This window comes from Prorops nasuta, unplaced genomic scaffold (genome assembly GCF_024137725.1).
Source record: "Prorops nasuta isolate Cenicafe-Biocafe unplaced genomic scaffold, Cenicafe_Pnas_1.2 PNAS00020, whole genome shotgun sequence".
NCBI classification, from domain to species: domain Eukaryota; kingdom Metazoa; phylum Arthropoda; class Insecta; order Hymenoptera; family Bethylidae; genus Prorops; species Prorops nasuta.
Window position 1 is genome coordinate 3421970 of NW_027116817.1, and position 72089 is coordinate 3494058.

At 46.3% G+C, this 72089-nt stretch overlaps 1 protein-coding gene across 1 annotated transcript; it reads left to right on the plus strand.

The window, feature by feature from the left end:
- Positions 1-36708: 36708 nt before the first annotated feature.
- On the plus strand, positions 36709-37473 carry LOC136780835 (uncharacterized). The gene has a single exon (XM_066739379.1). The coding sequence runs from the start codon at positions 36709-36711 to the stop codon at positions 37471-37473; it is 765 nt and encodes a 254-aa protein (XP_066595476.1).
- The last annotated feature ends 34616 nt before the right edge of the window (positions 37474-72089 follow it).

Consider the following 72089-nt stretch of genomic DNA (forward strand, 5'->3'; position numbering starts at 1 on the left):
TAGTCCCATATAAGTACTCCCTGACCCCAAGTGAGTTACCCTAGTCCCATATAAATACACCCTGGCCCCAAGTGAGTTACCCTAGCTCCTTTATATGTACTCCCTGACCCCAAGTCAGTTACCCTAGTCCCATATAAATACTCCCTGACCACAAGTGAGTTACAATAGCCCCTTTATAAGTACTCATTGACCCCAAATGTGTTACCCTAGTTCCATATAAGTACTCCCTGACCCCAAGTGAGATAACCTAGTCCCATATAAGTACTCCCTGACCCCAAATGAGTTACCCTAGCCCCTTTATAAGTACTTCCTGACCCCAAGTGAGTTACCCTAGGCCCATATAAGTTCTCCATAACCCCAAGTGAGTTACCCTAGTCCCATATATGTACTGCCTGACCCCAAATGAGTTACCCTAGTCCCATATAAGTACTCCCTGACCCCAAGTGAGTTACCCTAGTACCATATAAGTACTCCCTGATCCCAAGTGAGTTACACTAGCCCCTTTATAAGTACTCATTGACCCGGAATGTGTTACCATAGTCCCATATAAGAACTCACTGATCCCAAGTGAGTTACCCGAGTCCCTTTATATGTACTGCCTGACCCCAAGGGAGGTACCCTAGTCCCATATAAGTACTCCCTGAACCCAAGTGAGTTACCCTAGTCCCATATAAGTACTCCCTGATCCCAAGTGAGTTACACTAGCCCCTTTATAAGTACTCATTGACCCCGAATGTGTTACCCTAGTCCCATATAAGAACTCCCTGACACCAAGTGAGTAACCCTAGTTCCATATAAGTACTCCCTGACCCCAAGTGAGTTACACTAGACCCATATAAGTACTCCCTGATCCCAAGTGAGTTAACCTAGCCCCATTATAAGTACTCTCTGACACCAAGCGAGTTACCCTAGTCCCATATAAGTACTCCCTGACCCCAAGTGAGTTACCCTAGTCCCATATAAATACTCCCTGACCCCAAGTGAGTTAACCTAGTCCCATATAAGTACTCCGTAGCCCAGAGAGAGTAAACCTAGTACCATATAAGTACTCTCTGACACCAAGTCAGTTACCCTAGTCGAATATAAGTACTCCCTGACCCCAAGTGAAATATCCTAGTCCCTTTATTAGTACTCCCTGTCCCCAAGTGAGTTACCCTAGTCCCACATAAGTACTCCCTGACCCCCAAGTCAGTTACCCTGATTCCATATAAGTACTCCCTGACAAAAAGCGAGTTACCCTAGTCCCATATAAGTACTCCCTGAATCCAAGTGAGTTACCCTAGTCCCATATAAGTACTCCCTGACACCAGTTAAGTTACCCTAGTCCCATATAAGTACTCCATGATCCCAAGTGAGTTACCTTGCCCCTTGATATGTACTCACCGACCCCAAGTAAGTTACCCTAGTCCCATATAAGTATTCCCTGACACCAAATGAGTTACCCTAGTCCAATATATGTACTCCCTGACCCCCAAGTAAATTACCCTAATCTCATATAATTACTCCATGACCCCAAGTGAGTTACTCTAGTCCCATATAAGTACTCCGTAACCCAGAGTGAGTTACCCTAGTACCATATAAGTACTCAATGACCCCAAGTGAGATACCCTAGTCCCATATAAGTACTCCCTGATCCCAAGTGAGTTACAATAGCCCCTTTATAAGTACTCATTGACCCCAAATGTGTTACCCTAGTGCCATATAAGTACTCCCTGACCCCAAGTGAGATAACCTAGTCCCATATAAGTACTCCCTGACCCCAAATGAGTTACCCTAGCCCCTTTATAAGTACTTCCTGACCCCAAGTAAGTTACCCTAGGCCCATATAAGTTCTCCATAACCCCAAGTGAGTTACCCTAGTCCCATATAAGTACTCCCTGACCCCAAGTGAGTTACCCTAGTCCCATATAAGTACTCCCTGATCCCAAGTGAGTTACAATAGCCCCTTTATAAGTACTCATTGACCCCAAATGTGTTACCCTAGTGCCATATAAGTACTCCCTGACCCCAAGTGAGATAACCTAGTTACATATAAGTACTCCCTGACCCCAAGTGAGTTACTTTAGCTACTATATAAGTATTCCCTGACACCATGTGATGTACCCTAGTCCCATATAAGTACTCCCTATCCCCTAATGAGTTAACCTAGTCCCATATAAGTACTCCCTGTCCCCTAATGAGTTAACCTAGTCCCATATAAGTACTCCCTGACCCCAAGTGAGTTACCCTAGTCCCATATAAGTACTCCCTGACCCCAGGTGATGTACCCTAGTCCAATATAAGTACTCCCTGACCCCAAGTGAGTTACCCTAGTTACATATAAGTACTCCCTGACCCCAAGTGAGTTACTTTAGCTACTATATAAGTATTCCCTGACACCATGTGATGTACCCTAGTCCCATATAAGTACTCCCTATCCCCTAATGAGTTAACCTAGTCCCAAATAAGTACTCCCTGACCCCAAGTGAGTTACCCTAGTCCCATATAAATACACCCTGACCCCAAGTGAGTTACCCTAGTCCCATATAAATACACCCTGGCCCCAAGTGAGTTACCCTAGCTCCTTTATATGTACTCCCTGACCCCAAGTCAGTTACCCTAGTCCCATATAAATACTCCCTGACCACAAGTGAGTTACAATAGCCCCTTTATAAGTACTCATTGACCCCAAATGTGTTACCCTAGTTCCATATAAGTACTCCCTGACTCCAAGTGAGATAACCTAGTCCCATATAAGTACTCCCTGACCCCAAATGAGTTACCCTAGCCCCTTTATAAGTACTTCCTGACCCCAAGTGAGATACCCTAGGCCCATATAAGTTCTCCATAACCCCAAGTGAGTTACCCTAGTCCCATATATGTACTGCCTGACCCCAAATGAGTTACCCTATTCCCATATAAGTACTCCCTGACCACAAGTGAGTTACCCTAGTACCATATAAGTACTCCCTGATCCCAAGTGAGTTACACTAGCCCCTTTATAAGTACTCATTGACCCCGAATGTGTTACCCTAGTCCCATATAAGAACTCACTGATCCCAAGTGAGTTACCCGAGCCCCTTTATATGTACTCCCTGACCCCAAGGGAGGTACCCTAGTCCCATATAAGTACTCCCTGAACCCAAGTGAGTTACCCTAGTCCCATATAAGTACTCCCTGACCCAAAGTGTGTTACCCTAGTCCCAGAAAAGTACTCCCTGACCCCAAGTGAGTTACCCTAGTCCAATATAAGTATTCCCTGACCCCAAGTAAGTTACCCTAGTCCGATATAAGTACGCCATGATCCCAAGTGAGTTACCTTGCCCCTTGATAAGTACTCACCGACCCCAAGTGAGTTACCCTAGTCCCATATAAGTACTACCTGATCATAAGTGAGTTACCCTAGTCCCATATAAGTACTCCCTGAACCCAAGTGAGTTACCCTAGTCCCATATAAGTACTCCCTGACCCCAAGTGATGTACCCTAGTCCAATATAAGTACTCCCTGTCCCCAAATGATTTACCCTAGTTTCATATAAGTACTCCCTGACCCCAAGTGAGTTACTTTAGCTAGTATATAAGTATTCCCTGACACCATGTGATGTACCCGAGTCCCATATAAGTACTCCCTGTCCCCTAATGAGTTAACCTAGTCCCATATAAGTACTCCCTGACCCCAAGTGAGTTACCCTAGTCCCATATAAATACACCCTGTCCCCAAGTGAGTTACCCTAGCTCCTTTATATGTACTCCCTGACCTTAAGTCAGTTACCCTAGTCCCATATAAATACTCCCTGTCCACAAGTGAGTTACCCTATTCCCATATAAGTACTCCCTGTCCCCAAATGAGTTAACCTAGTCCCATATAAGTACTCCCTGACCCCAAGTCAGTTACTTTAGCCCCTATATAATTACTCCCTGACCCCAAGTGAGTTACCCTAGTCCCATATAAGTACTCCTTGACCCCAAGTGAGGTACCCTAGTCCAATATAAGTACTACCTGACCCCAAATGAGTTACCCTAGCCCCTTAATAAGTACTCCCTGAACCCAAGTGAGTTTGTGGTATTACTTTTGGTTCAGTCTTTTGGATCGAATGTCTTACACCCTTTTATGCTTACGTTTTAGGTAGAAAAAATCTTGACCTAGTCTGCTGAATAGACTTTATTGATAACACGTCCGTTCTGCTCGAACTCTGGTACAAGAAGAAGGAAGGAAGGAATTATAGTCAACTACCCCTCGCTTCCGTTACGTAATCATAATTATGTAATATAGATAATAAAATTAATATAAAATAGGAGTATTTACATTGTCCTTATATTCCACAGGTGTCGCGGTAAAAAAAATATATAGTTTATGCTCGCTATAGTTTTCATTTTGTCCAATTGTGGTTCAGACTATAGCATGCTGTAGCACATCTTGTAGCATTGGGAATATACCACGCTACAGTACTCCCCCCTGAGTAGACCTGTCAATTTATGATTGAAAGGTTGCTTTTCCTCGTGGTCTTCGTGGTGCATAAGTTTTGGCTGGCTTGTCTAGGTTCGCTGTCCAGTGATGCGCCGGCATAGGTTGTTCGCTCGTAGTGGTTCCTTGTGAAGTACCTGGAGTGACTGGCTGCTGCCCAACTTGCCCAGATGATGAGTTGTCGTCCGGGATGTCCAAAGGTTTGTTAATGTAGGCAGGCTTCAGCCGCTCAACTGACAGTTTTTGTAGGATGCCCTCAACCTCTATTTCGTATACTCTGTCGCTGATCCTTTTTACAACCTTGTATGGTCCCATGTACGGAGCTTCAAGTGGAGCCTTGGTATGATCACATCGGATGAACACATGTGTGCAGGTATGTAAGTCTTTGAAAATAAAACATTTAGCTTTGTTGTGATGTGCTGTCGACGTTGGTCTTAATGCTCTCATGTACTCTCTGTGTTTTTCTATGAAGTTTTGAGGTTCCGGAGGCATCTTAGCTGTGACAAAGAATTCGCCAGGGATGCGCAGGTTGGTTCCATACGCCATCTCAGCTGGCGTGGCCTGGATGTCTTCCTTTAGAGTGGTGCGTAGCCCAAGAAGTACTGTTGGAAGTATGCTGATCCATGGACGGGGCGAACACATAAGGGCTGCCTTCAAGGTCCTGTGAAATCTCTCCAATATGCCGTTTGACTGAGGGTGATAAGTGGTTGTTCTGTTTCTTTTAGCTCCTATGAAGTTTAACATTGCTGTGAACAACACTGACTCGAACTGACTTCCCTGGTCCGTTGTGATGGTTATGGATGGTTATGGGAGTTCCGAAGTTTGAGACCCAATGGTCAAAAAAGGCTGTGGTGATGGTATCGGCTGTGATATCTTTTAGCGGTACAACTACTGGCCATCTCGTGAAGCGATCTATCATAGTGAGACAGTACTTGTAGCCATTAATTTCCCGCATGTGTATTATATCAAGGTGAATGTGATTAAACCTTGATTCTGGCACATTAATGTGATTTGGTTTCAGCCTATTGTGACGTTGTACTTTGGACCTTTGGCACTGTATACATTCTCTGGCCCAACGCAATGCATCTTTTTTGATTCCTGGCCAGATGAATTTTTCTCTCAACTGTTGTGAGGTTAGTCTGCGACTTGGATGTGACAGATTGTGGACTATGTTGAATGCCTCTTTTCTCAGGGATGCAGGCAGGTAAGGTCTGACTATTCCATGAGTAATATCACAATATATTTTGATATTAGGCTTGACACAAATTTCTTGCAGGTTAATGGATGTCGGCTTTTGAACCAGGTTGTGAAGCTCTGAATCCAGTTGCTGTTCCTGCTGAATTGTACTCGCATCAAGTATTGTCGGCATCTCAATAGTGCTTATCCTGGACAATGCATCTGCTGCTGTGTTTTCATCGCCTCTCAGGTATACAATTTCAGTGGAGAATTGTGAGATGAAGTCCAGTTGCCGGAGCTGTCTTTCTGATGCTTTGCCTAACTTCTGTTTAAAGGCATATACTAACGGTTTGTGGTCTGTTTTGATAGTGACGTTTCTGCATTGCAAATAGTGTTCAAATTGCTTGACTGCAGCGAATATTGCTAACAGTTCTCTGTCGTAGGTACTGTATTTCTTTTCAGTTTCGCTTAGTTTGCGAGAGAAGAAGGCTACTGACTGTATTTCATTCCCAACCAACTGCTCCAAAGCAGCACCAATGGCGGTGGTAGAGGCATCGGCTACAATTGTGAGCTGGGCATCGTTAGACAAGAAAGTGTTTCTTGTAGCTTCTGAGAGTGTCTTTTTGGTGTGTTCAAAAGCATCTTCAGCTGCAGGAGTCCAGGCAATTGGAGATTTATCATTTTTCTTGGATCCTTTGAGGTATTCGTTGAGTATTGACTGGTGTGACGCGGCATGAGGCATACATAACCTATAATAATTTATCATGCCCAAGTATCTCCTTAATTCTTGGACTGTGGACGGCTTTGGAAAATTGAGAATCTTTTCTGTTCTTTCAGAAGTAGGTGAGTACCCTTTTTCATTTACTTTATAGCCTAAAAATTCCACTGCAGGCTGACAGATTACACATTTGTTCGTCTTGATTTGTAACCTTGCTTCCTCAAGTTTCTTGAAGAGTTGCTCCAAATGTTTAATGTGCTCTTCTTGCGACTTGCTGAATACAAGTATATCATCCACGTAGACAAATATAAAATCCAGTCCTCTTAGCACAGAGTCAATGTATCTCTGGAAAGTCTGGGTAGCATTGCGTAGACCAAATGGCATGGTAATGTATTCAAATAACCCCCATGGAGTGGTTATCGCCGTCTTCTGTATATCTTCAGTGCGCATGGGTATTTGATGGTATGCTTTTTCCAGGTCTATCGTTGAGAACACCTTGCTGCCATGCAGTCTAGTAAATAGATCCTGGATCAGTGGTGGTGCATACTTGTCAGGTATTGTGGCATCATTCAGCTTTCGATAGTCACCACATAGTCTCCATGAGCCATCCTTTTTCTTTACAAGATGTATTGGGCTCGACCAAGGGCTACGTGAAGGTCGTATGATCCCCAAGTCAAGGAGACGCTGGATTTCAAGTTTTGCTGCATCAGCTTTCTCTCCTGCTAGTTTTCTGAACCTTTCTGTCACAGGTGGTCCTTGCGTAGTGATGTGGTGTGCATAGTCTGCAGCTTTCACATTCGGAACTGGTTGAGGCCTGGTAATGCTGATGAATTATTGGAAGAGGCTTGCACTGGGATTTTGGCTATCAATGGTAGTCACACTATAACACTGCACTTTCTGGAGATTCCCCCTAGAAGTTATACCTGTCACTGAGTCTATCAACTGTCTATTTTTAAGTCAACGAGCAAGCCGAAGCGTTTCAAAAAGTCTGCGCCAATAATGGCTTCTGAAACATCTGCCACTATAAACGACCACGTGAGTTTTCTACGTAGGTTTAAATCCACATCTATAATTCGATTACCATACGTAGAGATTGGCGTCTTGTTTGCCGCATATAACGTTAAATTATCTTTTTTAGGTTTATTCACTCCACTTGGAAACGGGATTATGGATACCACGGATCCGGAGTCTATTAAATATCTTTGGTGAGTCCTCGATCATGGAGGTGTAGGCGGAATTCGGAGGTCACTGAGGCTATATTTGAACGATTCCTCTGGCCTGATGTTTTACTGTCATGTACCGCCTGAATTGATGACAGCTTTTCTAGTTTCCCTGATTGCCCTGCGAGAAGGAGCAGGGAGGCACACACTTTTTCGCCGAATGACCAAATTTGTTATGGAAGTAACACTGATTATTGTTCGTCTGCCTTGACCTTGACCTGGACCGACTTCTATGTTGATTTGAATTTGAATGAGTGTTGAGGGCCAGCTGGGTGATAAGTCCCGTGAGCTGAGTAAGGCAATGTGTTAGCACTTTTTCAAAGTCCTCCATCCTTTTTTCCAGCCTTGTAGCCGTTTGGGAGGCTGAGTCCACTCTATTCACCACAGGATTTGAGGCCATCACACTAGGAGAATTTCCTGTAATCTCCATCATGCGATCCGCCATTTCAGCCAAGGCGTTTAAACTCAAGGACTCTGAGGCAATTAGCAGCGGTCTGAGTTGAGACGGAACCCTATTTACCCATAACGTGTGAAGCATGTCTTCTTTAATTCCACCAGCTGCAAGATCTCTCATTTCTCATAGCAATTGTGAGGGCTTCTTATCTTCCAGGACGAGCTCATTTAGAAGCTTCTGAATCTGTTTTTGCCGAGAGTCAGAGAGCCGTTGGATAACGGTCTTTTTCAAATGCTCATATTTGTCTTTGCTTGGAGGTAGATAGATTATATCTGTGATTTGTTGCAGCGTTTCAGGATCCGGTGCTCTCAAGGCTGTGCTAAATTTCGTGTCATCACTTTTGATCCTGCTGGCGCTGAATTCTGTTTCAATAAGGATGAACCAAATGTCCGGCCGGTTTTTCATAAAAGGCGGCAGTTGAGGTCTCCGTACGACGGCTATGATGTCTTCACTGAGATTTATTGTTGCTTCTTTTTCTGACTCTTGACGAGTGATATTCTCTAGAGGATTGCTTTCTTCAATGCTGCAGCGCGTAACATCCTCCTGTTCCATGATTCTCCGTGGAGCCAAGGTTTGAGGCACAACCGGTTTTCGCGGAATTGAGCCGGTCCCAACCATGTGGACGAAAAATGAAGAGCAAAAACTGCGGATTACTTGATTAATATTGTAATCCGCTCCGATCACGTCGGGGTCACCAATTTGTGGTTCAGACTATAGCATGCTGTAGCACATCTTGTAGCATTGGGAATATACCACGCTACAAGTTACCCTAGCCCCTGTATAAGTACTCCATGTCCCCAAGTGATGTACCCTAGTCCAATATAAGTCATCCCTGTCCCCAAATGATTTACCCTAGCCCCTTTATAAGTACTCCCTGACCCCAAGTGAGTTACCCTAGTCCCATATAAGTACTCCCTGACCCCAAGTGAGTTACTTTAGCTACTATATAAGTATTCCCTGACCCCAAGTGATGTACCCTAGTCCCATATAAGTACTCCCTGTCCCCAAATGAGTTAACCTAGTCCCATATAAGTACTCCTTGACCCCAAGTGAGTTACTTTAGCCCCTATATAAGTACTCCCTGACCCCAAGTGAATTACCCTAGTCCCATATAAGTACTCCCTGATCCCAAGTGAGTTACCCTAGCCCCTTTATAAGTACACTCTGACCCCAAGTATGATACCCTAGTCCCACATAAGTACTCCGTGACCCAAAGTGTGTTACCCTTTTTTTTTTTTTTTTTTTTTTTTCCGACGCTTTGCGAGGTAGGGGGAAACTTCTTAAAGCCTTACGGCTTGTTAAGTACCTCTGGCGGCCGATGTTTTGGCCAGAGGTTATGTGGGATTCTAACCCACCAAAACCCCCTACCTGCCCCCCTACCCGGTACCAAGCATAGCTTATAACATCAGGTAGGAGGGTATACGCTCTACTCTACGACCGTATGCGGTCATCCCAAGACAAACAAAAACCCCAGACTCTACCCCACCCCAGAGGAGAGAGCAGCAGACTCCTCAGCTCGGACTCTACTGTCCTTGGAGGTGAGGACCCTAACCGAGAAGCTGGAAAATGCATTCCAAGCTCTCGGCGTACTCGTAACATGGGACACAAGGCTCTCCACCTCCAACGAGGGCACACCTAAAGCATCACAGAGTTCTGCTCTTTCGCATTCCCACAGGGGACACCACAACAGCGTGTGCTCCGCCGTATCCGCGACCGGATTCGGGGAGCACCAGCAGTCGGGAGTCGCCCTGCGGCCCACCCTCGCGCGATGACTCATGAAACTACCATGCCCCAGGAGCATCTGGGAAACATGGTAGTTCAAGCTTCTAAAATTAGCAGCCAGCCAGGACCGGATGTCCGGGATGAGGCGGTGGGTCCACCTACCCCGACCATCCGAGTCCCATGCTGCCTGCCATCTCTCTACTAAATTAGCCCTCGCCAATCTCCGCGCTTCGGCTACGCCAGCCGAGGAGCCACCCGCACGCGACGCATCGTACACCTCCCTGCGCTCCAAAGCTAAAAGATGGGCCGGTGGTATGCCCGAGATTACTAATAGCGCACAGGACGAAGCCGTACGACACGCGCGGGAAACCCTCAGCGCCATGACCCTCTGCGCGGAGATTAGGGACCTCGCAATGGTTGGGCGAGAGGCAGCCTCAGCCCAGCAAGGCGCCCCGTAAAGAAGAATGCTGTGCACTAAATTCGTGTACAACATCCTTCCCGAGACCCCCGACCCACCCACGTTCGGCAATAAATTACTCAACGCCCACCCAGCCTTTTTGGCTTTTCCCACCATGCAATCAATGTGAAACTTGAAGGAAAGACGACGATCCAACCACACACCGAGGTACTTCGCCCGCGGGGAGACGGAAACCGTCTCGCCCCCGACCGAGAACCGCGGAGCCCGATCAGACCGCCTTTTAGAGAAGAAAACAGCCTCCGATTTGGAGACGTTCACCTCCAGGTTCCTCCCCTCAAGCCACAGAACGATACGCGACAAAGCCCTGTTAGCCTTCAACTGCAAGGACCCGACGCTTCCCGCAGACACACACAATGCCGTATCGTCCGCGTAACAAGTCAACGTGCAGCCCTCCGGGAGACTCAACCGCAGCAGACCGTCGAAACAAATGTTCCACAGGAGAGGTCCTAAGACCGATCCCTGCGGAACACCCCTACCAACGCGCCACTGCCGTCCAGCGCACTCAATGTCCCGTTCCCCCAGGTAACTGCGGACTATATCCACAATCACCCCCGGGACCGCCCCATTGGCGGCCAGGGCCTCCAAGATGGCCCCATGCGACACAGAATTGAACGCGTTTTTAATGTCGAGAAGGATTACGGCCACGCGTTTGCTCCGGTACACAGACCCCCGAAGGGCGATCCGAATAAAATTCTGGACAGCCGATACGGCATCCATGGTACTTCTACCAGGACGGAACCCGTATTGACCGTCCGCGAGAGGTGCGACCCACTCATAAACCTCCGTAAGACGAGCGACAACTACCCTCTCGAACAACTTCCCCACCACCGGTAGGAGAGATATGGGTCTGAAGCCCCCGATCCCTTTCGGGATTAGGACAACCCTCGCCCTCCTCCAGATAGCGGGAAAGTCGCCGAGTTCCAGGCAGCTGTTGAACAACCGGGCAAAATCGGCGGGGCAGCTCATTGCTGCAACCTTAACCACTTCCGGGAGAATGCCATCGACACCAGGGGCCCCCTTTGCAGGGGACCTCCCGGCAGCCATGACATTCTCTGCTTCCGTGATGAGATCAGACTCCAAGATCGGCCTGGTGTTACCGCGAACCACGAATGGAACGCCCCCAGGCCTCACTTGCGACGTCGAGAAAAGACTCTCAATCGCAACCACCGTCTCAGACTCCGTCAGACTAGCAGATGTCTGTCTCTTCAATCTCTTGTAGGCCACGCAGAAGGGGCGACCCCAAGGATCTGCCTCCACTTCATTCACCAGCGCCAACCATGCGGCCCGCTTCCTCTCGCGTATAGCGGAGGAGAAAGCGGTTCTCGCCGTCTTATAGGCTTCGCGCAAGTGCACTTCCGTATTGGCACCCCTCGACCTCGACCACCTCCTGCGGGCAGCATTCGCTGCCTTACGGAGACGGTCGAGGTCCTCACACCACCAATACGCTGCTTTCCAGCGCTTGGCAGTTCCGTGAGCCCTGGGCATAGAAGCGTCGGAAGCCCCGACGAGTCTCCGGAGATAACCCTCCGGCGAGACGCCCGAGCCGTCACCGCCGACGTCCGCCCCGGCCCTCCCCCGGCCGGACGGAGGGGAAGCCGAGCTGCTCGAGGCTATTCCATACGCAAATGCCAATTCGCATAAGAGTGGGTCGAACCTCGAGCGAACCCAGCGCACCCCCCGCTCCGGCGAGGCAGGGCCAGGACCCCCATCCGTGAGAATCCACTGGATGAAGCGGTGATCGCTCAGAGTTTCGTCATCGAGCACCTCCCAAGAGACTACTCTCGAGGCGATCGACGACGATACCCAGGTGAGATCTATTATACTACCACGGTCGCCTGAGACGAAGGTCGGAGAACGACGTCGGTTGAGCAATGTCAACCCGAGCTGACCGCCCCATTCCTCAACAAGCTCTCCACGTCGGTTAGTGCAACCGGATCCCCATGATGTCGACCACGAGTTGAAGTCTCCACCAATGAGGACCGGCACCCCATGCTCCCTGACACTCCCCGCCAAGTCCTCCAGGAAAGCCTCGAACTCCCCGATGGGGGCATTAGGGGTAAAGTAAACACTGTACACCCTAATGTCCCCAACGAGAGACGAACAAAACCCCCGACCGGACGAGACGGATGCCAGTTTGCACGAAGCACCGGGCAGCATAGCCGAATCCCCCCCGACATCCTCCAAGCCGGTGCTTGGGAAATTACTATTCCTATGCTGCTCTGAGACAAGGCAGACCGTGTACTCGCCAGAGTACGTGCAATGGACGGCCAAGTCCTGAACAGATCGCGAACGATTGACATTGATCTGGAGACCCTTCATGTACGTCTCGATCCTCTCCACACCCCGATCGATCCGCACGCTGAAGAGCCCCCAGCGTGATCATGCGCAAGCCCCGAGTCCCTACAGGCGAGACAACAAGGAGAACCCCTACAACTGGCAGAGGCATGACCCCCCTCCCCGCATCTCCAACACAGCCCCGAACGGTCTGTGCTGAATTTGCAGCTACCCGAGGTGTGACCGAAGTGGTGACACCTCTTGCACCGCACGATACTGGTCGCAGGGCGAACCCTGCAGACCACTCACCCAACGCGAAGGCGCCCAAGCCGCAACAACTTGCCAGCCACCTCGGGTGGCATGGAAGCGCCGACGGCCCAGGAGCCCCCACCAGTTCTTCGCGGCGCGGAGACTCTAACCCCGGCTGCCTCCTCGCCCAGTGCGGCCAGAAGGGCCGCACGCACATCCTCCCCGGACGAAACCCCATCGAGGTCCCGGATCTCCACCCTCTCCATCGGAGAGAGAGCAGAGACCGGAATCCCGTTACCCAACGCCTCCGCGACCGCCCCCGCGAGCGTGGACGCGGAGCCCCCTCCCTTATTCAGCTCAATCAGGAGGTCTCCCCTGCGAGTCCTCCTGATCGACCTGACCTCAACCCCGACCTTACCGGGGTCCACCCTTTCCTTCAGCAACCTCATCGCCCCCCCATACCCATCCGACCCGCACGCTACGAGCACGGCCTGGGCACGGGGGCGACGAGGAGGTCCCCCAACCCTACCCGAATGAGGAGGACGGGATATCGGGGCCGGCCCCAAATCCCTCCTCCCCTTTCCCTTCCGCCCAGCCACGACCGACCATTGCACCCCCTCCTCCCGCGGAGGAGATGCCGTAGCCACTGGTGTCGGGCCTGCTGCCCCAGAGGCCCCCTCCTTCGGCGGAGAAGGCGTCCCCAGGGCAGCTCCCCTTTTCGCGCCCCTTTCCCTAATGCCGCTTCCACCCGACTTAATCGAAACCCCCCTCCCCCCTTTAGAAGTCGGTGGAAGCGGAAGCGACGTCTGCGTACCCTTATTCTTCAGCGCTGGCCGTTGCACCTCTTCTCGCGCTTCGTCCCGCTCCCTCGTCTCAAGAAGCACAGGGAGAAGTGACCCACAATCCTGGGTCGCAGCTCCCTGCACCTCCTGCACAGCGGAGACGACGAGATCCCGCAGGTCCCTCACTTTTCCCTGGATGCTCCTCTTGACGCCCTTTCTCCCGTCCGTGAGTCCAAGAAGCTCCGTCATTGCTACTGACATACGCTGGATGAGCGTATGCAGTTCCTGCGCACTTCTGTCACGGGCCTCCAGGCGCAGCCGCACCTCCTCCAAGTCCATGGCTCTGGAGCCCGATCCTGCGCTAACGCCGTTACCTGTAAGGGAAGAATAAGAAGAAGTTTGGTTTTCCATAAATTAATGAATAATCACCAGCATGCGGAGCGTCTCCGAACGCGCCGCCTCAGGAAGTGGAGGGGTGATCACCATGATGCCTACCTCCATCAGACACCATGGCTTGGGGCTCAAGCCCGGGGACAAACATCCAGGCCGCCTTACACCTTCTTCCATCACTGGCATTCCGCATACCTCCGTGGGAGGACGGTGCGTAGACACCGGGATCCGACACGAGCACGACCTTACTGGAATCATCCACACATCCCTTTCGGGCAGTGTAAACACAGAGGCCGTACCCGTGTCCCCTGAAATGGGTGAAATGAGAAAAGTGATGTTATGGGGCCCTCGTCCGGAATCCGTACGACGGCAGATGACACATGAGAATGAAATGAGGCGAGGGTGAGAATACCATTTTGGTTCGCGACTGCTTATTCGTCCGTATGAAACGGCTTATTTCGCAGCTAACCGGCATATCTGCCGGCCGTCCCCCTATCCACCACCCGGGGACGCGCCTGGTAGCGTGGTAAACCGCCCCAGGAAAGTGTGTTACCCTAGTCCCATATAAATACTCCCTGACCCAAGTGAGTTACCCTAGTCCTATATAAGTACTCCCTGACCCCAAGTCAGTTACCCTAGCCCCTTTATATGTACTCTCTGACGGCAAGTGAGTTACCCTAGTCCCATATAAGTACTCCCTGACCCCAAGTGAGTTACTTTAGCTACTATATAAGTATTCCCTGACCCCAAGTATGATACCCTAGTCCCACATAAGTACTCCGTGACCCAAAGTGTGTTACTCTAGTCCCATATAAATACTCCCTGACCCAAGTGAGTTACCCTAGTCCTATATAAGTACTCCCTGACCCCAAGTCAGTTACCCTAGCCCCTTTATATGTACTCTCTGACGGCAAGTGAGTTACCCTATTCCCATAGAAGTACTCCCTGACCCCAAGTGAGTTACCATAGCCCCTTTATGAGTGCTCCCTGACCCCAAGTGAGTTATCCTAAACCCTTTATATGTACTCTCTGACCGCAAGTGAGTTACCGTAGTTCCATAGTAGTACTCCCTTACCCCAAGTGAGTTATCCTAGCCCCTTTATATGTACTCCCTGACCGCAAGTGAGTTACCCTAGTCCAATATAGGTACTCCCTGACCCCAAGTGAGTTACCATAGCCCCTTTATAAGTACTCCCTGACCCCAAGTGAGTTATCCTAGCCCCTTTATATGTACTCTCTGACCGCAAGTGAGTTATTCAAACCCCTTATAAGTACTCCCTGACCCCAAGTGTGTTATCCTAGTCTCATATATGTACTCCCTGAACTCAAGTGTGTTACCTTAGCCCCTTTATAAGTACTCCCTGACCCCAAGTGTTTTATCCTACGCCCTTAATATGTACTCTCTGACCGCAAGTGAGTTACCCTAGTCCCATATAAGTACTCCCAGACACCAAGTGAGTTAGCCTAGTCCCAAATAAGTACTCCCTGAACCCAAGTGAGTTACCCTAGTCCCATATGAGTACTCCGTAACCCAGAGTGAGTAACCCTAGTACCATATAAGTACTCACTGACACCAAGTGAGTTACACTAGTCCCATATAAGTACTCCCTGATCCCAAGTGAGTTACCTTGCCCCTTAATAAGTTCTCACCGACCCCAAGTGAGTTAACCTAGTCCCATATAAGTACTCCCTGACCCTAAGTATGGTACCCTAGTCCTATATAAGTACTCCCTGACCACCAAGTGAGTTACCCATGTACCATATACGTACTCCCTGACCTAAAGCGAGTTAACCTAGTCCCATATAAGTACTCCCTGAACCCAAGTGAGTTACCCTAGTCCCATATAAGTACTCCCTGACCCCAAGTGAGTTACCCTAGTCCCATATAAGTACTCCGTAACCCAGATTGAGTTACCCTAGTACCATATAAGTACTCACAGACACCAAGTGAGTTATCCTAGCCCATTTATATGTACTCTCTGACCGCAAGTGAGTTATCCTAGCCCCTTTATATGTACTCCCAGACACCAAGTGAGTTACCCTAGTCCCTTATAAGTACTCCCTGAACCCAAGTGAGTTACCCTAGTCCCATATAAGTACTCCCTGACCCCAAGTGAGTTACCCTAGTCCCATATAAGTACTCCGTAACCCAGAGTGAGTTACCCTAGTACCATATAAGTACTCACTGACCCCAAGTGAGTTACACTAGTCCCATATAAGTACTCCCTGATCCCAAGTGAGTTACCCTAGTCCCATATAAGTACTCCTTGACCCAAAGTGAGTTACCCTAGCCCCTTTATATGTAGGAATATTTGAAATTAACGAACTGCCTAGGCCGTATGATTCGACTATGAGGTGTGTGATTGTTATGATTGGGTAATGAGTGAGAGTGGGAAATTGTGTGTGAATGTCGTGTAGGTCAAGTCAGTCGTGACGAAGCTTCGAAGATGCGAGCATTGTTGTATCCATGTATAACATGGTGAAATAAAGTAATTTCAGTTTCGTAAAAATTAATGACTCTATATATATGTACTCCCAGACACCAAGTGAGTTACCCTAGTCCCTTATAAGTACTCCCTGACCCCAAGTGAGTTTCCCTAACCCCTAAATAAGTACACTCTAGCACCAAGTGAGTAACCCTGGTCCCATAGGAGTACTCCTTGACCCCTACTGAATTAGCCTAGTCCCATAGAAGTAATCCCTGACCCCAAGTGAGTTATCCTAGCCCATTTATATGTACTCTCTGACCGCAAGTGAGTTATCCTAGCCCCTTTATATGTACTCCCAGACACCAAGTGAGTTACCCTAGTCCCTTATAAGTACTCCCTGAGCCCAAGTGAGTTTCCCTAGCCCCTAAATAAGTACACCCTGGACCCAAGTGAGTTACCCTGGTCCCATATAATTACTCACAGACACCAAGTGAGTTATCCTAGCACATTTATATATACTCTCTGACCGCAAGTGAGTTATCCTAGCCCCTTTATATGTACTCCCAGACACCAAGTGAATTACCCTAGTCCCTTATAAGTACTCCCTGAGCCCAAGTGAGTTTCCCTAGCCCCTAAGTAAGTACACCCTGGCCCCAAGTGAGTTACCCTGGTCCCATATAATTACTCACAGACAACAAGTGAGTTACCCTAGTCCCATATAAGTAATTCTTGACCCAAAGTGAGTTACCCTAGCCCCTTTATAAGTACTCCCTGACCCCAAGTGAGTTACCATATCTCCCTTATAAGTACTCCCTGACCCCAAGTGAGTTATCCTAGCCCCTTTATATGTACTCTCTGACCTCAAGTGAGTTACCCTAATCCAATATAAGTACTCCCTGACCCAAAGTGAGTTACCCTAGCCCCTATATAAGTTCCCCCTGACCCCAAGTGAGTTACCCTAGTCCCATAGAAGTACTCCCTGACCCCAAGTGAGTTAGCCTAGTCCCATAGAGTACTCCCTGACCCCAAGTGAGTTATCCTAGCCCCTTTATATGTACTCCCAGAAACCAAGTGAGTTACCCTAGTCCCTTATAAGTACTCCCTGACCACAAGTGAGTTACCCTAGCCCCTAAATAAGTACACCCTGGCCCCAAGTGAGTTACCCTGGTTCCATATAAGTACTCCTTGACCAAAAGTGAGTTACCCTAGCCCCTTTATAAGTACTCCTTGACCCCAAGTGAGTTACCCTAGTACGATAGAAGTACTCTCTGACCCCAAGTGAGTTACCTTAGCCCCTATATAAGTACTCCCTGACCCCAAGTGGGTTATCCTGACCCCTTTATATGTACTCTCTGACCGCAAGTGAGTTACCCTAGTCCCATAGAAGTACTCCCTGACCCCAAGTGAGTTATTATAGCCCCTTTATAAGTACTCCCAGACCCCAAGTGAGTTACCCTAGCCCCTCATAAGTACTCCCTGACACCAAGTGAGTTACCCTAGTCCCATAGAAGTACTCCCTGACCCCAAGTGAGTTATCCTAGCCCCTTTATATGTACTCTCTGACCGCAAGTGAGTTATCCTAGCCCCTTTATATGTACTCCCTGACCCCAGAGTGTTACCCTAGTCCCATATAAGTACTCCCTGACCCAAGTGAGTTAACCTAGTCCCATATAAGTACTCCCTGACCCCCAAGTATAAATTACCCTAGTTTCATATAATTACTCCATGACCCCAAGTGAGTTACCCTACACCCATATAAGTACTCCGTAACCCAGAGTGAGTTACCCTAATCCCATATAAGTACTCCCTGACACCAAGTGAGTTACCCTAGTCCCATATAAGTACTCCCTGACCCCAAGTGAGTTACCCTAGTCCCATAGAAGTACTCCCAGACCCCAAGTGAGTTACCCTAGTACGATAGAAGTACTCTCTGACCCCAAGTGAGTTACCTTAGCCCCTATATAAGTACTCCCTGACCCCAAGTGGGCCATCCTAGCCCCTTTATATGTACTCTCTGACCGCAAGTGAGTCATCCTAGCCCCTTTATATGTACTCCCTGACCCCAAGAGTGTTACCCTAGTCCCATATAAGTACTCCCTGACCCAAGTGAGTTAACCTAGTCCCATATAAGTACTCCCTGACCCCCAAGTATATATTACCCTAGTTTCATATAATTACTCCATGACCCCAAGTGAGTTATCCTAGCCCCTTTATATGTACTCCCTGACCGCAAGTGAGTTACCCTAGTCCAATATAGGTACTCCCTGACCCCAAGTGAGTTACCATAGCCCCTTTATAAGTACTCCCTGACCCCAAGTGAGTTATCCTAGCCCCTTTATATGTACTCTCTGACCGCAAGTGAGTTATTCAAACCCCTTATAAGTACTCCCTGACCCCAAGTGTGTTATCCTAGTCTCATATATGTACTCCCTGAACTCAAGTGTGTTACCTTAGCCCCTTTATAAGTACTCCCTGACCCCAAGTGTTTTATCCTACGCCCTTAATATGTACTCTCTGACCGCAAGTGAGTTACCCTAGTCCCATATAAGTACTCCCAGACACCAAGTGAGTTAGCCTAGTCCCAAATAAGTACTCCCTGAACCCAAGTGAGTTACCCTAGTCCCATATGAGTACTCCGTAACCCAGAGTGAGTAACCCTAGTACCATATAAGTACTCACTGACACCAAGTGAGTTACACTAGTCCCATATAAGTACTCCCTGATCCCAAGTGAGTTACCTTGCCCCTTAATAAGTTCTCACCGACCCCAAGTGAGTTAACCTAGTCCCATATAAGTACTCCCTGACACCAAGTGAGTTACCCTAGTCCCATATAAGTACTCCCTGACCCTAAGTATGGTACCCTAGTCCTATATAAGTACTCCCTGACCACCAAGTGAGTTACCCATGTACCATATACGTACTCCCTGACCTAAAGCGAGTTAACCTAGTCCCATATAAGTACTCCCTGAACCCAAGTGAGTTACCCTAGTCCCATATAAGTACTCCCTGACCCCAAGTGAGTTACCCTAGTCCCATATAAGTACTCCGTAACCCAGATTGAGTTACCCTAGTACCATATAAGTACTCACAGACACCAAGTGAGTTATCCTAGCCCATTTATATGTACTCTCTGACCGCAAGTGAGTTATCCTAGCCCCTTTATATGTACTCCCAGACACCAAGTGAGTTACCCTAGTCCCTTATAAGTACTCCCTGAACCCAAGTGAGTTACCCTAGTCCCATATAAGTACTCCCTGACCCCAAGTGAGTTACCCTAGTCCCATATAAGTACTCCGTAACCCAGAGTGAGTTACCCTAGTACCATATAAGTACTCACTGACCCCAAGTGAGTTACACTAGTCCCATATAAGTACTCCCTGATCCCAAGTGAGTTACCCTAGTCCCATATAAGTACTCCTTGACCCAAAGTGAGTTACCCTAGCCCCTTTATATGTAGGAATATTTGAAATTAACGAACTGCCTAGGCCGTATGATTCGACTATGAGGTGTGTGATTGTTATGATTGGGTAATGAGTGAGAGTGGGAAATTGTGTGTGAATGTCGTGTAGGTCAAGTCAGTCGTGACGAAGCTTCGAAGATGCGAGCATTGTTGTATCCATGTATAACATGGTGAAATAAAGTAATTTCAGTTTCGTAAAAATTAATGACTCTATATATATGTACTCCCAGACACCAAGAGAGTTACCCTAGTCCCTTATAAGTACTCCCTGACCCCAAGTGAGTTTCCCTAACCCCTAAATAAGTACACTCTAGCACCAAGTGAGTAACCCTGGTCCCATAGGAGTACTCCTTGACCCCTACTGAATTAGCCTAGTCCCATAGAAGTAATCCCTGACCCCAAGTGAGTTATCCTAGCCCATTTATATGTACTCTCTGACCGCAAGTGAGTTATCCTAGCCCCTTTATATGTACTCCCAGACACCAAGTGAGTTACCCTAGTCCCTTATAAGTACTCCCTGAGCCCAAGTGAGTTTCCCTAGCCCCTAAATAAGTACACCCTGGACCCAAGTGAGTTACCCTGGTCCCATATAATTACTCACAGACACCAAGTGAGTTATCCTAGCACATTTATATATACTCTCTGACCGCAAGTGAGTTATCCTAGCCCCTTTATATGTACTCCCAGACACCAAGTGAATTACCCTAGTCCCTTATAAGTACTCCCTGAGCCCAAGTGAGTTTCCCTAGCCCCTAAGTAAGTACACCCTGGCCCCAAGTGAGTTACCCTGGTCCCATATAATTACTCACAGACAACAAGTGAGTTACCCTAGTCCCATATAAGTAATTCTTGACCCAAAGTGAGTTACCCTAGCCCCTTTATAAGTACTCCCTGACCCCAAGTGAGTTACCATATCACCCTTATAAGTACTCCCTGACCCCAAGTGAGTTATCCTAGCCCCTTTATATGTACTCTCTGACCTCAAGTGAGTTACCCTAATCCAATATAAGTACTCCCTGACCCAAAGTGAGTTACCCTAGCCCCTATATAAGTTCCCCCTGACCCCAAGTGAGTTACCCTAGTCCCATAGAAGTACTCCCTGACCCCAAGTGAGTTAGCCTAGTCCCATAGAGTACTCCCTGACCCCAAGTGAGTTATCCTAGCCCCTTTATATGTACTCCCAGAAACCAAGTGAGTTACCCTAGTCCCTTATAAGTACTCCCTGACCACAAGTGAGTTACCCTAGCCCCTAAATAAGTACACCCTGGCCCCAAGTGAGTTACCCTGGTTCCATATAAGTACTCCTTGACCAAAAGTGAGTTACCCTAGCCCCTTTATAAGTACTCCTTGACCCCAAGTGAGTTACCCTAGTACGATAGAAGTACTCTCTGACCCCAAGTGAGTTACCTTAGCCCCTATATAAGTACTCCCTGACCCCAAGTGGGTTATCCTGACCCCTTTATATGTACTCTCTGACCGCAAGTGAGTTACCCTAGTCCCATAGAAGTACTCCCTGACCCCAAGTGAGTTATTATAGCCCCTTTATAAGTACTCCCAGACCCCAAGTGAGTTACCCTAGCCCCTCATAAGTACTCCCTGACACCAAGTGAGTTACCCTAGTCCCATAGAAGTACTCCCTGACCCCAAGTGAGTTATCCTAGCCCCTTTATATGTACTCTCTGACCGCAAGTGAGTTATCCTAGCCCCTTTATATGTACTCCCTGACCCCAGAGTGTTACCCTAGTCCCATATAAGTACTCCCTGACCCAAGTGAGTTAACCTAGTCCCATATAAGTACTCCCTGACCCCCAAGTATAAATTACCCTAGTTTCATATAATTACTCCATGACCCCAAGTGAGTTACCCTACACCCATATAAGTACTCCGTAACCCAGAGTGAGTTACCCTAATCCCATATAAGTACTCCCTGACACCAAGTGAGTTACCCTAGTCCCATATAAGTACTCCCTGACCCCAAGTGAGTTACCCTAGTCCCATAGAAGTACTCCCAGACCCCAAGTGAGTTACCCTAGTACGATAGAAGTACTCTCTGACCCCAAGTGAGTTACCTTAGCCCCTATATAAGTACTCCCTGACCCCAAGTGGGCCATCCTAGCCCCTTTATATGTACTCTCTGACCGCAAGTGAGTCATCCTAGCCCCTTTATATGTACTCCCTGACCCCAAGAGTGTTACCCTAGTCCCATATAAGTACTCCCTGACCCAAGTGAGTTAACCTAGTCCCATATAAGTACTCCCTGACCCCCAAGTATATATTACCCTAGTTTCATATAATTACTCCATGACCCCAAGTGAGTTACCCTAGTCCCATATAAGTACTCCGTAACCCAGAGTGAGTTACCCTAATCCCATATAAGTACTCCCTGACACCAAGTGAGTTACCCTAGTCCCATATAAGTACTCCCTGACCCTAAGTATGGTACCCTAGTCCTATATAAGTACTCCCTGACCACCAAGTGAGTTACCCTAGTACCATATATGTACTCCCTGACCTAAAGCGAGTTACCCTAGTCCCATATAAGTACTCCCCGAACCCAAGTGAGTTATCCTAGTCCCATATAAGTAATCCCTGACACCTAGTGAGTTACCTTAGTCCCATATAAGTACTCACTGACCGCAAGTGAGTTACACTAGTACCATATAAGTACTCACTGACCCCAAGTGAGTTACACTAGTCCCATATAAGTACTCCCTGACCACCAAGTGAGTTACCCTAGTACCATATATGTACTCCCTGACCTAAAGCGAGTTACCCTAGTCCCATATAAGTAGTCACTGACCCCCAGTGAGTTACACTAGTCCCATATAAGTACTCCCTGATCCCAAGTGAGTTACCCTAGCCCCATTATAAGTACTCCCTGACCCAAGTGAGTTACCCTAGCCCCTAAATAAGTACACCCTGGCCCCAAGTGAGTTACCCTGGTCCCATATAAGTACTCAAAGACACCAAGTGAGTTACCCTAGTCCCATATAAGTACTCCTTGATCCAAAGTGAGTTACCCTAGCCCCTATATAAGTACCCCTGACCCCAAGTGGGTTATCCTGGCCCCTTTATATGTACTCTCTGACCGCAAGTGAGTTACCCTAGTCCCATAGAAGTACTCCCTTACCCCAAGTGAGTTATTATAGCCCCTTTATAAGTACTCCCAGACACCAAGTGAGTTACCCTAGCCCCTTATAAGTACTCCCTGACACAAAGTGAGTTACCCATGTCCCATAGAAGTACTCCCTGGCCCCAAGTGAGTTACCCTGGTCCCATATAAGTACTCAAAGACACCAATTGAGTTACCCTAGTCACATATAAGTACTCCTTGACCCAAATTGAGTTACCTTAGCCCATTTATAAGTACTCCCTGACCCCAAGTGAGTTACCCTAGCCCCTATATAAGTACCCCCTGACCCGGAGTGAGTTACCCTAGTCCCATAGAAGTACTCCCTGACCCCAAGTGAGTTAGCCTAGTCCCATATAAGTAATCCCTGACACCTAGTGAGTTACCTTAGTCCCATATAAGTACTCACTGACCGCAAGTGAGTTACACTAGTACCATATAAGTACTCACTGACCCCAAGTGAGTTACACTAGTCCCATATAAGTACTCCCTGACCACCAAGTGAGTTACCCTAGTACCATATATGTACTCCCTGACCTAAAGCGAGTTACCCTAGTCCCATATAAGTACTCCCCGAACCCAAGTGAGTTATCCTAGTCCCATATAAGTAATCCCTGACACCTAGTGAGTTACCTTAGTCCCATATAAGTACTCACTGACCGCAAGTGAGTTACACTAGTACCATATAAGTACTCACTGACCCCAAGTGAGTTACACTAGTCCCATATAAGTACTCCCTGACCACGAAGTGAGTTACCCTAGTACCATATATGTACTCCCTGACCTAAATCGAGTTACCCTAGTCCCATATAAGTAGTCACTGACCCCCAGTGAGTTACACTAGTCCCATATAAGTACTCCCTGATCCCAAGTGAGTTAACCTAGCCCCATTATAAGTACTCCCTGACCCAAGTGAGTTACCCTAGCCCCTAAATAAGTACACCCTGGCCCCAAGTGAGTTACCCTGGTCCCATATAAGTACTCAAAGACACCAAGTGAGTTACCCTAGTCCCATATAAGTACTCCTTGATCCAAAGTGAGTTACCCTAGCCCCTATATAAGTACCCCTGACCCCAAGTGGGTTATCCTGGCCCCTTTATATGTACTCTCTGACCGCAAGTGAGTTACCCTAGTCCCATAGAAGTACTCCCTTACCCCAAGTGAGTTATTATAGCCCCTTTATAAGTACTCCCAGACACCAAGTGAGTTACCCTAGCCCCTTATAAGTACTCCCTGACACAAAGTGAGTTACCCATGTCCCATAGAAGTACTCCCTGGCCCCAAGTGAGTTACCCTGGTCCCATATAAGTACTCAAAGACACCAATTGAGTTACCCTAGTCACATATAAGTACTCCTTGACCCAAATTGAGTTACCTTAGCCCCTTTATAAGTACTCCCTGACCCCAAGTGAGTTACCCTAGCCCCTATATAAGTACCCCCTGACCCGAAGTGAGTTACCCTAGTCCCATAGAAGTACTCCCTGACCCCAAGTGAGTTAGCCTAGTCCCATAGAAGTACTCCCTGACCCCAAGTGGGTTATCCTAGCCCCTTTATATGTACTCTCTGACAGCAAGTGAGTTGTCCTAGCCCCTTTATATGTACTCCCAGACACCAAGTGAGTTACCCTAGTCCCTTATAAGTACTCCCTGACCCCAAGTGAGTTACCCTAGTCCCATAGAAATACTCCCTGACCCCAAGTGAGTTAGCCTAGCCCCATAGTGTACTCCCTGACCCCAAGTGAGTTATCCTAGCCCCTTTATATGTACTCCCAGAAACCAAGTGAGTTACCCTAGTCCCTTATAAGTACTCCCTGACCACAAGTGAGTTACCCTAGCCCCTAAATAAGTACAACCTGGCCCCAGTTGAGTTACCCTGGTCCCATGTAAGTACTCCTTGATTCAAAGTGAGTTACCCTAGCCCCTTTATAAGTACTCCCTGACCCCAAGTGAGTTACCCTAGTCCCATATAAATACTCCCAGGCCCCAAGTGAGTTACCCTAGTACGATAGAAGTACTCTCTGACCCCAAGTGAGTTACCTTAGCCCCTATATAAGTACTCCCTGACCCCAAGTGGGTTATCCTGGCCCCTTTATATGTACTCTCTGACTGCAAGTGAGTTACCCTAGTCCCATAGAAGTACTCCCTGACCCCAAGTGATTTATTATAGCCCCTTTATTAGTACTCCCAGACACCAAGTGAGTTAACCTAGCCCCTTATAAATACTCCCTGACACCAAGTGAGTTACCCTTGTCCCTTATAAGTACTCCCTGAACCCAAGTATGTTAACCTAGCCCCTAAATAAGTACACCCTGGCCCCAAGTGAGTTACCCTGGTCCCATATAAGTACTCAAAGACACCAATTGAGTTACCCTAGTACCATATAAGTACTCCTTGACCCAAAGTGAGTTACCGTAGCCCCTTTATAAGTACTCCCTGACCCCAAGTGAGTTACCCTAGCCCCTATATAAGTACCCCCTGACCCGAAGTGAGTTACCCTAGTCCCATAGAAGTACTCCCTGACCCCAAGTGAGTTAGCCTAGTCCCATAGAAGTACTCCCTGACCCCAAGTGAGTTATCCTAGCCCCTATATATGTACTCTCTGACAGCAAGTGAGTTGTCCTAGCCCCTTTATATGTAGTCCGTGTGAGTTACCCTAGTCCCTTATAAGTACTCCCTGACCCCAAGTGAGTTTCCCTAGCCCCTAAATAAGTACTCCCTGACACCAAGTGAGTTACCCTAGTCCCATAGAAGTACTCCCTGACCCCAAGTGAGTTATCCTAGCCCCTTTATATGTACTCTCTCACCGCAAGGGAGTTATCCTAGCCCCTTTATATGTACTCCCAGACACCAAGTGAGTTACCCTAGTCCCTTATAAGTACTCCCTGACCCCAAGTGAGTTTCCCTAGCCCCTAAATAAGTACACCCTGGCCCCAAGTGAGTTACCCTGGTCCCATATAAGTACTCCTTGACCTAAAGTGAGTTACCGTAGCCCCTTTATAAGTACTCCCTGACCCCAAGTGATTTACCTTATCACCATTATAAGTACTCCCTGACCCCAAGTGAGTTATACTAGCCCCTTTATATATACTCTCTGACCGCAAGTGAGTTACCCTAGCCCAGTTGTATGTACTCTCTGACCGCAAGTGAGTTATCCTAGTCGCTTTATATGTACTCCCAGACCCCAAGTGAGTTACCCTAGTCCCTTATAAGTACTCCCTGATCCTAAGTGAGTTACCCTAGCCCTTTAATAAGTACACCCTGGCCCCAAGTGAGTTACCCTGGTCCCATATAATTACTCCCTGACCCCAAGTGAGTTAGCCTAGTCCCATAGAAGTACTCCCTGACCCCAAGTGAGTTATCCTAGCCCCTTTATATGTACTCTCTGACAGCAAGTGAGTTGTCCTAGCCCCTTTATATGTACTCCCAGACACCAAGTGAGTTACCCTAGTCCAATATAGATACTCCCTGACCCCAAGTGAGTTACCATATGTGGGAATGCGAAAGAGCAGAACTCTGTGATGCTTTAGGTGTGCCCTCGTTGGAGGTGGAGACCCTTGTGTCCCATGTTACGAGTACGCCGAGAGCTTGGAATGCATTTTCCAGCTTCTCGGTTAGGGTCCTCACCTCCAAGGACAGTAGAGTCCGAGCTGAGGAGTCTGCTGCTCTCTCCTCTGGGGTGGGGTAGAGTCTGGGGTTTTGTTTGTCTGGGGATGACCGCATACGGTCGTAGAGTAGAGCGTATACCCTCCTACCTGATGTTATAAGCTATGCTTGGTACCGGGTAGGAGGGCATGTAGGGGGTTTTGGTGGGTTAGAATCCCACATAACCTCTGGCCAAAACATCGGCCGCCAGAGGTACTTAACAAGCCGTAAGGCTTTAAGAGGTTTCCCCCTACCTCGCAAAGCGTCGGAAAAAAAAAAAAAAAAAAAAAAAAAAGTGAGTTACCATAGCCTTTTTATAAGTGCTCCCACACTCCAAGTGAGTTACCCTAGTCCCTTATAAGTACTCCATGACACCAAGTGAGATACCCTAGTACCTTATAAGTACTTCCTGACCACAAGTGAGTTACCCTAGCTCCTTAATAAGTACACCCTGGCCACATGTGAGTTACCCTGGTCCCATATAAGTAATCACAGACACCAAGTGAGTTACCCTAGTTCGATAAAAGTACACCTTGACCCACAGTGAGTTAACCAAGCCCCTTTATATGTACTCCCAGACACCAAGTGAGTTACCCTAGCCCCTTTATAAGTACACCCTGGCCCAAAGTGAGTTACCCTGGTCCCATATAAGTACTCCCAGACACCAAGTGAGTTAGCCTAGTCCCAAATAAGTACTCCCTGACCCCAAGTGAGTTACCCTAGCCCCTATATAAGTACACTCTGACCCCAAGTGAGTTAGCCTAGTCCCATAGAAGTACTCCCTGACTCCAAGTGAGTTATCCTAGCCCCTTTATATATACTCTCTGACCGCAAGTGAGTTATCCTAGCCCCTTTATATGTACTCCCAGACACCAAGTGAGTTACCCTAGTCCCTTATAAGTACTCCCTGACCCCAAGTGAGCTTCCCTAGCCCCTAAATAAGTACACCCTGGCCCCAAGTGAGTTACCCTGGTCCCATAGGAGTACTCCCTGACCCCAAGTGAGTTACCATATCACCTTTATAAGTACTCCCTGACCCCAAGTGAGTTATCCTAGCCCCTTTATATGTACTCTCCGACCGCAAGTGAGTTAGCCTAGTCCCATATAAGTACTCCCTGACCCCAAGTGAGTTACCCCAGCCCCTATATAAGTACCCCCTGACCCCAAGTGAGTTACCCTAGTCCCATAGAAGTACTCCCTGACCCCAAGTGAGTTAGCCTAGTCCCATAGAAGTACTCCCTGGCCCCAAGTGAGTTATCCTAGCCCCTTTATATGTACTCTCTGACCGCAAGTGAGTTATCCTAGCCCTTTATATGTACTCCCAGACACCAAGTGAGTTACCCTAGTCCCTTATAAGTACTCCCTGACCCCAAGTGAGCTTCCCTAGCCCCTAAATAAGTACACCCTGGCCCCAAGTGAGTTACCCGGGTCCCATAGGAGTACTCCCTGACCCCAAGTGAGTTACCATATCACCTTTATAAGTACTCCCTGACCCCAAGTGAGTTATCCTAGCCCCTTTATGTGTACTCTCTGACCGCAAGTGAGTTAGCCTAGTCCCATATAAGTACTCCCTGACCCCAAGTGAGTTACCCCAGCCCCTATATAAGTACCCCCTGACCCCAAGTGAGTTACCCTAGTCCCATAGAAGTACCCCCTGACCCCAAGTGAGTTAGCCTAGTCCCATAGAAGTACTCCCTGACCCCAAGTGAGTTATCCTAGCCCCTTTATATGTACTCTTTGACAGCAAGTGAGTTGTCCTAGCCCCTTTATATGTACTCCTAGACACCAAGTGAGTTACCCTAGCCCCTATATAAGTACCCTCTGACCCCAAGTGAGTTACCCTAGTCCCATAGAAGTACTCCCTGACCCCAAGTGAGTTAGCCTAGTCCCATAGAAGTACTCCCTCACCCCAAGTGAGTTATCCTAGCCCCTTTATATGTACTCTCTGACAGCAAGTGAGTTGTCCTAGCCCCTTTATATGTACTCCCAGACACCAAGTGAGTTACCCTAGTCCCTTATAAGTACTCCATGACACCAAGTGAGATACCCTAGTACCTTATAAGTACTTCCTGACCACAAGTGAGATACACTAGCCCCTTAATAAGTACACCCTGGCCCCACGTGAGTTACCCTGGTCCCATATAAGTAATCACAGACACCAAGTGAGTTACCCTAGTCCCATAGAAGCACTCCTTGACATCAAGTGTGTTACCCTAGCCCCTTATATAAGTACTCGCTGGCTGCAAATGAGTTATCCTAACCCCTTTATATGTACTCTCTGACCGCAAGTGAGTTAACCTAGTCCCATAGAAGTACTCCCTGACCCCAAGTGAGTTACCATATCACCTCTATAAGTACTCCCTGACCCCAATTGAGTAATCCTATCCCCTTTATATGTACTCTCTGACGGCAAGTGAGTTACCCTATTCCCATAGAAGTACTCCCTGACCCCAAGTGAGTTATCCTAAACCCTTTATATGTACTCTCTGACCGCAGGTGAGTTACCCTAGTCCCATATAAGTTCTCCCTGACCCCAAGTGAGTTATCCTAGCCCCTTTATATGTACTCTCTGACCGCAAGTGAGTTATTCAAACCCCTTATAAGTACTCCCTGACCCCAAGTGTGTTATCCTAGTCTCATATATGTACTCTCTGACCGCAAGTAAGTTATCCTAGCCCCTTTATATGTACTCCCTGTCCCCAAGTGATTTATCCTACCCCTTTTATATGTACTCTCTGACCGCAAGTGAGTTACCCTAGTCCCATATAAGTTCTCCCTGACCCCAAGTGAGTTACCATATCCCCTTTATAAGTACTCCCAGACCCCAAGTGAGTTACCCTAGTCCCATATAATTACTCCCTGACCCCAAGTGAGTTACCCTAGCCCCTATATAAATTCCCCCTGACCCCAAGTGAGTTACCCTAGTCCCATAGAAGTACTACCTGACCCCAAGTGAGTTGTCCTAGCCCCTTTATATGTACTCTCTGACCGCAAGTAAGTTGTCCTAGCCCCTTTATATGTACTCCCTGACCCCAAGTGAGTTATCCTAGCCCTTTTATATGTACTCTCTGACCGCAAGTGAGTTATTCAAACACCTTATAAGTACTCCCTGACCCCAAGTGTGTTATCCTAGTCTCATATATGTACTCCCTGAACTCAAGTGTGTTACCTTAGCCCCTTTATAAGTACTCCCTGACCCCAAGTGATTTATCCTACACCATTTATATGTACTCTCTGACCGCAAGTGAGTTACCCTAGTCCCATATAAGTTCTCCCTGACCCCAAGTGAGTTATCCTAGCCCCTTTATATGTACTCTCTGACCGCAAGTGAGTTATTCAAACCCCTTATAAGTACTCCCTGACCCCAAGTGTGTTATCCTAGTCTCATATATGTACTCTCTGACCGCAAGTAAGTTATCCTAGCCCCTTTATATATACTCTCTGACCGCAAGTGAGTTATCATAGCCCCTTTATAAGTACTCCCAGACCCCAAGTGAGTTACCCTAGTCCCATATAAGTACTCCCTGACCCCAAGTGAGTTACCCTAGCCCCTAAATAAGTACACCTTGGCCCCAAGTGAGTTACCCTGGTCCCATATAAGTACTCAAAGACACCAATTGAGTTACCCTAGTCCCATATAAGTACTCCTTGACCCAAAATGAGTTACCCTAGCCCCTTTATAAGTACTCCCTGACCCCAAGTGAGTTACCATAGCCCCTTTATAAGTACTACCTGACCCCCAGTGAGTTATCCTAGCCCCTTTATATGTACTCTCTGACCGCAAGTGAGTTACCCTAGCCCCTTTATAAGTACACCCTGACCCCAAGTGAGTTAGCTTAGTCCCAAATAAGTACTCCCTGACCCCAAGTGAGTTACCCTAGCCCCTATATAAGTACCCCCTGACCCCAAGTGAGTTAGCCTAGTCCCATAGAAGTACTCCCTGACTACAAGTGAGTTATCCTAACCCCTTTATATGTACTCTCTGACCGCAAGTGAGTTATCCTAGCCCCTTTATATGTACTCCCAGACACCAAGTGAGTTACCCTAGTCCCATAGAAGTACTCCCTGACATCAAGTGTGTAACCCTAGCCCCTTATATAAGTACTCCCTGGCTGCAAATGAGTTATCCTAACCCCTTTATATGTACTCTCTGAACGCAAGTGAGTTACCCTAGTCCCATAGAAGTACTCCTTGACCCCAAATGAGTTACCATATCACCTCTATAAGTACTCCCTGACCCCAAGTGAGTAATCCTATCTCCTTTATATGTACTCTCTGACGGCAAGTGAGTTACCCTATTCCCATAGAAGTACTCCCTGACCCCAAGTGAGTTACCATAGCCCCTTTATGAGTACTCCCTGACCCCAAGTGAGTTATCCTAAACCCTTTATATGTACTCTCTGACCGCAAGTGAGTTACCCTAGTCCCATATAAGTTTTCCCTGACCCCAAGTGAGTTATCCTAGCCCCTTTATATGTACTCTCTGACCGCAAGTGAGTTACCCTAGTCCAATATAGGTACTCCCTGACCCCAAGTGAGTTACCATAGCCCCTTTATAAGTACTCCCTGACCCCAAGTGATTTATCCTACCCCCTTTATATGTACTCTCTGACCGCAATTGAGTTACCCTAGTCCCATATAAGTTCTCCCTGACCCCAAGTGAGTTACCATAGCACCTTTATAAGTACACCCAGACCCCAAGTGAATTACCCAAGTCCCATATAAGTACTCCCTGACCCCAAGTGAGTTACCCTAGCCCCCTATATAAATTCCCCCTGACCCCAAGTGAGTCACCCTAGTTCCATAGAAGTACTCCCTGACCCCAAGTGAGTTATCCTAGCCCCTTTATATGTACTCTCTGTCCGCAAGTAAGTTATCCTAGCCCCTTTATATGTACTCCCTGAGCCCAAGTGAGTTATCCTAGCCCCTTTATATGTACTCTCTGACCGCAAGTGAGTTATTCAAACCCCTTATAAGTACTCCCTGACCCCAAGTGTGTTATCCTAGTCTCATATATGTACTCCCTGAACTCAAGTGTGTTACCTTAGCCCCTTTATAAGTACTCCCTGACCCCAAGTGATTTATCCTACCCCCTTTATATGTACTCTCTGACCGCAAGTGAGTTACCCTAGTCACATATAAGTTCTCCCTGACCCTTAGTGAGTTACCATAGCCCCTTTATAAGTACTCCCAGACCCCAAGTGAGTTACCCTAGTCCCATATAAGTTCTCCCTGACCCTTAGTGAGTTACCATAGCCCCTTTATAAGTACTCCCAGACCCCAAGTGAGTTACCCTAGTCCCATATAAGTACTCCCAGACACCAAGTGAGTTACCCGAGTCTATATTCTGATAGCGCGGTGATAGGACGTGTCCTAGTTGGCTCCCGTTATCTGAGTTGTGTACAGTGAGCAACGTAAATAGTGTCCTCTTTGGTGAGGAACTGGGCTAACTGCCCATAATTAATGCCTTATAAAAAGGGCGAATCGTCTTCAATGTCTGCAATTTTTACATCAACTTCAACCATGTCTGCCTCTACAGCTTCTTTGCCTCCTGCAACAAGCCAAAGAGCCGCTGATAAATTAAAGGATTCAATGTCTACAAACTCAACCTCCTCAGAGGTCCCAACATTCAATGTACAATCGACATCTAATCCAAGCTACGCTGCCGTTACACACGTTAAAAGAGATCAAGGTATCATCATAGACTGTTTAGAAGACTTTACGCTAACCGACTATGTTTGTGCCATTAGTAAACTGATAGACAATCAGAAAATTATAAGCGCATCAAGAATTTCAAGTAACAGGATCTGTATGTATCTATCTTCTAAAGACCTTGTTAATGACCTTACAAACAACTACTCCCATATAGCTATCAACGGTCAAAATTCTACTCTCAGACTATTAGTCTCTAATAACAAAAAAGTTATTTTTTCTAATGTCCCTACTGAGCTACCAAACTTTGCACTCGAACATATGTTGAGTTGTCTTGGAATAAAAGGTTTGTCCCAAATAACTACACTCAGAGCCTCGATCAGCAAGGACGGTTTTGGACACGTGGGAAGCTTCAGGAGACAAATTTATTTAAAAGCAGAAGATATATCAAAAATACCGCAAATATTTAAAATTAACTTTGACGGTCACGACTACACCATCTTCTCCAGCACTGATACACATAGATGCTTTCTGTGCAAATCTGAAGGACATCTCGCCAGACTATGTCCTACCTCTAACTCCCACAATACCGCTCATCCAAATAAACAAACCTCAGTCGACCTCCTCCCTAACTCCGAATCTACAAATGAGAACAAAAACAAAAATACGGATTCAACACATATTCCCAAACCAACGCAGGCTCCTCCGATTCTAAATGACAATATCACTCACGGAAAACACAGCTTGCCTCCAGATAACACTGCTCCCATAAACCAACAATTACATAACCTCTCTAACGACTCTTTATCCTCAGCTTCGCATAGCCACAATAAAATTTGTAATAATTACTCTCAAGAAGTCCCCCCTCAATCTCACGAATCAACTTATCTCGACAACTCATACAAACGTCCCCTCTCAGTCTCTACTTCCTCCAACTCAAGCAAAAAACCAAAAAAAAGGTAACCACCAGCAAGCTTTGCCAAGATTCGGACATGGAGCTTTTCTCTAGCAACGACTCTCTCATCGCATCTGCTAATCACTACTTAAAGAAAAACCAACTCTCTCAAGAAACTCAACGTGACCTTGCTACAGATATAGAATACAAAATGGAACCTATTAAGCATATTTTACTGGAACACCCCACGGCCTTCTTCCTGAGTTACCAACAGGTGATTGACTTCCTTATCAACTGCGCCGGTAAAACCGACATAATCCCAATAGCCAGTCAATATACTGAGGACTATCCTAAATTAGCAAAGTTACTTAGAGACATATATCCCAGCCTCCTGGATAAATCCATCAAAAATAGATTATCTAGAATACTGAAAAAACTGGACAACCACATCAGCTGGATGGAAGTAGAAACGACCAATCTCGATCAAGATATTCAAACACCTACTCAAACTAATGATGACTGCTAATCTGCTCCAAGATTTACACATCACCTTCTGGAACGCCAGAGGCATTTACAACAAGAAAGAAGAACTAACAAAGCGCATTACAGACCAGGATATCTTCATTGGAGTAGAGACATGGCTCTCCAAGTACAAAATATTCGACATTCCAGGCTACCACACTTTCCGAAACGACAGGAACTCTCATCGTGGGGGTGGTACCATGTTTCTCATCAGAAAACATATTTTATTCAAGCCTGTCTCTACCCTTTGCAAGATAAGCAACAACCTTGAAACTACCGCGGTCGAAATTATAAATTCTTCTCCAAAATTGTTTATACTCTCGTGCTATAGAGTTCCTAATCATTCGGTAACAGAACAAGAATGGAATCAGCTTTTCTCCTCAATCTCAACCCTTGGATCATGCCTTATCCTGGGAGACTTCAACGCTCACCACCCATCCTGGAACTGCATAAAAAACGACATACATGGAACCTCCCTTTTCAACGCCGCTAATTCAAGCGACCTTATATTGGTCAACGAACATTCATCCACCCACATAGATTTCTACCGCAACTCCTTTTCCAACTTAGACCTTCTACTCTCCTCTCCGGATCTCTATGACAAAATTGATCTTCAAGTGTCTGATGACCTATGTGGATCAGATCACTATCCTCTACTAATCAACGTCTCTTATATCAAACAAAAATCTTTACATAACAAGAGAAATTACCGAATCACATCGAAAAAAACAGACTGGACAGTCTTTCAATCCATCATGTCGGACTCCCTCCCTCTTTTTATCTCCTCTAACTATACTAACTCTAACATTCAGGACAAATACAATATTCTATGCAATCAAATAGTCGATGTTGCCAAAAAAGCTACACCCACAAAATCCAACCACCCCTCCAAACTATTCCTACACAATCCTACTCCTTGGTGGGACAGAGAATGTGACAATATGATCAGATTACGTAAAGCTTACCTCAAAAAATGGAGACACACCCATAAAATTGAAGACTTTATCGAATATAAAAGACAGGTGGCATGCACCAAAAAAGTTATCAAACAAAAAAAAATTATATCTTTTCGAAATTTTGCTGAGTCCATAAACTTTAATACTTCACACTCTTACGTTTGGAACTGTTGCAAAATTTTAAAAAATCGCTTTGCTCGCATCTCCTCTAACCCCTCCTTTTCTCCAGACCCAGATCAAAAGACCAAAATGTCTTCTCTTATCGACAAACTTGCTCCCCCATGGGTTCCACATCACCCGACAGTTTTTGGGAGAGAAAAAGCACTATTCCCATACTCATATTCATGCACATCTTCTATACACCCAGACTGTTCCTCTCCCCTCTCCTCCCCACCTCCTACTTCCTTTCACCATTCTTTCACCTACTTAAATGATCCGTTTCATTTTGAAGAGTTGCAGTTAGCCCTTTCTAAATGCAGTACCAAATCATCCCCTGGTCCCGACCAATTGGAATACTCTCTCATTATTAACCTTCCTCTCTCCATCAAAAAAGTCTTCCTTGAATTACTTAACGATATGTTTTCATCCCAGCAATACCCTTCTAACTGGAAAAGTAGTCGCACGTTCTTCATTAAAAAGAAGGACAGCTCCAAACTTCGCCCCATTTCGCTTACTTCTTGCTTCTGCAAAATTATGGAAAAAATCATAAAAACCAGACTTCTATGGTGGGCGGAACACATAGACATCCTTCCTCAAACACAATCTGGCTTTAGAGGAGGTAGATCATGCTCTGACAATTTATCCACACTCTCATTAACAGTGGAAGAATCATTTCATAATGGCCATGACGTATTAGCTTGCTTTCTCGATGTTCAGAGTGCTTTCGACAACGTTCTTTGTGACATACTTGTCACTAAACTCAAAAGTCTAGACTGCCCAACTAACATCATCAGTTTTGTCCATTTTCTTACATACAGTAGACAAGTGACTTATATGCTCAACTCTGGAGAATTCATTAACAGAACTGTCTACAAAGGTCTGCCACAAGGAGGAGTATTGAGCCCCCTACTCTACCTCATCTATGTAGCTGACATTATGCAGGGACTGAACAGTAAAATCATCGTGTCACAGTTTGCCGACGATATCGGAGTTTTTCTTCCTATATCTACCCCTTCTGAAAAATTTCTCCTGGAAGAATCTATCGGGCACATTGGCTCCAATTTGTCAAATCTTGGACTTTCTCTGTCACCCGAAAAAACTGTTTTAATCCACTTCAATAATAAAGGGATTAAACCGGGCACATGCTCCATTAAACTCAACAACCACAAAATTTTTTCCTCCACATCCACAAATTTTTTGGGCATCATATTTGATTATCAATTTAATTTCAAAGCACAAATAGAAGCAATACGCAGGAAATGCTTTAGAAAGATAAATATTATAAAATTCATTTCCAGAATTAGATGGGGTGCTGATCCATATACCCTTCTTATTTTATATAAAAGTCTAATTCGTTCGGGCCTTGACTACAACAGCTTCATTTATTTTCCCAAAAAACAACGTGAATTAATTGCAATTGAAAGAATTCAATTCTCAGCCATCCGCGTAGCTATGGGGTATAGAAGCTCTACACCCACAAATATCCTTCTAGGAGAATCCAAAATCTGTCTTCTACAGCATCGTTCAAACCTTCTCTGCAATAAATTCATTACTAAATCCATCTCTGCCACCTCCTCCTTCATCTCTAACCTTTTAAGGAGGCTTATTTCTTCTCCTTCTCTGGACTCTCTTATCAAATCTTCCTCGACTCATTTAACTTCCTGCATTAAAAATGTAGGCTCCTACTTTCCCTCCATCAGAATAGAAACCAAGCTAATTCCTTTCTTAGCTGATTACTCTCCTTCCCTTCATTCGACATAGATCTCTCCTTAGGTTCCATACTCAAAACATCCCTTTCTCCTAATCATCTCTTTATAGAGCACCTCTCCGACCTCCCACCTAACACAGTCAATTTCTTCACCGATGGCAGTAAAAACAATGAACTTAACAAAGTTGGTGCGGCTTGTTTCTCTCCTGACCTCCATGTCTCCTCCCAGGTCAGCCTCATTGGACACATGACCCCTTTCACAGCAGAATGCATCGGCATATTACTGGCTCTTAAGCATCTAGTTGATACCACCTTCAACAATATCTATATATACACTGACTGTCTCAGCGTTATCAATGCTCTTAACTCCCCCTCCTTCCAAGCTCATTATAATCCTTACTTATCAGAAATCAAAAATCTAATAGATCTTAAATTCAAAAACAGCCATAGAATTAAGATGTTCTGGATTCCTGCCCATTCCGGCATCTGCCCTAACGAACATGTAGACAAACTCGCTAAACAAGCCACAAACCTTGACATTTCTCTGGAATACCTTTGTCCTTGGTCGGACCTATCCCAAAATTTCAAAAATCAAGCATGTAAAAATAACCTTGACTCTCTTCTGGAGGAGGCTACATACAAGGGTGTCAAATATTTCTCGCTTTTTTTTAAACCACAGAAACTCCCATGGTTCTCAAATAAAACTCTCCCTAGGAATTTTATCTGCTGGGTTAATAGAATCCGTTCCAACCATTACCATCTTGGCTACTCTCTGGCAAGAATCGGATACATTCAAGACCCAAAATGTCCATGTGGTTCTGAACAACAAGATCTAAACCACATTATTTGGCAATGCCCTTTTCTCAATAAGGGCAGAGACAGTTTGCTTCAATCTCTAATCAAATTGAGATACTATCCCCCCATGTCGATAGACATATTCATCGGACAACCAAATATTAAACCTTTGAAACTCATTTACAAATTCCTACAAAACCACGAGATATATACATGAATCAACTCCTGTCTTCTCACTATAATTTTAATTTTAAGCTTTTCTTTTTTCATGTCAATCAGTATGAAGTTGTGATTTTGTAATAACCGTACAATTATAATTCAAAATGTGATAACATTAATTATTAACCATGTACATACATCTATTTATAATGCTTATAACCTAATTTAGGTTCAGAAGCTTTTTAATAAAAAAAAAAAAAAAAAAAAAAAGTGAGTTACCCTAGTCTTTTATAAGAACTCCCTGACCCCAAGTGAGTTACCCTAGCCCCTAAATAAGTACACCTTGGCCCCAAGTGAGTTACCCTGGTCCCATATAAGTACTCAAAGACACCAATTGAGTTACCCTAGTCCCATATAAGTACTCCTTGACCCAAAGTGAGTTACACTAGCCCCTTTATAAGTACTCCCTGACCCCAAGTGAGTTACCATAGCCCCTTTATAAGTACTACCTGACCCCAAGTGAGTTATCCTAGCCCCTTTATATGTACTCTCTGACCGCAAGTGAGTTACCCTAGCCCCTTTATAAGTACACCCTGGCCCCAAGTGAGTTAGCCTAGTCCCAAATAAGTACTCCCTGACCCCAAGTGAGTTACCCTAGCCCCTATATAAGTACCCCCTGACCCCAAGTGAGTTAGCCTAGTCCCATAGAAGTACTCCCTGACTCCAAGTGAGTTATCCTAACCCCTTTATATGTACTCTCTGACCGCAAGTGAGTTATCCTAGCCCCTTTATATGTACTCCCAGACACCAAGTGAGTTACCCTAGTCCCATAGAAGTACTCCCTGACATCAAGTGTGTTACCCTAGCCCCTTATATAAGTACTCCCTGGCTGCAAATGAGTTATCCTAACCCCTTTATATGTACTCTCTGACCGCAAGTGAGTTACCCTAGTCCCATAGAAGTACTCCTTGACCCCAAGTGAGTTACCATATCACCTCTATAAGTACTCCCTGACCCCAAGTGAGTAAACCTATCTCCTTTATATGTACTCTCTGACCGCAAGTGAGTTACCCTAGTCCAATATAGGTACTCCCTGACCCCAAGTGAGTTACCATAGCCCCTTTATAAGTACTCCCTGACCCCAAGTGATTTATCCTACCCCCTTTATATGTACTCTCTGACCGCAAGTGAGTTACCCTAGTCCCATATAAGTTCTCCCTGACCCCAAGTGAATTACCCAAGTCCCATATAAGTACTCCCTGACCCCAAGTGAGTTACCCTAGCCCCCTATATAAATTCCCCCTGACCCCAAGTGAGTTACCCTAGTTCCATAGAAGTACTCCCTGACCCCAAGTGAGTTATCCTAGCCCCTTTATATGTACTCTCTGACCCCAAGTGAGTTGTCCTAGCCCCTTTATATGTACTCTCTGACCGCAAGTAAGTTATCCTAGCCCCTTTATATGTACTCCCTGACCCCAAGTGAGTTATCCTAGCCCCTTTGTATGTAGTCTCTGACCGCAAGTGAGTTATTCAAACCCCTTTTAAGTACTCCCTGACCCCAAGTGTGTTACCCTAGTTCCATAGAAGTACTCCCTGACCCCAAGTGAGTTATCCTAGCCCCTTTATATGTACTCTCTGACCGCAAGTAAGTTATCCTAGCCCCTTTATATGTACTCCCTGACCCCAAGTGAGTTATCCTAGCCCCTTTATATGTACTCCCAGTCACCAAGTGAGTTACCCTAGTCCCTTATAAGAACTCCCTGACCCCAAGTGAGTTACCCTAGCCCCTAAATAAGTACACCTTGGCCCCAAGTGAGTTACCCTGGTCCCATATAATTACTCAAAGACACCAATTGAGTTACCCTAGTCCCATATAAGTACTCCTTCACCCAAAGTGAGTTACCCTAGCCCCTTTATAAGTACTCCCTGACCCCAAGTGAGTTACCATAGCCCCTTTATAAGTACTACCTGACCCCAAGTGAGTTATCCTAGCCCCTTTATATGTACTCTCTGACGGCAAGTGAGTTACCCTATTCCCATAGAAGTACTCCCTGACCCCAAGTGAGTTACCATAGCCCCTTTATGAGTACTCCCTGACCCCTAGTGTGTTATCCTAGTCTCATATATGTACTCCCTGAACTCAAGTGTGTTACCTTAGCCCCTTTATAAGTACTCCCTGACTCCAAGTGATTTATCCTACCCCCTTTATATGTACTCTCTGACCGCAAGTGAGTTACCGTAGTTCCATAGTAGTACTCCCTTACCCCAAGTGAGTTATCCTAGCCCCTTTATATGTACTCTCTGACCGCAAGTGAGTTACCCTAGTCCAATATAGGTACTCCCTGACCCCAAGTGAGTTAACATAGCCCCTTTATAAGTACTCCCTGACCCCAAGTGAGTTATCCTAGCCCCTTTATATGTACTCTCTGACCGCAAGTGAGTTATTCAAACCCCTTATAAGTACTCCCTGACCCCAAGTGTGTTATCCTAGTCTCATATATGTACTCCCTGAACTCAAGTGTGTTACCTTAGCCCCTTTATAAGTACTCCCTGACCCCAAGTGATTTATCCTACCCCCTTTATATGTACTCTCTGACCGCAAGTGAGTTACCCTAGTCCCATATAAGTTCTCCCTGACCCCAAGTGAGTTACCATATCCCCTTTATAAGTACTCCCAGACCCCAAGTGAGTTACCCTAGTCCCATATAAGTACTCCCTGACCCCAAGTGAGTTACCCTTGCCCCTAAATAAGTACACCTTGGCCCCAAGTGACTTACACTGGTCCCATATAAGTACTCAAAGACACCAATTGAGTTACCCTAGTCCCATATAAGTACTCCTTGACCCAAAGTGAGTTACCCTAGCCCCTTTATAAGTACTCCCTGACCCCAAGTGAGTTACCATAGCCACTTTATAAGTACTACCTGACCTCAAGTGAGTTATCCTAGCCCCTTTATATGTACTCTCTGACCGCAAGTGAGTTATTCAAACCCCTTATAAGTACTCCCTGACCCCAAGTGTGTTATCCTAGTCTCATATATGTACTCCCTGAACTCAAGTGTGTTACCTTAGCCCCTTTATAAGTACTCCCTGACCCCAAGTGATTTATCCTACCCCCTTTATATGTACTCTCTGACCGCAAGTGAGTTACCCTAGTCCCATATAAGTTCTCCCTGACCCCAAGTGAGTTACCATATCCCCTTTATAAGTACTCCCAGACCCCAAGTGAGTTACCCTAGTCCCATATAAGTACTCCCTGACCCCAAGTGAGTTACCCTAGCCCCTAAATAAGTACACCTTGGCCACAAGTGACTTACCCTGGTCCCATATAAGTACTCAAAGACACCAATTGAGTTACCCTAGTCCCATATAAGTACTCCTTGACCCAAAGTGAGTTACCCTAGCCCCTTTATAAGTACTCCCTGACCCCAAGTGAGTTACCATAGCCACTTTATAAGTACTACCTGACCTCAAGTGAGTTATCCTAGCCCCTTTATATGTACTCTCTGACCGCAAGTGAGTTATCCTAGCCCCTTTATATGTACTCCCAGACACCAAGTGAGTTACCCTAGTCCCATAGAAGTACTCCCTGACATCAAGTGTGTTACCCTAGCCCCTTATATAAGTACTCCTTGGCTGCAAATGAGTTATCCTAACCCCTTTATATGTACTCTCTGACCGCAAGTGAGTTACCCTAGTCCCATAGAAGTACTCCCTGACCCCAAGTGAGTTACCATATCACCTCTATAAGTACTCCCTGACCCCAAGTGAGTAATCCTATCTCCTTTATATGTACTCTCTGACGGCAAGTGAGTTACCCTATTCCCATAGAAGTACTCCCTGACCCCAAGTGAGTTACCATAGCCCCTTTATATGTACTCCCAGACACCAAGTGAGTTACCCTAGTCCCATATAAGTTTTCCCTGACCCCAAGTGAGTTATCCTAGCCCCTTTATAAGTACTCTCTGACCGCAAGTGAGTTACCCTAGTCCAATATAGGTACTCCCTGACCCCAAGTGAGTTACCATAGCCCCTTTATAAGTACTCCCTGACCCCAAGTGATTTATCCTAACCCCCTTTATATGTACTCTCTGACCGCAAGTGGGTTACCCTAGTCCCATATAAGTTCTCCCTGACCCCAAGTGAGTTACCATAGCACCTTTATAAGTACACCCAGACCCCAAGTGAATTACCCAAGTCCCATATAAGTACTCCCTGACCCCAAGTGAGTTACCCTAGCCCCCTATATAAATTCCCCCTGACCCCAAGTGAGTTACCCTAGTTCCATAGAAGTACTCCCTGACCCCAAGTGAGTTATCCTAGCCCCTTTATATGTACTCTCTGACCGCAAGTAAGTTATCCTAGCCCCTTTATTTGTACTCCCTGACCCCAAGTGAGTTATCCTAGCCCCTTTATATGTACTCTCTGACCGCAAGTGAGTTATTCAAACCCCTTATAAGTACTCCCTGACCCCAAGTGTGTTATCCTAGTCTCATATATGTACTCCCTGAACTCAAGTGTGTTAACTTAGCCCCTTTATAAGTACTCCCTGACCCCAAGTGATTTATCCTACCCCCTTTATATGTACTCTCTGACCGCAAGTGAGTTACCCTAGTCCCATATAAGTTCTCCCTGACCCTTGGTGAGTTACCATAGCCCCTTTATAAGTACTCCCAGACCCCAAGTGAGTTACCCTAGTCCCATATAAGTACTCCCTGACACCAAGTGAGTTACCCTACCCCTATATAAATTCCCCCTGACCCCAAGTGAGTTACCCTAGTCCCATAGAAGTACTCCCTGACCCCAAGTGAGTTATCCTAGCCCCTTTATATGTACTCTCTGACCGCAAGTAAGTTATCCTAGCCCCTTCATATGTACTCCCAGACACCAAGTGAGTTACCCTAGTCCCATATAAGTTCTCCCTGACCCCAAGTGAGTTACCATAGCCCCTTTATAAGTACTCCCAGACCCCAAGTGAGTTACCCTAGTCCCATATAAGTACTCCCTGACCCCAAGTGAGTTACCCTAGCCCCTATATAAATTCCCCCTGACCCCAAGTGAGTTACCGTAGTCCCATAAAAGTACTCCCTGACCCCAAGTGTGTTATCCTAGCCCCTTTATATGTACTCTCTGACCGCAAGTAAGTTATCCTAGCCCCTTTATATGTACTGCCAGACACCAAGTGAGTTACCCTAGTCCCTTATAAGTACTCCCTGACCCCAAGTGAGTTACCCTAGCCCCTAAATAAGTACACCTTGGCCCCAAGTGAGTTACCCTGGTCCCATATAAGTACTCACAGACACCAATTGAGTTACCCTAGTCCCATATAAGTACTCCTTGACCCAAAGTGAGTTACCCTAGCCCCTTTATAAGTACTCCCTGACCCCAAGTGAGTTACCCTAGTTCCATATAAATACACCCTGATTCTAAGTGAGTTACCCTAGTCCCATATAAGTACTCCCTGACCCCAAGTGAGTTACCCTAGCCCCTATATAAATTCCCCCTGACCCCAAGTGAGTTACCCTAGTCCCATATAAGTTCTCCCTGACCCCAAGTGAGTTACCATAGCACCTTTATAAGTACACCCAGACCCCAAGTGAATTACCCTAATCCCACATAAGTACTCCCTGACCCCAAGTGAGTTACCCTAGCCCCTAAATAAGTACACCTTGGCCCCAAGTGAGTTACCCTGGTCCCATATAAGTACTCAAAGATACCAATTGAGTTACCCTAGTCCCATATAAGTACTCCTTGACCCAAAGTGAGTTACCCTAGCCCCTTTATAAGTACTCCCTGACCCCAAGTGAGTTACCCTAGTTCCATATAAATACACCCTGATTCTAAGTGAGTTACCCTAGTCCCATATAAGTACTCCCTGACCCCAAGTGAGTTACCCTAGCCCCTATATAAATTCCCCCTGACCCCAAGTGAGTTACCCTAGTCCCATATAAGTTCTCCCTGACCCCAAGTGAGTTACCATAGCACCTTTATAAGTACTCCCGGACCCCAAGTGATTTATCCTACCCCCTTTATATGTACTCTCTGACCGCAAGTGAGTTACCCTAGTCCCATATAAGTTCTCCCTGACCCCAAGTGAGTTATCATAGCCCCTATATAAGTACTCCCTGACCCCAAGTGAGTTACCCTAGTCCCATAGAAGTACTCCCTGACCCCAAGTGAATTACCCTAATCCCATATAAGTACTCCCTGACCCCAAGTAAGTTACCCCAGCCCCCTATATAAATTCCCCCTGACCCCAAGTGAGTTACCCTAGTTCCATAGAAGTACTCCCTGACCCCAAGTGAGTTATCCTAGCCCGTTTATATGTACTCTCTGACCGCAAGTAAGTTATCCTAGCCCCTTTATATGTACTCCCTGACCCCAAGTGAGTTATCCTAGCCCCTTTATATGTACTCTCTGACCGCAAGTGAGTTATTCAAACCCCTTATAAGTACTCCCTGACCCCAAGTGTGTTATCCTAGTCTCATATATGTACTCCCTGAACTCAAGTGTGTTACTTTAGCCCCTTTATAAGTACTCCCGGACCCCAAGTGATTTATCCTACCCCCTTTATATGTACTCTCTGACCGCAAGTGAGTTACCCTAGTCCCATATAAGTTCTCCCTGACCCCAAGTGAGTTATCATAGCCCCTTTATAAGTACTCCCAGACCCCAAGTGAGTTACCCTAGTCCCATATAAGTACTCCCTGACCCCAAGTGAGTTACCCTAGCCCCTATATAAATTCCCCCTGACCCCAAGTGAGTTACCCTAGTCCCATAGAAGTACTCCCTGACCCCAAGTGAGTTATCCTAGCCCCTTTATATGTACTCTCTGACCGCAAGTAAGTTATCCTAGCCCCTTCATATGTACTCCCAGACACCAACTGAGTTACCCTAGTCCCATATAAGTTCTCCCTGACCCCAAGTGAGTTACCATAGCCCCTTTATAAGTACTCCCAGACCCCAAGTGAGTTACCCTAGTCCCATATAAGTACTCCCTGACCCCAAGTGAGTTACCCTAGCCCCTATATAAATTCCCCCTGACCCCAAGTGAGTTACCGTAGTCCCATAAAAGTACTCCCTGACCCCAAGTGTGTTATCCTAACCCCTTTATATGTACTCTCTGACCGCAAGTGAGTTACCCTAGTCCCATATAAGTTTTCCCTGACCCCAAGTGAGTTACCATAGCCCCTTTGTAAGTACTCCCTGACCCCAAGTGATTTATCCTAACCCCCTTTATATGTACTCTCTGACCGCAAGTGGGTTACCCTAGTCCCATATAAGTTCTCCCTGACCCGAAGTGAGTTACCATAGCACCTTTATAAGTACTCCCTGACCCCAAGTGAGTTATCCTAGCCCCTTTATATGTACTCTCTGACCGCAAGTAAGTTATCCTAGCCCCTTCATATGTACTCCCAGACACCAAGTGAGTTACCCTAGTCCCATAGAAGTACTCCCTGACTCCAAGTGAGTTATCCTAACCCCTTTATATGTACTCTCTGACCGCAAGTGAGTTATCCTAGCCCCTTTATATGTACTCCCAGACACCAAGTGAGTTACCCTAGTCCCATAGAAGTACTCCCTGACATCAAGTGTGTTACCCTAGCCCCTTATATAAGTACTCCCTGGCTGCAAATGAGTTATCCTAACCCCTTTATATGTACTCTCTGACCGCAAGTGAGTTACCCTAGTCCCATATAAGTTTTCCCTGACCCCAAGTGAGTTATCCTAGCCCCTTTATAAGTACTCTCTGACCGCAAGTGAGTTACCCTAGTCCAATATAGGTACTCCCTGACCCCAAGTGAGTTACCATAGCCCCTTTATAAGTACTCCCTGACCCCAAGTGATTTATCCTAACCCCCTTTATATGTACTCTCTGACCGCAAGTGGGTTACCCTAGTCCCATATAAGTTCTCCCTGACCCCAAGTGAGTTACCATAGCACCTTTATAAGTACACCCAGACCCCAAGTGAATTACCCAAGTCCCATATAAGTACTCCCTGACCCCAAGTGAGTTACCCTAGCCCCCTATATAAATTCCCCCTGACCCCAAGTGAGTTACCCTAGTTCCATAGAAGTACTCCCTGACCCCAAGTGAGTTATCCTAGCCCCTTTATATGTACTCTCTGACCGCAAGTAAGTTATCCTAGCCCCTTTATTTGTACTCCCTGACCCCAAGTGAGTTATCCTAGCCCCTTTATATGTACTCTCTGACCGCAAGTGAGTTATTCAAACCCCTTATAAGTACTCCCTGACCCCAAGTGTGTTATCCTAGTCTCATATATGTACTCCCTGAACTCAAGTGTGTTAACTTAGCCCCTTTATAAGTACTCCCTGACCCCAAGTGATTTATCCTACCCCCTTTATATGTACTCTCTGACCGCAAGTGAGTTACCCTAGTCCCATATAAGTTCTCCCTGACCCTTGGTGAGTTACCATAGCCCCTTTATAAGTACTCCCAGACCCCAAGTGAGTTACCCTAGTCCCATATAAGTACTCCCTGACACCAAGTGAGTTACCCTACCCCTATATAAATTCCCCCTGACCCCAAGTGAGTTACCCTAGTCCCATAGAAGTACTCCCTGACCCCAAGTGAGTTATCCTAGCCCCTTTATATGTACTCTCTGACCGCAAGTAAGTTATCCTAGCCCCTTCATATGTACTCCCAGACACCAAGTGAGTTACCCTAGTCCCATATAAGTTCTCCCTGACCCCAAGTGAGTTACCATAGCCCCTTTATAAGTACTCCCAGACCCCAAGTGAGTTACCCTAGTCCCATATAAGTACTCCCTGACCCCAAGTGAGTTACCCTAGCCCCTATATAAATTCCCCCTGACCCCAAGTGAGTTACCGTAGTCCCATAAAAGTACTCCCTGACCCCAAGTGTGTTATCCTAGCCCCTTTATATGTACTCTCTGACCGCAAGTAAGTTATCCTAGCCCCTTTATATGTACTGCCAGACACCAAGTGAGTTACCCTAGTCCCTTATAAGTACTCCCTGACCCCAAGTGAGTTACCCTAGCCCCTAAATAAGTACACCTTGGCCCCAAGTGAGTTACCCTGGTCCCATATAAGTACTCACAGACACCAATTGAGTTACCCTAGTCCCATATAAGTACTCCTTGACCCAAAGTGAGTTACCCTAGCCCCTTTATAAGTACTCCCTGACCCCAAGTGAGTTACCCTAGTTCCATATAAATACACCCTGATTCTAAGTGAGTTACCCTAGTCCCATATAAGTACTCCCTGACCCCAAGTGAGTTACCCTAGCCCCTATATAAAATCCCCCTGACCCCAAGTGAGTTACCCTAGTCCCATATAAGTTCTCCCTGACCCCAAGTGAGTTACCATAGCACCTTTATAAGTACACCCAGACCCCAAGTGAATTACCCTAATCCCACATAAGTACTCCCTGACCCCAAGTGAGTTACCCTAGCCCCTAAATAAGTACACCTTGGCCCCAAGTGAGTTACCCTGGTCCCATATAAGTACTCAAAGATACCAATTGAGTTACCCTAGTCCCATATAAGTACTCCTTGACCCAAAGTGAGTTACCCTAGCCCCTTTATAAGTACTCCCTGACCCCAAGTGAGTTACCCTAGTTCCATATAAATACACCCTGATTCTAAGTGAGTTACCCTAGTCCCATATAAGTACTCCCTGACCCCAAGTGAGTTACCCTAGCCCCTATATAAATTCCCCCTGACCCCAAGTGAGTTACCCTAGTCCCATATAAGTTCTCCCTGACCCCAAGTGAGTTACCATAGCACCTTTATAAGTACTCCCGGACCCCAAGTGATTTATCCTACCCCCTTTATATGTACTCTCTGACCGCAAGTGAGTTACCCTAGTCCCATATAAGTTCTCCCTGACCCCAAGTGAGTTATCATAGCCCCTATATAAGTACTCCCTGACCCCAAGTGAGTTACCCTAGTCCCATAGAAGTACTCCCTGACCCCAAGTGAATTACCCTAATCCCATATAAGTACTCCCTGACCCCAAGTAAGTTACCCCAGCCCCCTATATAAATTCCCCCTGACCCCAAGTGAGTTACCCTAGTTCCATAGAAGTACTCCCTGACCCCAAGTGAGTTATCCTAGCCCGTTTATATGTACTCTCTGACCGCAAGTAAGTTATCCTAGCCCCTTTATATGTACTCCCTGACCCCAAGTGAGTTATCCTAGCCCCTTTATATGTACTCTCTGACCGCAAGTGAGTTATTCAAACCCCTTATAAGTACTCCCTGACCCCAAGTGTGTTATCCTAGTCTCATATATGTACTCCCTGAACTCAAGTGTGTTGCTTTAGCCCCTTTATAAGTACTCCCGGACCCCAAGTGATTTATCCTACCCCCTTTATATGTACTCTCTGACCGCAAGTGAGTTACCCTAGTCCCATATAAGTTCTCCCTGACCCCAAGTGAGTTATCATAGCCCCTTTATAAGTACTCCCAGACCCCAAGTGAGTTACCCTAGTCCCATAAAAGTACTCCCTGACCCCAAGTGAGTTACCCTAGCCCCTATATAAATTCCCCCTGACCCCAAGTGAGTTACCCTAGTCCCATAGAAGTACTCCCTGACCCCAAGTGAGTTATCCTAGCCCCTTTATATGTACTCTCTGACCGCAAGTAAGTTATCCTAGCCCCTTCATATGTACTCCCAGACACCAAGTGAGTTACCCTAGTCCCATATAAGTTCTCCCTGACCCCAAGTGAGTTACCATAGCCCCTTTATAAGTACTCCCAGACCCCAAGTGAGTTACCCTAGTCCCATATAAGTACTCCCTGACCCCAAGTGAGTTACCCTAGCCCCTATATAAATTCCCCCTGACCCCAAGTGAGTTACCGTAGTCCCATAAAAGTACTCCCTGACCCCAAGTGTGTTATCCTAACCCCTTTATATGTACTCTCTGACCGCAAGTGAGTTACCCTAGTCCCATATAAGTTTTCCCTGACCCCAAGTGAGTTACCATAGCCCCTTTGTAAGTACTCCCTGACCCCAAGTGATTTATCCTAACCCCCTTTATATGTACTCTCTGACCGCAAGTGGGTTACCCTAGTCCCATATAAGTTCTCCCTGACCCCAAGTGAGTTACCATAGCACCTTTATAAGTACACCCAGACCCCAAGTGAATTACCCAAGTCCCATATAAGTACTCCCTGACCCCAAGTGAGTTACCCTAGCCCCCTATATAAATTCCCCCTGACCCCAAGTGAGTTAGCCTAGTTCCATAGAAGTACTCCCTGACCCCAAGTGAGTTATCCTAGCCCCTTTATATGTACTCTCTGACCGCAAGTAAGTTATCCTAGCCCCTTTATATGTACTCCCTGACCCCAAGTGAGTTATCCTAGCCCCTTTATATGTACTCTCTGACCGCAAGTGAGTTATTCAAACCCCTTATAAGTACTCCCTGACCCCAAGTGTGTTATCCTAGTCTCATATATGTACTCCCTGAACTCAAGTGTGTTAACTTAGCCTCTTTATAAGTACTCCCTGACCCCAAGTGATTTATCCTACCCCCTTTATATGTACTCTCTGACCGCAAGTGAGTTACCCTAGTCCCATATAAGTTCTCCCTGACCCTTGGTGAGTTACCATAGCCCCTTTATAAGTACTCCCAGACCCCAAGTGAGTTACCCTAGTACCATATAAGTACTCCCTGACACCAAGTGAGTTACCCTACCCCTATATAAATTCCCCCTGACCCCAAGTGAGTTACCCTAGTCCCATAGAAGTACTCCCTGACCCCAAGTGAGTTATCCTAGCCCCTTTATATGTACTCTCTGACCGCAAGTAAGTTATCCTAGCCCCTTCATATGTACTCCCAGACACCAAGTGAGTTACCCTAGTCCCATATAAGTTCTCCCTGACCCCAAGTGAGTTACCATAGCCCCTATATAAGTACTCCCAGACACCAAGTGAGTTACCCTAGTCCCATATAAGTACTCCCTGACCCCAAGTGAGTTACCCTAGCCCCTATATAAATTCCCCCTGACCCCAAGTGAGTTACCGTAGTCCCATAAAAGTACTCCCTGACCCCAAGTGTGTTATCCTAGCCCCTTTATATGTACTCTCTGACCGCAAGTAAGTTATCCTAGCCCCTTTATATGTACTGCCAGACACCAAGTGAGTTACCCTAGTCCCTTATAAGTACTCCCTGACCCCAAGTGAGTTACCCTAGCCCCTAAATAAGTACACCTTGGCCCCAAGTGAGTTACCCTGGTCCCATATAAGTACTCAAAGACACCAATTGAGTTACCCTAGTCCCATATAAGTACTCCTTGACCCAAAGTGAGTTACCCTAGCCCCTTTATAAGTACTCCCTGACCCCAAGTGAGTTACCCTAGTTCCATATAAATACACCCTGATTCTAAGTGAGTTACCCTAGTCGCATATAAGTACTCCCTGACCCCAAGTGAGTTACCCTAGCCCCTATATAAATTCCCCCTGACCCCAAGTGAGTTACCCTAGTCCCATATAAGTTCTCCCTGACCCCAAGTGAGTTACCATAGCACCTTTATAAGTACACCCAGACCCCAAGTGAATTACCCTAATCCCACATAAGTACTCCCTGACCCCAAGTAAGTTACCCCAGCCCCCTATATAAATTCCCCCTGACCCCAAGTGAGTTACCCTAGTTCCATAGAAGTACTCCCTGACCCCAAGTGAGTTATCCTAGCCCGTTTATATGTACTCTCTGACCGCAAGTGAGTTATTCAAACCCCTTATAAGTACTCCCTGACCCCAAGTGTGTTATCCTAGTCTCATATATGTACTCCCTGAACTCAAGTGTGTTACTTTAGCCCCTTTATAAGTACTCCCGGACCCCAAGTGATTTATCCTACCCCCTTTATATGTACTCTCTGACCGCAAGTGAGTTACCCTAGTCCCATATAAGTTCTCCCTGACCCCAAGTGAGTTATCATAGCCCCTTTATAAGTACTCCCAGGCCCCAAGTGAGTTACCCTAGTCCCATATAAGTACTCCCTGACCCCAAGTGAGTTACCCTAGCCCCTATATAAATTCCCCCTGACCCCAAGTGAGTTACCATAGTCCCATAGAAGTACTCCCTGACCCCAAGTGAATTACCCTAATCCCATATAAGTACTCCCTGACCCCAAGTAAGTTACCCCAGCCCCCTATATAAATTCCCCCTGACCCCAAGTGAGTTACCCTAGTTCCATAGAAGTACTCCCTGACCCCAAGTGAGTTATCCTAGCCCGTTTATATGTACTCTCTGACCGCAAGTAAGTTATCCTAGCCCCTTTATATGTACTCCCTGACCCCAAGTGAGTTATCCTAGCCCCTTTATATGTACTCTCTGACCGCAAGTGAGTTATTCAAACCCCTTATAAGTACTCCCTGACCCCAAGTGTGTTATCCTAGTCTCATATATGTACTCCCTGAACTCAAGTGTGTTACTTTAGCCCCTTTATAAGTACTCCCGGACCCCAAGTGATTTATCCTACCCCCTTTATATGTACTCTCTGACCGCAAGTGAGTTACCCTAGTCCCATATAAGTTCTCCCTGACCCCAAGTGAGTTATCATAGCCCCTTTATAAGTACTCCCAGACCCCAAGTGAGTTATCCTAGTCTCATATATGTACTCCCTGAACTCAAGTGTGTTACCTTAGCCCCTTTATAAGTACTCCCGGACCCCAAGTGATTTATCCTAGTCTCATATATGTACTCCCTGAACTCAAGTGTGTTACCTTAGCCCCTTTATAAGTACTCCCGGACCCCAAGTGATTTATCCTACCCCCTTTATATGTACTCTCTGACCGCAAGTGAGTTATCCTAGTCCCAAATAAGTACTCCCTGACCCCAAGTGAGTTACCCTAGCCCCTATATAAGTACCCCCTGACCCCAAGTGAGTTAGCCTAGTCCCATAGAAGTACTCCCTGACTACAAGTGAGTTATCCTAACCCCTTTATATGTACTCTCTGACCGCAAGTGAGTTATCCTAGCCCCTTTATATGTACTCCCAGACACCAAGTGAGTTACCCTAGTCCCATAGAAGTACTCCCTGACATCAAGTGTGTTACCCTAGCCCCTTATATAAGTACTCCCTGGCTGCAAATGAGTTATCCTAACCCCTTTATATGTACTCTCTGACCGCAATTGAGTTACCCTAGTCCCATAGAAGTACTCCTTGACCCCAAGTGAGTTACCATATCACCTCTATAAGTACTCCCTGACCCCAAGTGAGTAATCCTATCTCCTTTATATGTACACTCTGACGGCAAGTGAGTTACCCTATTCCCATAGAAGTACTCCCTGACCCCAAGTGAGTTACCATAGCCCCTTTATGAGTACTCCCTGACCCCAAGTGAGTTATCCTAAACCCTTTATATGTACTCTCTGACCGCAAGTGAGTTACCCTAGTCCCATATAAGTTTTCCCTGACCCCAAGTGAGTTATCCTAAACCCTTTATATGTACTCTCTGACCGCAAGTGAGTTACCCTAGTCCAATATAGGTACTCCCTGACCCCAAGTGAGTTACCATAGCCCCTTTATAAGTACTCCCTGACCCCAAGTGATTTATCCTACCCCCTTTATATGTACTCTCTGACCGCAAGTGAGTTACCCTAGTCCCATATAAGTTCTCCCCGACCCCAAGTGAGTTACCATAGCACCGTTATAAGTACACCCAGACCCCAAGTGAATTACCCAAGTCCCACATAAGTACTCCCTGACCCCAAGTGAGTTACCCTAGCCCCCTATATAAATTCCCCCTGACCCCAAGTGAGTTACCCTAATTCCATAGAAGTACTCCCTGACCCCAAGTGAGTTACCCTAGCCCCCTATATAAATTCCCCCTGACCCCAAGTGAGTTACCCTAGTTCCATAGAAGTACTCCCTGACCCCAAGTGAGTTATCCTAGCCCCTTTATATGTACTCTCTGACGCCAAGTGAGTTGTCCTAGCCCCTTTATATGTACTCTCTGACCGCAAGTAAGTTATCCTAGCCCCTTTATATGTACTCCCTGACCCCAAGTGAGTTATCCTAGCCCCTTTATATGTACTCTCTGACCGCAAGTGAGTTATTCAAACCCCTTATAAGTACTCCCTGACCCCAAGTTTGTAACCCTAGTTCCATAGAAGTACTCCCTGACCCCAAGTGAGTTATCCTAGCCCCTTTATATGTACTCTCTGACCGCAAGTAAGTTATCCTAGCCCCTTTATATGTACTCCCTGACCCCAAGTGAGTTATCCTAGCCCCTTTATATGTACTCCCAGTCACCAAGTGAGTTACCCTAGTCCCTTATAAGAACTCCCTGACCCCAAGTGAGTTACCCTAGCCCCTAAATAAGTACACCTTGGCCCCAAGTGAGTTACCCTGGTCCCATATAAGTACTCAAAGACACCAATTGAGTTACCCTAGTCCCATATAAGTACTCCTTGACCCAAAGTGAGTTATCCTAGCCCCTTTATAAGTACTCCCTGACCCCAAGTGAGTTACCATAGCCCCTTTATAAGTACTACCTGACCCCAAGTGAGTTATCCTAGCCCATTTATGTGTACGCTCTGACGGCAAGTGAGTTACGCTATTCCCATAGAAGTACTCCCTGACCCCAAGTGAATTACCCTAATCCCATATAAGTACTCCCTGACCCCAAGTAAGTTACCCCAGCCCCCTATATAAATTCCCCCTGACCCCAAGTGAGTTACCCTAGTTCCATAGAAGTACTCCCTGACCCCAAGTGAGTTATCCTAGCCCGTTTATATGTACTCTCTGACCGCAAGTAAGTTATCCTAGCCCCTTTATATGTACTCCCTGACCCCAAGTGAGTTATCCTAGCCCCTTTATATGTACTCTCTGACCGCAAGTGAGTTATTCAAACCCCTTATAAGTACTCCCTGACCCCAAGTGTGTTATCCTAGTCTCATATATGTACTCCCTGAACTCAAGTGTGTTACTTTAGCCCCTTTATAAGTACTCCCGGACCCCAAGTGATTTATCCTACCCCCTTTATATGTACTCTCTGACCGCAAGTGAGTTACCCTAGTCCCATATAAGTTCTCCCTGACCCCAAGTGAGTTATCATAGCCCCTTTATAAGTACTCACAGACCCCAAGTGAGTTACCCTAGTCCCATATAAGTACTCCCTGACCCCAAGTGAGTTACCCTAGCCCCTATATAAATTCCCCCTGACCCCAAGTGAGTTTCCCTAGTCCCATAGAAGTACTCCCTGACCCCAAGTGAGTTATCCTAGCCCCTTTATATGTACTCTCTGACCGCAAGTAAGTTATCCTAGCCCCTTTATATGTACTCCCTGACCCCAAGTGAGGTACCCTAGTCCCATATAAGTACTCCCTGACCCCAAATGAGTTACCCTAGCCCCTAAATAAGTACACCTTGGCCCCAAGTGAGTTACCCTGGTCCCATATAAGTACTCAAAGACACCAATTGAGTTACCCTAGTCCCATATAAGTACTCCTTGACCCAAACTGAGTTACCCTAGCCCCTTTATAAGTACTCCCTGACCCCAAGTGAGTTATCCTAGTCTCATATATGTACTCCCTGAACTCAAGTGTGTTACCTTAGCCCCTTTATAAGTACTCCCGGACCCCAAGTGATTTATCCTACCCCCTTTATATGTACTCTCTGACCGCAAGTGAGTTACCCTAGTCCCAAATAAGTACTCCCTGACCCCAAGTGAGTTACCCTAGCCCCTATATAAGTACCCCCTGACCCCAAGTGAGTTAGCCTAGTCCCATAGAAGTACTCCCTGACTACAAGTGAGTTATCCTAACCCCTTTATATGTACTCTCTGACCGCAAGTGAGTTATCCTAGCCCCTTTATATGTACTCCCAGACACCAAGTGAGTTACCCTAGTCCCATAGAAGTACTCCCTGACATCAAGTGTGTTACCCTAGCCCCTTATATAAGTACTCCCTGGCTGCAAATGAGTTATCCTAACCCCTTTATATGTACTCTCTGACCGCAATTGAGTTACCCTAGTCCCATAGAAGTACTCCTTGACCCCAAGTGAGTTACCATATCACCTCTATAAGTACTCCCTGACCCCAAGTGAGTAATCCTATCTCCTTTATATGTACTCTCTGACGGCAAGTGAGTTACCCTATTCCCATAGAAGTACTCCCTGACCCCAAGTGAGTTACCATAGCCCCTTTATGAGTACTCCCTGACCCCAAGTGAGTTATCCTAAACCCTTTATATGTACTCTCTGACCGCAAGTGAGTTACCCTAGTCCCATATAAGTTTTCCCTGACCCCAAGTGAGTTATCCTAAACCCTTTATATGTACTCTCTGACCGCAAGTGAGTTACCCTAGTCCAATATAGGTACTCCCTGACCCCAAGTGAGTTACCATAGCACCGTTATAAGTACACCCAGACCCCAAGTGAATTACCCAAGTCCCATATAAGTACTCCCTGACCCCAAGTGAGTTACCCTAGCCCCCTATATAAATTCCCCCTGACCCCAAGTGAGTTACCCTAATTCCATAGAAGTACTCCCTGACCCCAAGTGAGTTACCCTAGCCCCCTATATAAATTCCCCCTGACCCCAAGTGAGTTACCCTAGTTCCATAGAAGTACTCCCTGACCCCAAGTGAGTTATCCTAGCCCCTTTATATGTACTCTCTGACCCCAAGTGAGTTGTCCTAGCCCCTTTATATGTACTCTCTGACCGCAAGTAAGTTATCCTAGCCCCTTTATATGTACTCCCTGACCCCAAGTGAGTTATCCTAGCCCCTTTATATGTACTCTCTGACCGCAAGTGAGTTATTCAAACCCCTTATAAGTACTCCCTGACCCCAAGTTTGTAACCCTAGTTCCATAGAAGTACTCCCTGACCCCAAGTGAGTTATCCTAGCCCCTTTATATGTACTCTCTGACCGCAAGTAAGTTATCCTAGCCCCTTTATATGTACTCCCTGACCCCAAGTGAGTTATCCTAGCCCCTTTATATGTACTCCCAGTCACCAAGTGAGTTACCCTAGTCCCTTATAAGAACTCCCTGACCCCAAGTGAGTTACCCTAGCCCCTAAATAAGTACACCTTGGCCCCAAGTGAGTTACCCTGGTCCCATATAAGTACTCAAAGACACCAATTGAGTTACCCTAGTCCCATATAAGTACTCCTTGACCCAAAGTGAGTTATCCTAGCCCCTTTATAAGTACTCCCTGACCCCAAGTGAGTTACCATAGCCCCTTTATAAGTACTACCTGACCCCAAGTGAGTTATCCTAGCCCATTTATGTGTACGCTCTGACGGCAAGTGAGTTACGCTATTCCCATAGAAGTACTCCCTGACCCCAAGTGAGTTACCATAGCCCCATTATGAGTACTCCCTGACCCCAAGTGTGTTATCCTACCCCCTTTATATGTACTCTCTGACCGCAAGTGAGTTACCGTAGTTCCATAGTAGTACTCCCTTACCCCAAGTGAGTTATCCTAGCCCCTTTATATGTACTCTCTGACCGCAAGTGAGTTACCCTAGTCCAATATAGGTACTCCCTGACCCCAAGTGAGTTACCATAGCCCCTTTATAAGTACTCCCTGACCCCAAGTGAGTTACCATAGCCCCTTTATGAGTACTCCCTGACCCCAAGTGTGTTATCCTAGTCTCATATATGTACTCCCTGAACTCTAGTGTGTTACCTTAGCCCCTTTATAAGTACTTCCTGACCCCAAGTGATTTATCCTACCCCCTTTATATGTACTCTCTGACCGCAAGTGAGTTACCGTAGTTCCATAGTAGTACTCCCTTACCCCAAGTGAGTTATCCTAGCCCCTTTATATGTACTCTCTGACCGCAAGTGAGTTACCCTAGTCCAATATAGGTACTCCCTGACCCCAAGTGAGTTACCATAGCCCCTTTATAAGTACTCCCTGACCCCAAGTGAGTTATCCTAGCCCCTTTATATGTACTCTCTGACCGCAAGTGAGTTATTCAAACCCCTTATAAGTACTCCCTGACCCCAAGTGTGTTATCCTAGTCTCATATATGTACTCCCTGAACTCAAGTGTGTTACCTTAGCCCCTTTATAAGTACTCCCTGACCCCAAGTGATTTATCCTACCCCCTTTATACGTACTCTCTGACCGCAAGTGAGTTACCCTAGTCCCATATAAGTTCTCCCTGACTCCAAGTGAGTTACCATATCCCCTTTATAAGTACTCCCAGACCCCAAGTGAGTTACCCTAGTCCCATATAAGTACTCCCTGACCCCAAGTGAGTTACCCTAGCCCCTAAATAAGTACACCTTGGCCCCAAGTGAGTTACCCTAGTCCCTTATAAGTACTCCATGACTCCAAGTGAGATACCCTAGTACCTTATAAGTACTTCCTGACCACAAGTGAGATACACTAGCCCCTTAATAAGAACACCCTGGCCCCACGTGAGTTACCCTGGTCCCATATAAGTAATCACAGACACCAAGTGAGTTACCCTAGTCCCATAGAAGCACTCCTTGACATCAAGTGTGTTACCCTAGCCCCTTATATAAGTACTCGCTGGCTGCAAATGAGTTATCCTAACCCCTTTATATGTACTCTCTGACTGCAAGTGAGTTAACCTAGTCCCATAGAAGTACTCCCTGACCCCAAGTGAGTTACAATATCACCTCTATAAGTACTCCCTGACCCCAATTGAGTAATCCTATCCCGTTTATATGTACTCTCTGACGGCAAGTGAGTTACCCTATTCCCATAGAAGTACTCCCTGACCCCAAGTGAGTTACCATAGCCCCTTTATGAGTACTCCCTGACCCCAAGTGAGTTATCCTACCTCCTTTATATGTACTCTCTGACCGCAAGTGAGTTACCCTAGTCCCATATAAGTTTTCCCTGACCCCAAGTGAGTTATCCTAGCCCCTTTATATGTACTCTCTGACCGCAAGTGAGTTATTCAAACCCCTTATAAGTACTCCCTGACCCCAAGTGTGTTATCCTAGTCTCATATATGTACTCCCTGAACTCAAGTGTGTTACCTTAGCCCCTTTATAAGTACTCCCTGACCCCAAGTGATTTATCCTACTCCTTTTATATGTACTCTCTGACCGCAAGTGAGTTACCCTAGTCCCATATAAGTTCTCCCTGACCCCAAGTGAGTTACCATATCCCCTTTATAAGTACTCCCAGACCCCAAGTGAGTTACCCTAGTCCCATATAATTACTCCCTGACCCCAAGTGAGTTACCCTAGCCCCTATATAAATTCCCCCTGACCCCAAGTGAGTTACCCTAGTCCCATAGAAGTACTACCTGACCCCAAGTGAGTTGTCCAAGCCCCTTTATATGTACTCTCTGACCGCAAGTGAGTTATTCAAACCCCTTATAAGTACTCCCTGACCCCAAGTGTGTTATCCTAGTCTCATATATGTACTCCCTGAACTCAAGTGTGTTACCTTAGCCCCTTTATAAGTACTCCCGGACCCCAAGTGAGTTATCATAGCCCCTTTATAAGTACTCCCAGACCCCAAGTGAGTTACCCTAGTCCCATATAAGTACTCCCTGACCTCAAGTGAGTTACCCTAGCCCCTATATAAATTCCCCCTGACCCCAAGTGAGTTACCCTAGTCCCATAGAAGTACTCCCTGACCCCAAGTGAGTTATCCTAGCCTCTTTATATGTACTCTCTGACCGCAAGTAAGTTATCCTAGCCCCTTTATATGTACTCCCAGACACCAAGTGAGTTACCCTAGTCCCTTATAAGAACTCCCTGACCCCAAGTGAGTTACCCTAGCCCCTAAATAAGTACACCTTGGCCCCAAGTGAGTTACCCTGGTCCCATATAAGTACTCAAAGACACCAATTGAGTTACCCTAGTCCCATATAAGTACTCCTTGACCCAAAGTGAGTTACCCTAGCCCCTTTATAAGTACTCCCTGACCCCAAGTGAGTTACCATAGCCCCTTTATAAGTACTACCTGACCCCAAGTGAGTTTTCCTATCCCCTTTATATGTACTCTCTGACCGCAAGTGAGTTACCCTAGCCCCTTTATAAGTACACCCTGGCCCCAAGTGAGTTAGCCTAGTCCCAAATAAGTACTCCCTGACCCCAAGTGAGTTACCCTAGCCCCTATATAAGTACCCCCTGACCCCAAGTGAGTTAGCCTAGTCCCATAGAAGTACTCCCTGACTACAAGTGAGTTATCCTAAGCCCTTTATATGTACTCTCTGACCGCAAGTGAGTTATCCTAGCCCCTTTATATGTACTCCCAGACACCAAGTGAGTTACCCTAGTCCCATAGAAGTACTCCCTGATATCAAGTGTGTTACCCTAGCCCCTTATATAAGTACTCCCTGGCTGCAAATGAGTTATCCTAACCCCTTTATATGTACTCTCTGACCGCAAGTGAGTTACCCTAGTCCCATAGAAGTACTCCTTGACCCCAAGTGAGTTACCATATCACCTCTATAAGTACTCCCTGACCCCAAGTGAGTAATCCTATCTCCTTTATATGTACTCTCTGACGGCAAGTGAGTTACCCTATTCCCATAGAAGTACTCCCTGACCCCAAGTGAGTTACCATAGCCCCTTTATGAGTACTCCCTGACCCCAAGTGAGTTATCCTACCTCCTTTATATGTACTCTCTGACCGCAAGTGAGTTACCCTAGTCCCATATAAGTTCTCCCCGACCCCAAGTGAGTTACCATAGCACATTTATAAGTACACCCAGACCCCAAGTGAATTACCCAAGTCCCATATAAGTACTCCCTGACCCCAAGTGAGTTACCCTAGCCCCCTATATAAATTCCCCCTGACCCCAAGTGAGTTACCCTAGTTCCATAGAAGTACTCCCTGACCCCAAGTGAGTTATCCTAGCCCCTTTATATGTACTCTCTGACCCCAAGTGAGTTGTCCTAGCCCCTTTATATGTACTCTCTGACCGCAAGTAAGTTATCCTAGCCCCTTTATATGTACTCCCTGACCCCCAGTGAGTTATCCTAGTCCCATATAAGTACTCCCTGACCCCAAGTGAGTTACTCTAGCCCCTAAATAAGTACACCTTGGCCCCAAGTGAGTTACCCTAGTCCCTTATAAGTACTCCATGACACCAAGTGAGATACCCTAGTACCTTATAAGTACTTCCTGACCACAAGTGAGATACACTAGCCCCTTAATAAGAACACCCTGGCCCCACGTGAGTTACCCTGGTCCCATATAAGTAATCACAGACACCAAGTGAGTTACCCTAGTCCCATAGAAGCACTCCTTGACATCAAGTGTGTTACCCTAGCCCCTTATATAAGTACTCGCTGGCTGCAAATGAGTTATCCTAACCCTTTTATATGTACTCTCTGACTGCAAGTGAGTTAACCTAGTCCCATAGAAGTACTCCCTGACCCCAAGTGAGTTACAATATCACCTCTATAAGTACTCCCTGACCCCAATTGAGTAATCCTATCCCGTTTATATGTACTCTCTGACGGCAAGTGAGTTACCCTATTCCCATAGAAGTACTCCCTGACCCCAAGTAAGTTATCCTAAACCCTTTATATGTACTCTCTGACCGCAAGTGAGTTACACTAGTCCCATATAAGTTCTCCCTGACCCCAAGTGAGTTATCCTAGCCCCTTTATATGTACTCTCTGACCGCAAGTGAGTTATTCAAACCCCTTATAAGTACTCCCTGACCCCAAGTGTGTTATTCTAGTCTCATATATGTACTCCCTGAACTCAAGTGTGTTACCTTAGCCCCTTTATAAGTACTCCCTGACCCCAAGTGATTTATCCTACCCCTTTTATATGTACTCTCTGACCGCAAGTGAGTTACCCTAGTCCCATATAAGTTCTCCCTGACCCCAAGTGAGTTACCATATCCCCTTTATAAGTACTCCCAGACCCCAAGTGAGTTACCCTAGTCCCATATAATTACTCCCTGACCCCAAGTGAGTTACCCTAGCCCCTATATAAATTCCCCCTGAACCCAAGTGAGTTACCCTAGTCCCATAGAAGTACTACCTGACCCCAAGTGAGTTGTCCTAGCCCCTTTATATGTACTCTCTGACCGCAAGTAAGTTATCCTAGCCCCTGTATGTACTCCCTGACCCCAAGTGAGTTATCCTAGCCCCTTTATATGTACTCTCTGACCGCAAGTGAGTTATTCAAACCCCTTATAAGTACTCCCTGACCCCAAGTGTGTTATCCTAGTCTCATATATGTACTCCCTGAACTCAAGTGTGTTACCTTAGCCCCTTTATAAGTACTCCCGGACCCCAAGTGATTTATCCTACCCCCTTTATGTGTACTCTCTGACCGCAAGTGAGTTACCCTAGTCCCATATAAGTTCTCCCTGACCCCAAGTGAGTTATCATAGCCCCTTTATAAGTACTCCCAGACCCCAAGTGAGTTACCCTAGTCCCATATAAGTACTCCTTGACCCAAAGTGAGTTACCCTAGCCCCTTTATAAGTACTCCCTGACCCCAAGTGAGTTATCATAGCCCCTTTATAAGTACTACCTGACCCCAAGTGAGTTATCCTAGCCCCTTTATATGTACTCTCTGACCGCAAGTGAGTTACCCTAGCCCCTTTATAAGTACACCCTAGCCCCAAGTGAGTTAGCCTAGTCCCAAATAAGTACTCCCTGACCCCAAGTGAGTTACCCTAGCCCCTATATAAGTACCCCCTGACCCCAAGTGAGTTAGCCTAGTCCCATAGAAGTACTCCCTGACTACAAGTGAGTTATCCTAGCACCTTTATATATACTCTCTGACCGCAAGTAAGTTATCCTAGCCCCTTCATATGTACTCCCAGACACCAAGTGAGTTACCCTAGTCCCATATAAGTTTCCCTGACCCCAAGTGAGTTATCCTAGCCCCTGTATATGTACTCTCTGACCGCAAGTGAGTTACCCTAGTCCAATATAGGTACTCCCTGACCCCAAGTGAGTTACCATAGCCCCTTTATAAGTACTCCCTGACCCCAAGTGATTTATCCTAACCCCCTTTATATGTACTCTCTGACCGCAAGTGGGTTACCCTAGTCCCATATAAGTTCTCCCTGACCCCAAGTGAGTTACCATAGCACCTTTATAAGTACACCCAGACCCCAAGTGAATTACCCAAGTCCCATATAAGTACTCCCTGACCCCAAGTGAGTTACCCTAGCCCCCTATATAAATTCCCCCTGACCCCAAGTGAGTTACCCTAGTTCCATAGAAGTACTCCCTGACCCCAAGTGAGTTATCCTAGCCCCTTTATATGTACTCTCTGACCGCAAGTAAGTTATCCTAGCCCCTTTATATGTACTCCCTGACCCCAAGTGAGTTATCCTAGCCCCTTTATATGTACTCTCTGACCGCAAGTGAGTTATTCAAACCCCTTATAAGTACTCCCTGACCCCAAGTGTGTTATCCTAGTCTCATATATGTACTCCCTGAACTCAAGTGTGTTAACTTAGCCCCTTTATAAGTACTCCCTGACCCCAAGTGATTTATCCTACCCCCTTTATATGTACTCTCTGACCGCAAGTGAGTTACCCTAGTCCCATATAAGTTCTCCCTGACCCTTGGTGAGTTACCATAGCCCCTTTATAAGTACTCCCAGACCCCAAGTGAGTTACCCTAGTCCCATATAAGTACTCCCTGACACCAAGTGAGTTACCCTACCCCTATATAAATTCCCCCTGACCCCAAGTGAGTTACCCTAGTCCCATAGAAGTACTCCCTGACCCCAAGTGAGTTATCCTAGCCCCTTTATATGTACTCTCTGACCGCAAGTAAGTTATCCTAGCCCCTTCATATGTACTCCCAGACACCAAGTGAGTTACCCTAGTCCCATATAAGTTCTCCCTGACCCCAAGTGAGTTACCATAGCCCCTTTATAAGTACTCCCAGACCCCAAGTGAGTTACCCTAGTCCCATATAAGTACTCCCTGACCCCAAGTGAGTTACCCTAGCCCCTATATAAATTCCCCCTGACCCCAAGTGAGTTAACCTAGTCCCATATAAGTTCTCCCTGACCCCAAGTGAGTTACCATAGCACCTTTATAAGTACACCAAGACCCCGAGTGAATTACCCTAATCCCATATAAGTACTCCCTGACCCCAAGTAAGTTACCCCAGCCCCCTATATAAATTCCCCCTGACCCCAAGTGAGTTACCCTAGTTCCATAGAAGTACTCCCTGACCCCAAGTGAGTTATCCTAGCCCGTTTATATGTACTCTCTGACCGCAAGTAAGTTATCCTAGCCCCTTTATATGTACTCCCTGACCCCAAGTGAGTTATCCTAGCCCCTTTATATGTACTCTCTGACCGCAAGAGAGTTATTCAAACCCCTTATAATTACTCCCTGACCCCAAGTGTGTTATCCTAGTCTCATATATGTACTCCCTGAACTCAAGTGTGTTACTTTAGCCCCTTTATAAGTACTCCCGGACCCCAAGTGATTTATCCTACCCCCTTTATATGTACTCTCTGACCGCAAGTGAGTTACCCTAGTCCCATATAAGTTCTCCCTGACCCCAAGTGAGTTATCATAGCCCCTTTATAAGTACTCCCTGACCCCAAGTGAGTTACCCTAGCCCCTATATAAATTCCCCCTGACCCCAAGTGAGTTACCATAGTCCCATAGAAGTACTCCCTGACCCCAAGTGAATTACCCTAATCCCATATAAGTACTCCCTGACCCCAAGTGAGTTATCCTAGCCCGTTTATATGTACTCTCTGACCGCAAGTAAGTTATCCTAGCCCCTTTATATGTACTCCCTGACCCCAAGTGAGTTATCCTAGCCCCTTTATATGTACTCTCTGACCGCAAGTGAGTTATTCAAACCCCTTATAAGTACTCCCTGACCCCTAGTGTGTTATCCTAGTCTCATATATGTACTCCCTGAACTCAAGTGTGTTACTTTAGCCCCTTTATAAGTACTCCCGGACCCCAAGTGATTTATCCTACCCCCTTTATATGTACTCTCTGACCGCAAGTGAGTTACCCTAGTCCCATATAAGTTCTCCCTGACCCCAAGTGAGTTATCATAGCCCCTTTATAAGTACTCCCTGACCCCAAGTGAGTTACCCTAGCCCCTATATAAATTCCCCCTGACCCCAAGTGAGTTACCATAGTCCCATAGAAGTACTCCCTGACCCCAAGTGAATTACCCTAGTTCCATAGAAGTACTCCCTGACCCCAAGTGAGTTATCCTAGCCCGTTTATATGTACTCTCTGACCGCAAGTAAGTTATCCTAGCCCCTTTATATGTACTCCCTGACCCCAAGTGAGTTATCCTAGCCCGTTTATATGTACTCTCTGACCGCAAGTAAGTTATCCTAGCCCCTTTATATGTACTCCCTGACCCCAAGTGAGTTATCCTAGCCCCTTTATATGTACTCTCTGACCGCAAGTGAGTTATTCAAACCCCTTATAAGTACTCCCTGACCCCAAGTGTGTTATCCTAGTCTCATATATGTACTCCCTGAACTCAAGTGTGTTACTTTAGCCCCTTTATAAGTACTCCCGGACCCCAAGTGATTTATCCTACCCCCTTTATATGTACTCTCTGACCGCAAGTGAGTTACCCTAGTCCCATATAAGTTCTCCCTGACCCCAAGTGAGTTATCATAGCCCCTTTATAAGTACTCCCAGACCCCAAGTGAGTTACCCTAGTCCCATATAAGTACTCCCTGACCCCAAGTGAGTTACCCTAGCCCCTATATAAATTCCCCCTGACCCCAAGTGAGTTACCCTAGTCCCATAGAAGTACTCCCTGACCCCAAGTGAGTTATCCTAGCCCCTTTATATGTACTCTCTGACCGCAAGTAAGTTATCCTAGCCCCTTTATATGTACTCCCTGACCCCAAGTGAGGTACCCTAGTCCCATATAAGTACTCCCTGACCCCAAATGAGTTACCCTAGCCCCTAAATAAGTACACCTTGGCCCCAAGTGAGTTACCCTGGTCCCATATAAGTACTCAAAGACACCAATTGAGTTACCCTAGTCCCATATAAGTACTCCTTGACCCAAACTGAGTTACCCTAGCCCCTTTATAAGTACTCCCTGACCCCAAGTGAGTTATCCTAGTCTCATATATGTACTCCCTGAACTCAAGTGTGTTACCTTAGCCCCTTTATAAGTACTCCCGGACCCCAAGTGATTTATCCTACCCCCTTTATATGTACTCTCTGACCGCAAGTGAGTTACCCTAGTCCCAAATAAGTACTCCCTGACCCCAAGTGAGTTACCCTAGCCCCTATATAAGTACCCCCTGACCCCAAGTGAGTTAGCCTAGTCCCATAGAAGTACTCCCTGACTACAAGTGAGTTATCCTAACCCCTTTATATGTACTCTCTGACCGCAAGTGAGTTATCCTAGCCCCTTTATATGTACTCCCAGACACCAAGTGAGTTACCCTAGTCCCATAGAAGTACTCCCTGACATCAAGTGTGTTACCCTAGCCCCTTATATAAGTACTCCCTGGCTGCAAATGAGTTATCCTAACCCCTTTATATGTACTCTCTGACCGCAATTGAGTTACCCCAGTCCCATAGAAGTACTCCTTGACCCCAAGTGAGTTACCATATCACCTCTATAAGTACTCCCTGACCCCAAGTGAGTAATCCTATCTCCTTTATATGTACTCTCTGACGGCAAGTGAGTTACCCTATTCCCATAGAAGTACTCCCTGACCCCAAGTGAGTTACCATAGCCCCTTTATGAGTACTCCCTGACCCCAAGTGAGTTATCCTAAACCCTTTATATGTACTCTCTGACCGCAAGTGAGTTACCCTAGTCCCATATAAGTTTTCCCTGACCCCAAGTGAGTTATCCTAGCCCCTTTATATGTACTCTCTGACCGCAAGTGAGTTACCCTAGTCCAATATAGGTACTCCCTGACCCCAAGTGAGTTACCATAGCCCCTTTATAAGTACTCCCTGACCCCAAGTGATTTATCCTACCCCCTTTATATGTACTCTCTGACCGCAAGTGAGTTACCCTAGTCCCATATAAGTACACCCAGACCCCAAGTGAATTACCCAAGTCCCATATAAGTACTCCCTGACCCCAAGTGAGTTACCCTAGCCCCCTATATAAATTCCCCCTGACCCCAAGTGAGTTACCCTAATTCCATAGAAGTACTCCCTGACCCCAAGTGAGTTACCCTAGCCCCCTATATAAATTCCCCCTGACCCCAAGTGAGTTACCCTAGTTCCATAGAAGTACTCCCTGACCCCAAGTGAGTTATCCTAGCCCCTTTATATGTACTCTCTGACCCCAAGTGAGTTGTCCTAGCCCCTTTATATGTACTCTCTGACCGCAAGTAAGATATCCTAGCCCCTTTATATGTACTCCCTGACCCCAAGTGAGTTATCCTAGCCCCTAAATAAGTACACCTTGGCCCCAAGTGAGTTACCCTGGTCCCATATAAGTACTCAAAGACACCAATTGAGTTACCCTAGTCCCATATAAGTACTCCTTGACCCAAACTGAGTTACCCTAGCCCCTTTATAAGTACTCCCTGAACCCAAGTGAGTTATCCTAGTCTCATATATGTACTCCCTGAACTCAAGTGTGTTACCTTAGCCCCTTTATAAGTACTCCCGGACCCCAAGTGATTTATCCTACCCCCTTTATATGTACTCTCTGACCGCAAGTGAGTTACCCTAGTCCCAAATAAGTACTCCCTGACCCCAAGTGAGTTACCCTAGCCCCTATATAAGTACCCCCTGACCACAAGTGAGTTAGCCTAGTCCCATAGAAGTACTCCCTGACTACAAGTGAGTTATCCTAACCCCTTTATATGTACTCTCTGACCGCAAGTGAGTTATCCTAGCCCCTTTATATGTACTCCCAGACACCAAGTGAGTTACCCTAGTCCCATAGAAGTACTCCCTGACATCAAGTGTGTTACCCTAGCCCCTTATATAAGTACTCCCTGGCTGCAAATGAGTTATCCTAACCCCTTTATATGTACTCTCTGACCGCAATTGAGTTACCCCAGTCCCATAGAACTACTCCTTGACCCCAAGTGAGTTACCATATCACCTCTATAAGTACTCCCTGACCCCAAGTGAGTAATCCTATCTCCTTTATATGTACTCTCTGACGGCAAGTGAGTTACCCTATTCCCATAGAAGTACTCCCTGACCCCAAGTGAGTTACCATAGCCCCTTTATGAGTACTCCCTGACCCCAAGTGAGTTATCCTAAACCCTTTATATGTACTCTCTGACCGCAAGTGAGTTACCCTAGTCCCATATAAGTTTTCCCTGACCCCAAGTGAGTTATCCTAGCCCCTTTATATGTACTCTCTGACCGCAAGTGAGTTACCCTAGTCCAATATAGGTACTCCCTGACCCCAAGTGAGTTAACATAGCCCCTTTATAAGTACTCCCTGACCCCAAGTGATTTATCCTACCCCCTTTATATGTACTCTCTGACCGCAAGTGAGTTACCCTAGTCCCATATAAGTACACCCAGACCCCAAGTGAATTACCCAAGTCCCATATAAGTACTCCCTGACCCCAAGTGAGTTACCCTAGCCCCCTATATAAATTCCCCCTGACCCCAAGTGAGTTACCCTAATTCCATAGAAGTACTCCCTGACCCCAAGTGAGTTACCCTAGCCCCCTATATAAATTCCCCCTGACCCCAAGTGAGTTACCCTAGTTCCATAGAAGTACTCCCTGACCCCAAGTGAGTTATCCTAGCCCCTTTATATGTACTCTCTGACCCCAAGTGAGTTGTCCTAGCCCCTTTATATGTACTCTCTGACCGCAAGTAAGTTATCCTAGCCCCTTTATATGTACTCCCTGACCCCAAGTGAGTTATCCTAGCCCCTTTATATGTACTCTCTGACCGCAAGTGAGTTATTCAAACCCCTTATAAGTACTCCCTGACCCCAAGTTTGTAACCCTAGTTCCATAGAAGTACTCCCTGACCCCAAGTGAGTTATCCTAGCCCCTTTATATGTACTCTCTGACCGCAAGTAAGTTATCCTAGCCCCTTTATATGTACTCCCTGACCCCAAGTGAGTTATCCTAGCCCCTTTATATGTACTCCCAGTCACCAAGTGAGTTACCCTAGTCCCTTATAAGAACTCCCTGACCCCAAGTGAGTTACCCTAGCCCCTAAATAAGTACACCTTGGCCCCAAGTGAGTTACCCTGGTCCCATATAAGTACTCAAAGACACCAATTGAGTTACCCTAGTCCCATATAAGTACTCCTTGACCCAAAGTGAGTTATCCTAGCCCCTTTATAAGTACTCCCTGACCCCAAGTGAGTTACCATAGCCCCTTTATAAGTACTACCTGACCCCAAGTGAGTTATCCTAGCCCATTTATGTGTACGCTCTGACGGCAAGTGAGTTACGCTATTCCCATAGAAGTACTCCCTGACCCCAAGTGAGTTACCATAGCCCCTTTATGAGTACTCCCTGACCCCAAGTGTGTTATCCTACCCCCTTTATATGTACTCTCTGACCGCAAGTGAGTTACCGTAGTTCCATAGTAGTACTCCCTTACCCCAAGTGAGTTATCCTAGCCCCTTTATATGTACTCTCTGACCGCAAGTGAGTTACCCTAGTCCAATATAGGTACTCCCTGACCCCAAGTGAGTTACCATAGCCCCTTTATAAGTACTCCCTGACCCCAAGTGAGTTACCATAGCCCCTTTATGAGTACTCCCTGACCCCAAGTGTGTTATCCTAGTCTCATATATGTACTCCCTGAACTCTAGTGTGTTACCTTAGCCCCTTTATAAGTACTTCCTGACCCCAAGTGATTTATCCTACCCCCTTTATATGTACTCTCTGACCGCAAGTGAGTTACCGTAGTTCCATAGTAGTACTCCCTTACCCCAAGTGAGTTATCCTAGCCCCTTTATATGTACTCTCTGACCGCAAGTGAGTTACCCTAGTCCAATATAGGTACTCCCTGACCCCAAGTGAGTTACCATAGCCCCTTTATAAGTACTCCCTGACCCCAAGTGAGTTATCCTAGCCCCTTTATATGTACTCTCTGACCGCAAGTGAGTTATTCAAACCCCTTATAAGTACTCCCTGACCCCAAGTGTGTTATCCTAGTCTCATATATGTACTCCCTGAACTCAAGTGTGTTACCTTAGCCCCTTTATAAGTACTCCCTGACCCCAAGTGATTTATCCTACCCCCTTTATACGTACTCTCTGACCGCAAGTGAGTTACCCTAGTCCCATATAAGTTCTCCCTGACTCCAAGTGAGTTACCATATCCCCTTTATAAGTACTCCCAGACCCCAAGTGAGTTACCCTAGTCCCATATAAGTACTCCCTGACCCCAAGTGAGTTACCCTAGCCCCTAAATAAGTACACCTTGGCCCCAAGTGAGTTACCCTAGTCCCTTATAAGTACTCCATGACTCCAAGTGAGATACCCTAGTACCTTATAAGTACTTCCTGACCACAAGTGAGATACACTAGCCCCTTAATAAGAACACCCTGGCCCCACGTGAGTTACCATGGTCCCATATAAGTAATCACAGACCCCAAGTGAGTTACCCTAGTCCCATAGAAGCACTCCTTGACATCAAGTGTGTTACCCTAGCCCCTTATATAAGTACTCGCTGGCTGCAAATGAGTTATCCTAACCCCTTTATATGTACTCTCTGACTGCAAGTGAGTTAACCTAGTCCCATAGAAGTACTCCCTGACCCCAAGTGAGTTACAATATCACCTCTATAAGTACTCCCTGACCCCAATTGAGTAATCCTATCCCGTTTATATGTACTCTCTGACGGCAAGTGAGTTACCCAATTCCCATAGAAGTACTCCCTGACCCCAAGTGAGTTACCATAGCCCCTTTATATGTACTCTCTGACCGCAAGTGAGTTATTCAAACCCCTTATAAGTACTCCCTGACCCCAAGTGTGTTATCCTAGTCTCATATATGTACTCCCTGAACTCAAGTGTGTTACCTTAGCCCCTTTATAAGTACTCCCTGACCCCAAGTGATTTATCCTACCCCTTTTATATGTACTCTCTGACCGCAAGTGAGTTACCCTAGTCCCATATAAGTTCTCCCTGACCCCAAGTGAGTTACCATATCCCCTTTATAAGTACTCCCAGACCCCAAGTGAGTTACCCTAGTCCCATATAATTACTCCCTGACCCCAAGTGAGTTACCCTAGCCCCTATATAAATTCCCCCTGACCCCAAGTGAGTTACCCTAGTCCCATAGAAGTACTACCTGACCCCAAGTGAGTTGTCCAAGCCCCTTTATATGTACTCTCTGACCGCAAGTGAGTTATTCAAACCCCTTATAAGTACTCCCTGACCCCAAGTGTGTTATCCTAGTCTCATATATGTACTCCCTGAACTCAAGTGTGTTACCTTAGCCCCTTTATAAGTACTCCCGGACCCCAAGTGAGTTATCATAGCCCCTTTATAAGTACTCCCAGACCCCAAGTGAGTTACCCTAGTCCCATATAAGTACTCCCTGACCTCAAGTGAGTTACCCTAGCCCCTATATAAATTCCCCCTGACCCCAAGTGAGTTACCCTAGTCCCATAGAAGTACTCCCTGACCCCAAGTGAGTTATCCTAGCCTCTTTATATGTACTCTCTGACCGCAAGTAAGTTATCCTAGCCCCTTTATATGTACTCCCAGACACCAAGTGAGTTACCCTAGTCCCTTATAAGAACTCCCTGACCCCAAGTGAGTTACCCTAGCCCCTAAATAAGTACACCTTGGCCCCAAGTGAGTTACCCTGGTCCCATATAAGTACTCAAAGACACCAATTGAGTTACCCTAGTCCCATATAAGTACTCCTTGACCCAAAGTGAGTTACCCTAGCCCCTTTATAAGTACTCCCTGACCCCAAGTGAGTTACTATAGCCCCTTTATAAGTACTACCTGACCCCAAGTGAGTTTTCCTATCCCCTTTATATGTACTCTCTGACCGCAAGTGAGTTACCCTAGCCCCTTTATAAGTACACCCTGGCCCCAAGTGAGTTAGCCTAGTCCCAAATAAGTACTCCCTGACCCCAAGTGAGTTACCCTAGCCCCTATATAAGTACCCCCTGACCCCAAGTGAGTTAGCCTAGTCCCATAGAAGTACTCCCTGACTACAAGTGAGTTATCCTAAGCCCTTTATATGTACTCTCTGACCGCAAGTGAGTTATCCTAGCCCCTTTATATGTACTCCCAGACACCAAGTGAGTTACCCTAGTCCCATAGAAGTACTCCCTGATATCAAGTGTGTTACCCTAGCCCCTTATATAAGTACTCCCTGGCTGCAAATGAGTTATCCTAACCCCTTTATATGTACTCCTTGACCCCAAGTGAGTTACCATATCACCTCTATAAGTACTCCCTGACCCCAAGTGAGTAATCCTATCTCCTTTATATGTACTCTCTGACGGCAAGTGAGTTACCCTATTCCCATAGAAGTACTCCCTGACCCCAAGTGAGTTACCATAGCCCCTTTATGAGTACTCCCTGACCCCAAGTGAGTTATCCTACCTCCTTTATATGTACTCTCTGACCGCAAGTGAGTTACCCTAGTCCCATATAAGTTTTCCCTGACCCCAAGTGAGTTATCCTAGCCCCTTTATATGTACTCTCTGACCGCAAGTGAGTTACCCTAGTCCAATATAGGTACTCCCTGACCCCAAGTGAGTTACCCTAGCCCCCTATATAAATTCCCCCTGACCCCAAGTGAGTTACCCTAGTTCCATAGAAGTACTCCCTGACCCCAAGTGAGTTACCCTAGACCCCTATATAAATTCCCCCTGACCCCAAGTGAGTTACCCTAGTTCCATAGAAGTACTCCCTGACCCCAAGTGAGTTATCCTAGCCCCTTTATATGTACTCTCTGACCCCAAGTGAGTTGTCCTAGCCCCTTTATATGTACTCTCTGACCGCAAGTAAGTTATCCTAGCCCCTTTATATGTACTCCCTGACCCCAAGTGAGTTATCCTAGCCCCTTTATATGTACTCTCTGACCGAAGTGAGTTATTCAAACCCCTTATAAGTACTCCCTGACCCCAAGTTTGTTACCCTAGTTCCATAGAAGTACTCCCTGACCCCAAGTGAGTTACCCTAGCCCCTAAATAAGTATACCTTGGCCCCAAGTGAGTTACCCTGGTCCCATATAAGTACTCAAAGACACCAATTGAGTTACCCTAGTCCCATAGAAGTACTCCTTGACCCCAAGTGAGTTACCATATCACCTCTATAAGTACTCCCTGACCCCAAGTGAGTAATCCTATCTCCTTTATATGTACTCTCTGACGGCAAGTGAGTTACCCTATTCCCATAGAAGTACTCCCTGACCCCAAGTGAGTTACCATAGCCCCTTTATGAGTACTCCCTGACCCCAAGTGAGTTATCCTACCTCCTTTATATGTACTCTCTGACCGCAAGTGAGTTACCCTAGTCCCATATAAGTTTTCCCTGACCCCAAGTGAGTTATCCTAGCCCCTTTATATGTACTCTCTGACCGCAAGTGAGTTACCCTAGTCCAATATAGGTACTCCCTGACCCCAAGTGAGTTACCATAGCCCCTTTATAAGTACTCCCTGACCCCAAGTGATTTATCCTACCTCCTTTATATGTACTCTCTGACCGCAAGTGAGTTACCCTAGTCCCATATAAGTTCTCCCCGACCCCAAGTGAGTTACCATAGCACCTTTATAAGTACACCCAGACCCCAAGTGAATTACCCAAGTCCCATATAAGTACTCCCTGACCCCAAGTGAGTTACCCTAGCCCCCTATATAAATTCCCCC

Excerpts from the sequence above, each read along its gene's own strand:
- LOC136780835 (XM_066739379.1), top strand. The coding sequence starts at position 36,709 with ATGACCCCTTTCACAGCAGAATGCATCGGCATATTACTGGCTCTTAAG.